This window comes from Lathamus discolor, chromosome 1 (genome assembly GCF_037157495.1).
Source record: "Lathamus discolor isolate bLatDis1 chromosome 1, bLatDis1.hap1, whole genome shotgun sequence".
NCBI lineage: Eukaryota > Metazoa > Chordata > Aves > Psittaciformes > Psittacidae > Lathamus > Lathamus discolor.
In genome coordinates, this window is record NC_088884.1 from 17026158 (window position 1) to 17098246 (window position 72089).

General features: G+C 39.2%; 1 protein-coding gene across 3 annotated transcripts; it reads left to right on the forward strand.

The window, feature by feature from the left end:
* The first annotated feature begins 20764 nt into the window (after positions 1-20764).
* TES (testin LIM domain protein) lies at positions 20765-48441 on the forward strand. Of its 3 annotated transcripts, none has more exons than XM_065698577.1 (7): positions 20765-20810; positions 32123-32208; positions 39833-40085; positions 41154-41489; positions 44865-45080; positions 45592-45750; positions 46979-48441. In XM_065698577.1, the coding sequence occupies exons 1-7, from the start codon at positions 20784-20786 to the stop codon at positions 47168-47170; spliced, it is 1269 nt and encodes a 422-aa protein (XP_065554649.1). In that variant the 5' UTR covers positions 20765-20783; the 3' UTR covers positions 47171-48441. The 3 variants fall into 3 exon arrangements, with proteins under 3 accessions (XP_065554649.1, XP_065554553.1, XP_065554739.1); XM_065698481.1 differs by lacking the exon at positions 20765-20810 and adding an exon at positions 30540-30558; XM_065698667.1 differs by lacking the exon at positions 20765-20810 and adding an exon at positions 31512-31535.
* The last annotated feature ends 23648 nt before the right edge of the window (positions 48442-72089 follow it).

A 72089-nucleotide genomic window follows, 5' to 3' on the forward strand; every position in this document is an offset into this window, starting at 1 on the left:
CATCAAAAGCACAGCAAAAATCGAAAAGAGGGATCAGGGCCAGTAAATTATTCTTTCCTCCACACATTGGGTTTTACATGGCTGGAAATCTTTCCATGAGAAAAACTTGACTGGACAAGTGTGTCCTCAAGGAGGACACCAGAGCTTGCCATCAGGACCAAGCCATCAACCTTGACCCAGCTGCAGGATGCACTGGACAACAGGACAGGGATAGCTGCCACTTCTTTCCCTGGTGCTCTTCCTTTTGCCCTCCCCAGCACAAATAGGGATGTGCAGCTGGAGCACTGACAAGAAGCTGACTCGGGCCAGGGCATGAGCCATCACGAACAGCTACTAAGCACTGCACCTGCACACAGTGCTGTAACAGTGATTTTTAGCAGCATACATTGAAGAATACGGTTCAACCAAGAACACCAGACCCGTGTCTAAACATCTTAGAACTGACCTTGTGAAACACTACGATAGCAGTGTAATAACAATAACCTGGTATACTACATGAAAACTTTACACATAATAATGAACTTCTCGGCATCTTCATGAAACAGTAGATAAACACACATTGTCATTAGTGTTACTCTTTCTCTTAACGGATTAGTTTTCTTATTTCATTAGCCCTTCAAACTACAATACAAAGCATTTTATGGCAATGAGATGTCTTTTCCTGTTTCTCCAATACAATGACCCCCATCCTGTCCATAACACCTCTGGTCATCACTATAACTCAAACACATAATTAAAAAATATTTTAATTCTCACAGCTTGCTGCAGTGAAGTTATGTCTTTGGACAATTGTTTTAGATAGGTAATACATTTCAATCAGTAGTATCTGCTTTCTTCTTTCTATTTCCTGAAGAAATATTCTGAAAAAAAATTACCTTCAGTAAAGCTGCAGGCACATTATTTGCTGTATGTATTTTCTGCACTGGCTTTTCAGACACAGAACATGTTCTCCTTCTGTTCTAAATGAGCGACTGTGTCTCCCCTTAGACAAGGTCATGCTATATAAACCAAAGTCGCTTCCTCTTTTTCGCAGAATACTCATTTCCCATTTATTAAGCAGAAATGTTAAACTGTGACTAATATAAAAGCATAACTATTTTGATTACTGTTGGCCTCACAGGGAAATTTCAGGATTTTACTTTAAAATTTGAAGCAATAGGTGTTTCTGAAATGTTGTTCCTCTAACACAATTCTACTAAAGAGGTCATGAAAAGTCGCACGGTATCATTTAGCAAGTGTTGAACGCTGCATGTAAGAAAAAATCAAATATACGTTTTTAGTTTAATGAATGACATAACTTTAATATCAAAAGCTAAAAGAAGAAGAGTATGACTGATGACAATTTCCTTATAAGATCCAATGATTTAGAAAAAATAATATATGTGAGTATTCTAACATTATCTTAAATTATGGGTATGATTTTTCTCCTTATCCAATTTAAGTGTTCCAGTAAATCAACACACAATTTGTGTTAAATTTTGCAGACTATAATATTTACAGATTTTTCAGTGAAGTTGTGTGTATACTTTGAAAGCATTGTGATGATCAGTTTCAGAAAATAGTATGTGGCATTTCTTCATTAATACTTGGGATGCAAAACATTTTCCCTGCTCTGAAAATAGCTCTCAATGCATGTTTTCTTCTATTGCATTTGGTGTTGAAATATATTTTTTGTTTATATGAGTTTTAGATATTTTCATGACTGATTCAAGAGCTTTCAGGAAACAAACTCATTATGTCAAATCTCATTTCTTCATTAATGTTGCTTTAACTGTCCACAAAAGTCGCATCTCTGAATAGAAAAAGTTCTGTTCGCTGCATGGAGGTTTACATATAATTTTTCTGAGTTTGAAGAAGTCTTTTCCAAAGTTGCCATACATATGGTTTTGCCCTGGGTGTGTTCTTTATTAACTTCCATAAGAATTGTTTCTCCGGGCAAAATTGTTAAGAATTTTTTTTTGCCTTTGCTCAGAATTTTAACATGCACTTCAAGGTATTCAAGATGCAGTCAGCTCTGGATATTCCTGAAGTAAATGGGCTTCTTAGAAACATCAGATGTAGTTCGGTCAGGGTTAATTCATAGATATGAAATATGTCACCACATTAGAATATTTCTGGATATGTAGCTGTAGGGAGCCTACCACCTGCAGGTAAGTCCGTGCTCTCTAGGACCTCTGGCTTTGCAACTTCAGAGCTTCTTAGCTTGTGCTCATAAGAAGTGACGAACATGTCCAGGAAATCTCTGCTTAGGTGCTCCTACTCTTCCCCTAAACAAGGATTAATATTTAAGTTTTGACATTCCTAATACCTGACCAAAAACTTCCAAATTCAAAGGCCAGCAGCACATAACCATAAAGGTTAGCAACCATCTCCACACATTGGTTTCTTTATTACAACAATTTAGCTTGCTGTTTGTGAGTTTTGCCATTGAAATGCAAATGAGCAATGCACACACTGACAGTTTATGAGGTTTTCACACTGCTGTCAGCCAGGCCCAAACCACAGCCCTCCTGCTGGCCACTGAGGAGCCAGGCTGTTACCCCACCAGTGTACGGGAACCACTTGGGTTCCTCCACCCCTGCTGAGAGTGCACTGAAGGCCACATGCCCATCTCAAAGTTAGACAAAACAAAATCCGATCAAATGAGGGTTGTCAACCCTCAGGATGTCATTTTAGCTGATTCCCACCCACACTACCCTTCTCTATACTCCCACGGTTTCATTATATTACTTCACCTGAAATTCCCTGAGTAGATATCCTCTCCCCACCCACACATACAAACATTGTACTTAAATGCCATTTGATTCCACACTCTTGTGAAGGAACCTTAAAGGAAAGCATCCCCCCAGAAAAATCTACTTTTTCAATTGTTTAATATTATTGCAATGTAACCCTCATACCATAACAGCTATCATGGGAAGCTGAAAAGTAGTAACAGCAAATGGCACAAATGGTTAATAGTGCTTAATAAATTTCTTCTTTGTAATTAATATATCCATTCTTTGTACATAAGCCTTCATTCAGCATCAGTAGCAAAATATCCTAACTCTTTAGAGATGAACCAGTCCTTCTAGCCTGTAATATTGCATAGAGTCTGTTGTGATAGGCCACTCTGGAGCATCATCTAAAGCCAAAGCTTCTGACCGCTTTGTCTCTTTCTCCAAAATTTTTATTGTCTCAACAGTCACGCTGAAGTAGGTAAAAGGAAATATTACTGGCATTTTAGTAATTGTCTATTTCTTTATAGGAAGTTTTTCTATGCTTCCCTACTCTACTTACTGGTGACTTCCTCTTTATTCAACATGACTAATTTATAAACCGACAGCAACCTAGTTCTTTTTAGAAACTCCCAGGAGGTGCAGTTGCTGCACATACAGGAGTTTAACTGCTGAGTCATTGTGTATCTGATCATACCAAAACCAACTTCTAAATGTACAGGTTTTATATAAAAATTAAATAAAAATCACTAGATGATAGTAAAATTTTTTGTTCTGGATCTATTGTACATAAGTCGTATAAAGCGCTGAGGATTAAGAAAATTTTCTGCAGATCTTGATAGTAGCATGTTCAGTAGGACAGAGTGTCTGAGCTTCCTATCCACCTCTCAGTGGGACTGCATGTCTCTGTCACAATGGAAGAGTTCTTATGCTAAGAGATAGTGTTCTTACACTTAAGAAATAAAACTCCAAATATATAACCTCAGCTGACAGCTCTCAATGTAGAGAACCATCATAAGTGGTGTAATATTTTTAACACTGATTTCATTAGCAATTTATGGAGACAGAGATTTGTTTACTTTCAAAAGCTGAATCAAATGTATAGTAATGATAACAAATTGGAATATTAAAATAAAAGAAAAATAATAGGTAGGGAATGAAGAGAGGCAGGAATATAACCTGTGGCATCTGGGAACTGCCAGTACTACCTAACAGTCCGTGCCGATCATGTGCTTGCCTTAGGCAAGCTAGCTGTCCCACTTTTTCACTCAAAAATGAAAACCTAATTTCAACAATGAAATTCTGAGTTCGATGTTCCATATAGGTTCCCTTGACTAATATATGCCTCATATGTACCTTTTCCTATAAAAGACAGCTATGTACTCTCTCCTGATTGCCTGTTACCTGAATGCACAAATTATCCAAGTCTAGAAGAAAAAGGAATAAACTATGAGGGAAGAAGTAGTCTTTTTTTTTTTTTTTTTTTTACTCAGATGATCTTTAGTTATGTGTTAACAATGAAATGTTTAATGACAAACACTAAATTGTATCACCAATACAAAGTTTTTTCTTTGTGGTAAACAACTGCATGTCATGGTAGAACAAGAACAGTAATTATTTCTTTAAGTGAAAAGGAGAAATTATTGGAGTGAGAGCTATACAGAGACACATGTTGTCCTATTCTGGCTTGCAGTTTTATTCATGAGGATTATTATATGAGATACGTACTTTAACATTCCCCGAAAAACAAGCAAACAAACAAACAAAACCAGAAACATGCAAACAAAACAAACAAAGGAAGAACCACACACACACAAAAAAAGCAAATCTAAACCACAAACCCTAAGAAACTGATCCTGCAATTCGTACAACTGAAGTATAGCTGCATTCATTGTATGCATTGCATACAAAACACTCACTCTGCTGCACCTTCCTTTAAACGAGTATCCAGTTAAAGACATGGAAAAGCATTAGACAGGAGAATATACTACTATAACTAGCATGAGGTCCAAGATCTTTTCATCTCTCTGGGTGGATTTATATGGGCCTTACTCAATGAGAGTTTGGCAGCTTTGCCCCAAGACATGAACCTTCACTGCTGCCTAGCATACTGTCCTCAACAGATGCAACCTGCTGCAACAGAGTAAAAATGCTGAGTGAAAAGGTGTAGGGTGGGGACTCCACACAGCGAGCGAGGTTTTAGGTACTGAAAGATATTCAGGAAGAAATCACTGCAGTGTGAACTGGTCCAAGCACCATGAGCAACCATCCCTAACCCACTGGAGGAAACACATACATGCTGCAATTACTAACACAGGAAAACCAGATGCTTACATTTTCTTAATTGATTATATTAGCTTTGGAATTCTCTTACCAAAACTGTCACCTACATAATGTTTCTGAAATGTGCTTCACTGAGCCATTTCAAATCAGAGAAAGTACTACATTAAAGCTTAAGTGAAAGTAATCTTTTTTACTTGAAAAATAGTTACCTCTGGTTCAGATTTCTGCAACCCAACCTGCCCCATTTTCTTTCATATTTACAGAAAATTCCACCAATATCACACAACTGTTTGTGAGTAAATCTGAACGAGGACTTCTCAAAGAAAATAACCAGCAGAAAAAGCTGACTCACTAAAGAATCCCTTTCTGCAGAAATTAAAATAGTATTGAAATTCCATGAGTTCTAACTTGCAACTTCCACGAAATTTCCAGGCAGATAAAAGTGTGAATTGCAGGACAACAGAAGCAGTTCTGCCCTCCTTTCTGGCTTTCTTGCACCCCAGGTAAGAAACACAACCAAGGAGCTCTTGGGTGACATTGAGTTGGTCATTTTTTCAGAAGCTGTTTCATTTGCATAAAGAGATGAGAAAACATACTGAAGCAGGATTTCTTTCCTTTCCTTATGAGGTGAACGCATCAACTAGAAACATATTTACTATTCTGAAACCTCTTAAGAAATGTGTGGGTTTTGGTTTACTGTAAGACAACACAGGACTTCTTAAGGTCAGAAACTTCTATATAACACAAAATCTTTGCCTCATTTAGGTCAACACTTTCTTACAGCTGTCCCCAAAAATACCATGTTTAGGGTTTGGGGTTTTGTTTTCTTGATGGTAAGCATGCCTTCAGAAATTCCAGTTTCTGACACACAAATTCTGTGTGGTCTTTCTCTCCTTGTACTTAAAAACTCCACAATTTTAAGTCTGAGCTTGTCTGACTTCCGAATTCATTTGGACCAGTTCCTTGTATGTTAAAAGGTACAGAAAACCATTACTATTTCATACAAATATTTGCTTTTAATATGAAAAAAGTTTCACACAGTCATGACCCCTAGCCAGAGAGAAGGGTATTCCCTATGTATGGCACTTCAGAGGACATGGCAACACCAGCATATATTCAGTAGATAGAGAAAGAAATTCCCTCAGATATCAACAGACAAGCCTACCAATGTAAAGCAGTATAGCACGTAGAGAGCTAAATGTCTGTCATCCAGCCTGTTAGTAGGGTTTTAAAAGGAGCAATTTATGACCTAGAAGAATAAAAGATCATGGAAAATAACTAATAAGCAATATAATAGATAAAAAATATATGAACTGCAATTAATAAAATAAAAAAAAAGTGGTTTTGGGGTGGGGTGTCAATATCTACCAAGGAGATCAACCTTTGAAGCACTAAATGCATTTAAGTAAGGCAATATTTTGGCAGTTGGATGGTTTGGTTGTTTTCTTTTTATTAGAATGCAATTAAAAATTAAAATTAAAAAATAGTCAAGAGATAGGCTTGGGTCTCACAAGATCATTATACATTAAGGAAGAGAATTTTAAGAGCTATCCGTGATAGTATTGCATTACTTCTAGGAGAAGAAATACTTCACAAACCCACAAGGTGGCAGCAAACCCCTTTTCAGTCGAGAGCAGTAACTTTCTGTCCTCTTTTTTGCACAAAGTTAGCGATTTTGATTTGCTTTAACACCGACCCCCCCATCATCCAATTAACACCCAAAAAAAGTTAGTTAGCACACCAGTAGCATATGTATTCCTCTAATTTAAAAAGTATACTATTTCTCACCAGGAACATCAGATGTTTTCATAAAGTAAAATCAAACATCACTTAGATCCTCAGGGAAAAAGAAAAAATACTACCACAGTGAAAGGACAGAACATGCCCCACTGTGAGCTGACTGGTAACTTCTTTTCATGAAAATCAGCTGATCTCAGTGCTCTGACTATTGAATGAGCATCACTAACAGCATGGCTTATGCAACAGCTACAGCTTGCTGTGACAAAATCCCCTTCTCCAGGTATTCATGTTACTCAGATCCTTGCTAGTTTAATGCTGTCTCCTGAAACAATATATTTGCAAGCAGCATGGAAAATATGCTACTTTTCACAGTCATGTTTACAGCTAAGAAATCTCTCCATCTGAGCACTAGAGAGGTTCACTGTCAGGAACGAACAAGCTGTATTCTGCATGAAATATTCTCATTGCTTCTACAACTCCATGGCTGCAGCATAGTATCTAAAACAGGGGAAGTTTAGATTGGATATAAGGAGGAAATTCTTTCCTGTTAGGGTGGTGAGGCACTGGAATCGGTTGCCCAGGGAGGTTGTGAGTGCTCCATCCCTGGCGGTGTTCAAGGCCAGGTTGGACAAAGCCTTGGGTGAGATGGTTTAGTGTGAGGTGTCCCTGCCCATGGCAGAGGGGCTGGAACTAGATGATCTTAAGGTCCTTTCCAACCCTAACTATTCTATGATTCTATGATTCTGTACAAATGCTAGCCTATAGCACCCACTGTACAGAGGGCACACTAACAAACACACACTTAAAAAGATCACAGTTGAGTGTACATTTTAATTTTGTTTATAATAAACACCAGCCTAACCACATTACTGGAGTCTATATTTAACAGCAAGAGCTTGTTTCATCAGTTCCCAAATAAAGATGACTTTTATGCCTGCTACCCTGGCAATCTCAGCCTGGATTTTTGCAATTCAAGCTATTTTTAAAACTGTTCAGCTTGTAAAACACAGCAAGAATGAAGACTTTAATTTCTGAGTTGTCAGATACTTCCTAGGCTTCATCAGCAAAGTAGCGAATGAGTGACTTGTGGTGATCCGTAACAGCAGCCTGTGGAAGTAGACCTGAACGGGACCACGCTGTCTCATAGTCTGCAGGATTTGTAGCTGCAGCTTTAACAACTGTCACCTTTTCCTTGCCTGTGAAGGAGTGAGGAGGGTTGAATTTGCTGTTTCCTGACTTTCTCACAGGTGTTTCCTATTCCCAGGCCTCTTCTTAGTTCTTGTACAGTTCAGTAGACACTGTTTTCCTTCTTTCTGCTTCCATAAACAGTTACTGAATGTTGCATTTTGTCAGCTGAAACAAAAGAAGTCAGTGCACATTACACTGATACAGAAATACCCAGTGTCAGGATATTCCCCTGACCTTCAAAAATTACATCCTTTTTTACCTATGTTTCATGCATTACTGTGAGTCATCTGTTTTTATGCTTTCCTGATTCCATAAGATCGTATATTACTTTGTCATAACTAATGCACCAATATTAATTACTATACATTATACATTAAATCTTAAGATGGAAAATGAAAAAGAAATAAGTTCCACATCTGCTCATTAAATTAACACAATATCAGCTGTGAGCTAAACCTGTCAAACAACTGAGCTGGTTTAGTCCAGAAGATTTGTCAATGAAGCTTTTACATGGAAGAACTGTGATCTTTAATTAGCACTAAATTTTCTTTGGACTTTGTTCAAAAGCTAAACTAACTTTCACTCTTGGGGCAAAGCAAAATAAGTTATAAAACATCTTGTCTGTGTAACCAAGAATAATTCTTCCAGCGGCTGGAAGACATTCCTGCTTTAACACACACATAGTTTGGGAATGGTTTAATGAAACCACAAAAAATACAGTGGTCTAAATCTGAAATGTTTTATATATTGAATACACTAATATTTATACATGGAATAAAATCATGGCATGGGAAAGCCATCTTCATTCAGCACTTACTTAAAGATCTATGAATTAATGACAGGAATAAATCCTCTGATGTCATATAGTTATTCAGTTCCTTCAGAGCTAGAAACTCCTCTCAGGATTGCCTTCTTGGGCAATGGAAAACATGGGACATTCATGCCGCTACTTGTGATACCAGTGATTCCCTCATACCTCTCCTGTTTTTCCATGTGAGCTGTAACAGCCTCAAGACTACTTACATAAAAGGAACCCTTAAGCTGAAAATTGAGCTTTTTAAGCAAGACATATCTTGGAGTTCTTTGTGTGTAACTTCAACTGAGATGCTTGATCTGCTTTTAGAACAGAGAACAGCACTGCCAGAGCTGAATTTTTCACCATTGTAAGAAGTTATCAGCCTCACCCTTTCGTTCTGCTATGCTTTCTGAGATGCCTGCTCAGTTGTGATAAACTGTTTTCAGAGCCATATAATAAATGAGGCTGTTGCGATCTACACACACCAATGTGGGCACAGAAATATGCACATGGACACAGTTAAGAGTGAAGGGGCTGTTTGGAGGAGTCCATAGTAATTTAGATGCATCCCAAACTGCAACCTGAAGATGCTGTTTTGACAGCTTTGGCTTACCTAAAGCAAAGGTGTCACAGTTCCCTCTGGTCACTTGTTTCCTGCCATCCCTTGATACAAACACTGGCAGAGTGAACTAATTCAGTCAGGTAAACTGGCTAGAATATGTCTAGCTTTCCTGATGGCTTAGGAGGGAAAGAAAGTTCACTGCAGGATGAGACCAGCAGAAGAGAGGTGGTAAAACCCAGGAACTAGGAGCTGGAAGGAGTGGGGCAGCCTCCTGCTAGCATCGAGTTTGATCAGCTCAAACTGATGTGGAAAGGGAAGTGCAAAGGAGCAGCTTTTCATTGGAAATAAGTCTACAGCTTTCAAAAGGAAGAAAAATGCTGGGTGGGGATGAGGGGAACCATAAATTGTTACCTTACAAAAGGTAGACTGATGAGCTGTGGAGCTGTGGAGAGCAGCAATTAATTGTAAATCAGTAACTGACACCTATGATGTTATTTGCTTGTTTTTTCTGAGTCACATGAAAGTAATTAAATATTAAGTTTACTCTATTACCTTGTCAAGTCAAATGCAACTTCAGTCCCTCAGTATTATGAAAGGGCAAAAGACAGTAGTATTACTAACTGATTCAAGCATTGATTAAAATTTGGGGCTGGGGAGGGGTTAAGCAGGATGGATTGGAGGAAGAAGAGGAAAGAAATTAGTCATCCATGTAAGATGAAACCTGCTGGCTAAACTCCTTTGTATTATGCCCACAGCTTGATAAATCAAAATACTACTGACTCAGCACCCAGATTATCTTTCGGTCCTATGAGTAATTTGTTTGAACTATTTGGTTTGGTTTCCACAACACAAAGGATCTTTCAAAGTTACTTTCTTCTGAGTTTCTACAAATAGTCTTGCTTTTGATAAAGAACTCTAAGAGAAAGTTGTATGCCTAATAATACCTGAAATAGCCAAACTAAGCAACATTTCTTGGAACCTTACTTAATGGTTACTCACAGTGATGATGTTGATTCTTACAGTCTTTGTGCTTCATTTGTTTGGATCTAATGGATGTCAAAGGACCTTCCAAGCTCAGCTGTTCTGTGATTCTGTGGCTGTGTGATTCTGTTGAACTACTCTGGCCTCAAGGCTGCAAATACCCACCACAGCTAGTGGTGATCTGACAAGAAAGAGTGTGATTAACTAAACATTAAAGATAAAAAGAAATTGCTGTCTCTAAAGGATGACTCATATCACCCTAAGACTAGTGTCTAAATAAGCCAGATGAATCACACACTAGTAGTACTTACTTCTTTCCACAGACTATAAAGGGAGCTCAGAGTGACTAGCTGTGATTCATACATTTTGTTCCTACACATCTAATACTGAATGATGAAAAGCCCTTGCTCAATAATGAGAGACAACTGTATCTGTCTTCAGAGGGAATACAAGAAGCTATAGACTCCCCTACTATCTGCATTTATACCAGGGCAGTAGTGATGATTGAACAGATTTCTAGTGAGCAATGATCTGTGGTAAAAGTAGGTGCTGTTAGCAGCAGCACTGCTGTTACACAGCATACACCTCCCATTTGTAGGTCTCCCCAGTAGCTGAGGTTTGTTCTTTTATTTACTTATTCCGGTTTAGTGTTTGGTCTGTTTATCTTTTTTTTTTTTTTTTTTTTTTTCAGATTGCTGCTTCTTGTAGCTTCTAGGAACATCCACAGATAACAGTGTATGGCTGACTGAGGCTTTTTTAGGCTGGTTCATGATTAAAAGTCTCCTGCCTCTTTAATCGTTAGCTTCCTACTGATTAGGGAGCTGTTCATACACAGTGAGGACACCTATCTAGCTGCTATATAGAAATGTTGCAGTCTGGTGGTTAGTAGGGAAGTTTGTTTAGAGAAGGCTTAAAAAAAAGCTTCTCCAGGTGGTATGAGACTGTGCAGCAATGGTGATGATGCGCTGTGTAGCGCAGTCTCTGTCGCCAGCTGGTGGAAGCACCCTGGCACACAAAAGACTTCAACCCTGATGGCAGCCTGGAGGGCAGCTGGATATTGCGGCTGAGGGGACTCTGGGCTGGGGTTAAAGGTGGCCTCATCTGTGGGAGGTGTGCTCTGTTGAGGCTCCTGGGTGAAGGGGACTGACTGCACATGATCGTGGAGAAGGAATAAGAGATCAGCGGGTTCTCACAGGCGCCTTGCAGAGACGAGACTGAGCCACAGAGTTAAGCAAGTAAACATGCACAAGGCTATGTTTGAACCCATGGGGAATGGAGACTTCCACAGTGGGGGAAACTGGAAGTTTATGACTTCAGGCACCAACAGAATGGGTCCTCCTCTGCCTTCAGATCTGAGGTTAGCATCCTGAGTGCCAGCGAAGGGGCACAAGCTCCACTGGAGCGACTCTGGAGCCTGAAATGTACCAAGACGAATGTGGTGACTGATAATGGTTGGAGATCCTTTTATGTAGGGGATAGAGCTGCTGTCACAGGAAAGTTGCTTTTTGCTGTGGACCTGATCAAAGACACTATGGAAAAACTGCTGAGGGTCATGATGCCCTCACTGCTCATCCACACAGGCACCACAAGATACCTGGAGCTGGTCTACAGAGCTCAAGAGGCAAAGGTGAAAAACATAGGAATCCCAGGAGAATTTTCTTCAATCCCTCAGGAATGGGAAAGGACTGGTAGGAATGAATATTGTCTGAGTTACCAACTACCAACCAGTTGCATGGCTGGTATCACAAGCAGTACTTTGGCTTTTATGACTGTTTTGTAAATTCCTTTTTCCTTGATTAAGACAAAGGGAGATGTAAGTCACAGCCAACACTTATTAGAGCATTTATTAATTAAGCTGTTGTTAATAATAGAAGGTAACTATTTGCACAGTACATTTCCCTCACCCAGTTGACTTGAACACATGTATATACTTGGAATAACAGTTAAAAAGCCAACCTCAGCTACTTACTCAGAAGCAGTCATATTGATGAATCAGTGGCTTGTACGCAGGTGATGAGTATAGTCCCTCCAACACTCCTTTGTTTCACCAGCTTTATACACAATCCTGTAGTATTCATCTGCACGCAGCAGCCACCACTGCTTCTTGTGGTCTGAGCTACACGATCCATTGCTGATGCTAGTGTAAACTAGTGATCAAGTACAGATTCAGCAAACTCTTCATGTCCTGATTTCATCAGTTCTTGTGGATTCAAAACAGCAACTAGTCTGTGGAGATCCTGGAAGCTGGGATGACTTGACCTCATACAAGGAAAACTTTTTCCACTATTAGTATAATTAAGCACTGGAGAAGGTTGCCCAGAAAGGCTGCATAAACTCTATCCTTGGAGGTTTTGACGACCCAAGAGGACAAAGCCTGGAGCAATGCAGTCGCAGTGTTGATCCTGCTCTGATCAGGAGGTGGAAATAGATGAGCACACTTACAACTTGAATGATTCTGTGAAATTCAATTCTTACTTTTTCTTTATAAGTGGCAACCATAAAAATGCCTACAAAAATTAGTACTTTGAGAAGAGTGTCACTCTCCCTTCAGTGACCCCTGAAGTACAGCAAGGTTGCCGTCTGTGGTATACTGAAATCTCACTATAGTCCAGTCATCTACTTTCCACTGGACTCAACTTTCCTTCAATAAAGAAAATAAAATAATGAATTATTAAAAAATAAATAAATAATCGATAGCGAGCCATGGCAGAATTTCATCCTTAGTTGTATTAGAATTTCAAAGCAGAAAGTATATTCATGCTCTACTGTACTAAAATGGGGTTAACAATTCAAATCACAATTACATCTGAAAGCTAATTCAAAATCACTGGCATTTTATAATGATCATCCAGAGATGTGAAAGTCTGTAAAGCAACTAGAGCATTCTTAGACTTCACAACAAGACTTTCTATGTAATTACAGCAATTAATATCCCTCTGTTAATAACTTACTTTTCAGATTAACAAGCCACTTATGTAGTACAATATAAAGAGGCTTCTAATTACAGAGACAACATTGTGATTTTTGAAAACTGTTTCATAATGCGTGATAACTGACTCCCAACTTGCATCAAGATGTTTTAGGAATCCTGCATAGACCTGATGTTTGATAATCCTGTTTTGAAGACATGATTTAAATTGCAAATTGAATTGAAAGAAAAATGCAGCATTCTTCTGGCAGAAGGAGCAGAGTTTTTACTTGCAGCGCTGAGCAGATCTTCAAAAGTGTAGCAGCACTTGACAAAACAAGTCTGTAATTTGTTGTTACTTGATGTAGCTGACCATCTGATGCAAAGCACACCGATGACAGAAAAACTTCCTTTAATAATCTGACTGGATCAAAAGCTTAAATGAATTATCCGATTTAAACAAGGCATCCTCCCAGCAAGAAAGACAAGCTGCTCCAAAAGAAATAAATAGATATATGTTATTTGACTTAACTGACATCAGAAAATTGTAAGATGTTGGAACTGAGTCTTCATTTGATTGATCCAGAGCAATGTATCTATTTTAAGTATTTATGAAGATGCTTACTCCCTTGCTGCATATGAAGCTCTTGGATTCTTGACTAATTCTTTTTTTTTTTCTCAAATGTCATATGGGTTTACAGAAGAATTATTGTCTATATTTTATACATGAATACTGGGATACAGAATCATCAGGTTCTTCAAAAAAGAAATCAGTAAGATTTAAAGAATGTTAGCTGACTTTCTTTCTGAAGATTTTTCTCCAACACAATATTCAAAGTCATGTAACCATTTCAGGTTGCTGATCCCAGGGTGAATAATTGCTGAGCTACCTGGTAATGACAGGTTCCAAACTGAGCTACCAAAATGTGACAAGTTTCTGTGAACACAATTTGTCAGAGGTTTATAAGATGGCAAAGTTAGGATTAAATTCACCTATTCTTTACAAACCCTGAAAAGAGAAAACACAGGCTTACTTTACGCAAAAAATTTGAGCATTCAGGACACAACTTAGAAATATTAGACTTACAGTTTTAGAGGCACTTTTAGAGGGAATAACTGACTTAACAAAATAAAGTGGCAATTTGCGAAACCAGGAAGAAGCGGTACATATTTTCCTAAACCTTATCTCCAAGTGCATAATAAAGTTGCCAGGGTTTGTAGAAATTGGCCACTTTATAGATTCTAAGTGACACTACACTCTCAACTATCCCACATTGAATGGAATGGATAATTATCCAGAAACAGGGGTTTCTTCTTCACAGCAGTGATACTGAAAAGAAAAAAAAAAAAAAAAATGGAAAAAAACTGCTTCTTGTCAAAGCTGTTCTGCTCAGTACAAAATATTTTATGTATGCACTTGATAAGACAGAACGTTTCCTTACCTTAGAGATTACAGGATTTGTCAGGGAGATTCAGTATAAAAGGGCAAAACATTAGCTGAGGAGCCTCCATACTTCTGTAGCTGAGGACACTAATCACAAGATGGTCCAAGTGGAGATTGCTACATCCACTTAACTTCTTTGCTGAATGTAGCCTTTAACTTCTATTCAAAATGCCTGCAAAATGACCCTCTGGCTGTCAGTAAAATTTTCACTGAGACGGGCACAAAAGTTATTAACTCTGACAAAAAAAAAGGCAGAATTTTCTCCACAATTCATGTTCTAGGAAACACCTTAATTATCAGGATTTAACAATAAATCAACTTCTTTTCTCCTCTATTTTTCACCTCTACAAGGAAATAACACCAACAAAAAGAGACAATAATAAACAAATTTTTAAAACAGAATTATGCACAGTAGGATGTGAGCAGTGAAGTTTTCATCTCAAATGTTTGATGTTCGACAAAGTTATAACAAACTGAAAATAGACTCTGTACTGGGAAGTGTTGGGTGTCCTTGGTTATTGATAATATAGTTTGTTATTCACAGAAAATAAGCACAGAAAGAAACAAAAGGAGAGGTAGGCATGTACGTGGGCACACTGACTGCTGACTTTCTTTTCTTGTGTATCTTACTGTGTATATTCCCTTAGTAACAGATAAATACAAGATGTTATCAAGCTATATTAAAATACTTTTTTTGAGAAAGGAAGCAAAACATGGATGAGAAAAGTAAACTAAGACTTCAGTCATTCTATATAAGGTAGTGGGAAGAAGATGGAAACCAACTAACAGAACAGCAAAGGGTAAGAAAATGCATATGTAGAAAAGAAAAAAGGAACATATATTAAAAGTTCTTATCTGATGAACCAAGTTTCCTTTTATTAATGTCTTGTGAATCCTTTAGTCTTTACCAGTAAAGGAGTACAGCTGTTGCATATATCAAACAACCGTCAGAAATTCTGCTGTAATTTTTTATGCCAAATATATACAGAAAAGAAGAAATACATTATATGGGTAATGAAGACATGAAAACACAAAATACATAATTTCAACAGCTTCTATTGTCTTCTCATTCATGCATTGTATGTCATCCAACAGCTTTGAGACAGCAATTATCCATGTTCATTAGAACTAGATGCTTGACCACTTCATGATTTGGGTTTCAGTCCATAGCTTAAATACTGTAACTATTTTACTGCTGCCCATTGAGCAAGCCAGAATCTAGACAGTACTGTACTTCAAGGTGTGCAAACATACTGATAATCTTTAGGATTCACAGATTTGTTTCTTCCTTTGTGATATGTACAACAGCCAGTTTCCAGCGATACACTATAGAAGACATGAAATCTGGAATGCCTGCTGAACAACCAGCCACGCATGATTGCCTCTGCCAGTGCCATCTTCAAGGCCCTACCTCTAATTCTCTCTGGACATCATTTCGTAGTAACGTGAATTGCATGCCACAGGTATAAATAACACCTTTTCCATTAAATGAAGGCACAAATACAAGGAAATTCTCTCCATGGATGACTTGGGAATCTCAGCTGGCATTCCCATCTGCCGGATTAGGGTTTAAACTTTATTTAAAGAGGCATCAAGTGGTAGACTTGTAGCAAAATTGTATAATTACATATGACCACTTAAGTCTGAAGAAGGATTAGAGTGAAGTAGAAAATCTGCCAGGACTGAAAAAAAAGAGAAGTGACAAGCCCAACCAGGGAGTTTGCTTACTGTAGTTTAGGTATTTGTCCTAATTTTAATTTTTCTTACTGTACACCATACATAACACCAGGAACTATAAATCATTCCCACTGAGACTAGTCCTTTGACAAGCTGTTCCTTTGACAAGCTGTAACCTACTGGGGAGGATCTCAAATGAGCACCTTTCTGGTTGGGCTAAGAGTGGATTTGATCAGTGAAAGAAAAAGCAAGAACGTCTGACCTATCAAGGCAGCAGCTTGGAGATGTATGACCCTAACATACAATCAATCCACTTGAGAGAAAAAATTCTGCTGGCAGAGCCAAGCCAGAAGATTTTTCAACGGCTATAAAAGAAGTCTGGTATGCAGGAAAGCTGATGATCGCTTCCTGTTTCCTAAGACTTAACAGGCTTTCTTTTCTCAGATGTGGGTGGCAAATATCGTAAGAGCCTGTAATTACGAATGGACACATAAAGAATTCAATTACCTATTAATGTTCCTTGGCATTTGCAGTCATAAAAGCATGATCTCATATACTGTAACTATTTTCAATAGTGTAGACATCATCTCTGCAAGCCTTTGCTGAAGTTATTAAATATACATTATAGCAAAAGAGTCACTATGATTCTATCCATCTGGTACTTATGTTATGCCTTTTTAGACATTATATACAATCTTTATCTAAATTATTACTAATGGAAAATCTGAGAGCCACAGAGCATTTGCCGGAGCTCTCCTGCACGGGAAAGAAGCCAAACAAGTGCTCATAACATTATATTGTTAACAGAGCTGTACAGGAAATTATTTCCCATCCCATAGTTTTTTTTGAGACATCAAAATTGTCTTGCATTGTATTGGAATGAAACCAAGAATGTGCAAAGTGAGAGACCTGACAGAAACACCCTTTGCCCTTTACTGAACAGCATACTCCCATAGTGAAAGCATTCACCATAGTTACATTTTTCTGGTCTGACCCAGGCAAAGCAGAATCAGATATTGGTCTTCTGTAACTCATGTTAATGCTTTAATCTTAGGTGAGATAGAAATCATTTTCTTGTTTTCTCTCACTGTGATCAGAAATTCCACTTCTGATTTATGCACCCAAGTTTCCCTTTGTGTTTTTATTTCACCTACCCCAAAACATTCCATGTAACATTCTCTTGTTTTATCCAAATGGATACAAAAAGGCCAATGTTATTCTTTTCTGAAACGGAAATGTTTTTTGATAACCAGATTAGCGTATTAAGCCACTTTGAGGCAAGACAGACTCCTACATTTATATTACACGTAGGATTCTACTTACAAAAAATCTTGAAAGCAGACAGTGTCACCCATTATAACGTATGAAGCACTGAGTAAACAGCACAACTACAATAATTTATCTGGAAGCTAGTCTGAAGTATTTGCTTCAAAGTTTAAACAAAAGAACTATATATCAAATAACAGCTTTACTAGAAATACATTTTCAGCATTGCTAAGTCGTTATGATACTATTCTTTCGCTCATTCAAGGATGGACATATAAACCATCTATATAATCTACGCATCTAATGTTTGGAGATACATAGTTACTCCAGATGCATTCATCGTTATGGCATCTGAGTGCAAAGAAAATCGTAAAACCAGGAAGACAAACCGACATATCATACACTCCCCGTGGTCTGTGGTCCCAGAAGTGAGTATGGTAGAAGTATTAGCTTTTTCCCATCTTCTGCCTGTTGTCTCCATGAACATTGTTGTGAGAAAGTTAGTGCCAGGGTGCATCTTGCCCTTTCTTCAAAAAAATACTAAGATTTAAAACAGGTATTCAATATTTCCTAGACAACTATGAGAAAGACCAGCTCTGTGACCAGAACATTTCAATTCTATGAGCCTGGCAACTTCAGAATCCGTAAGTGAAAGAGCTATACAGGATCACATTCACAGAATAGAAAGTTATGTCTGCCAGACTAATTAAAGTTGTAGAAAACACAAAACCCAGAATCTTAAAATGCATTCTTTATTGATGCAGATCTCAGAGGAAGTGTGTTCCAACAGCAATCTGCTGGTTTGCAAAACAGAAGTCTTGTGTTACTGTCTGCATTTTACATTACATACATGATTTTGTAGGCTCCATATAATAATCCATAGATAGCAACGCTGTTAAAATTTACTGTATTTTGGCACTAAATTACACAATTGCAAGATGCATAAATCACAACCAGAGCATCTCCAACTTAAGAGATTCAAGAAAAACATAAGCAAACTAAATCATCAGTAACCCAGCAGTGTCATAGCTTAGTAGGAAAACAAAACAAAGCCAGAGCAATATCTTGATCAAAACTATTATTATGCTATTATTTTCAAGTAGATAAAAATAAACAAAATACAGTTAAATCATACAAAATTTTGTTTCACATATTTTAGCTTCCTAAAATGAAAATATGCTTCTATATCCACTCCCATATGAAAAGCGTGTAATGAGAACTATGATACTTTAATCTCTCTGCTTAGCACAGTCAAAGGTACCTAGCAAGTCTTTGTAGTTGCTGGCATTTTTCATTATTACATTGTACCATTTGACAGCACATTCACTGAACAGGAATAATGTCCTGCTTAGTCCTTTGATCTTAGTCGGAGACAGTTGTGAGCACGGAAGGAATTCTAACTGCATGGTCCCAGACATACTAACATTTCAGACACTCCGACTTCCCCTTGTCTTTCACCCCCAAAACCAGCAGGAAGGAACCACTAAACCAAACAAAACAGAATAAGAAGAAGAAATGAAAAACAAAACTCCAAATTGAAACAAACAAAATTCATGCAACAACCTTTATTATTCACTTCTCTTGGAGACAGACATTGAGCACAGCAGTATTACCTGATGGCCTATGTTCTCTCATTTTTTCTAATGTTACATCCTGAAAACATCCACTCTTAGCTTTGTAATTAACTCCTTGGCAAAGGTCTGCTGCACAGATCCATTGGTAGGAGTGGCTGGCCCATGCCATATACCATGATGCCTGCCCCAGCAGAAAAACAGGAGTTTTGCTTCTACTTGTTAGCAGTCAACAAACAGAACTAGTCTCATTTTTGCTTTGTTGCAAACACCTTTCAACAAGTGATGGTAGACAAAAAAATTGAACACTGAAAGAAAAGTGTATTTGGCCTCTGGGGAAGAAACAAAATGACCTAGCATTTACTTGAGAAAAGTTGGTATGTATGGAGAGAAAAGATAAGATCCTGCAATGAATGACAAAATAATCTACCAAATTATACACCACAACTGCATAGGGTAGCTGTAAAGTCTGTATGAATGATTGTTACTTTTTCCAAAGAAAAAAAGAAATATGAAAGAAGAAAATATTTATGGAAGTATTCCATCTTGTAAATTCTTAATTATTTTCTCATTTTATACCACATATACCTTATATATAAAATATATTTTATATTATCAGTGACATCCCAGGACTGATCATGTGCATCTGAGTTCAAAGACTGGGACCAAAGTCTACATTTTTTTTCCACAGTATTCATCCCGTGCCAAAAGGAGAAAAATTGTTGTTTGGCTCAATAAATAGCAAAAAAAAAAAAAAAAAAAAAAAATCACTACTGTAAAATGTGTGGTAACACATGATGAGATCAGGTTCTGGAGTGTCAAAACTTTTTGAGTGGATTCAGGTGAAAGCAAATCCACCTGGGCAAAACCAGTAGTTTCCTCCAGATGTTATGTGGGTGAAAGGGAGAAGAATTAGGCCACAAACCAAAGGGAAGTTCTTAGGGTTTGGGCTGGGCAGCAGGGTCCTGCCTCAACCACCACAATGCCTCCCCTACTGTCATACCTCTCTCCGCCTGGGGCACCCTGCACAGCAGTCCCACAGTCCCACTCCCCACCACTCCCCACCAGTGCAAAACCAGTGCTCCTCCCTTGGCTCAACCAGAGCCCAGCCCCACAACGGTGACTTTGTAATTGGTTTTACTAGGATGCGCCCATCCGATGCCTAGCGCAGCCCAGGTGCCAGGCAGCCTTCGGGGCTACCAAAGGAAGGTGGAGGCTGGGACCCAACCCTTGTAGACATGGCACTTCCTAGGGAGTCGCTGGGGGTGTGGGCAAGGCAAGGGCTCAGCCGCTCTCTTCCCGCTCATGTCTATAGACACGCTTTACCCCGTTTTCCTCCCGAGGGAGGCACGCAGGCCGCCTCCAGGCGCTCAGCAAACGCCTTCCCCATGACCCTCTCACCGGGCAGAGCCGACTCAAACCCCAGTCCGACCCACACCCTCCTACCGGGACGGGACGGGCCGGGACGGGCAGGGCGCGGCCGCTGATTGGCTGGCGGCCCGTTGGGGGCCGGGCTGGGATTGGCTGCCGCCCTGCCTTTGTTCGGCTGCAGCCACTGCCGCAGGGCAGCGGAAGTTTGAGAGCGGCGGCGGTGCCGCTCTACCGTGTGTGCAGCGCCGCGCTCCGCCCGGCGAGCCGCCCGGCGGCAGCATGGACCTGGAGAGCAAGGTGAAGAAGGTAAGGTGTGGGCTGCCCGCCGAGTTACCTGCCGCGCCGGCCGGCGCTCCCCGTCCGGGGAGTGGCGCTCCGCTGGATCTTGTCTGTGTCCCCCGCGTACCACCCTAGCGCGGAGCGGTGCGCCCCTCCCCGCTCTCTGCTGTTCCGTCGCCCTATCTCAAGGGGAGGGGGTCGGTGCGGGGCTGGGGAGCCACGACAGGAGCGATCTCCGGTGCCTTACCCTCAAGCGGAACAAAAGGCGTCTCCCCGCTCCTGGCGTTAGTTGAGACTCCGCAGTTGTTCCGCAAGTACCTACCCCTGCCTTATCATGCAAGTGAAAGCACGAATTCCTCCCGCAACTCCCCTGAGGTCTAATAGTTGTGTTCAGGTATCTGATCTGTGTATTTAGGCGTGCGTGAAACCAAAATTGCCTGCTGCCAAAATGTTTGTAGATATGCTGAAGGTTAATCTGTGACCTTTCATGTGATTAGCTCATTACAAACGTGTTGTCAGCATTTGTGGGGATTACTCCCCTGAGACTGAAATTTAGGGCTCGTTTTCCTTTTTCATGTTCATATTGACCAGTTTGGAGTCAAACTGGAAAGAAGTGAAGGATAAGTAATGGAAAGTTGTAGGTAATCCAACTGTATTAGCTCTCCTTCCAAAATTCACCATTTAAAATTTCGTATGTAAAACTGACTTCAAGTGGGAACATCTCTAAATCAGCTAGTTCATTTGCAAATTAAATGCAGTGCTTGAGTGATGACTTCTTTTAGCAAGAGCCTTTTCGTTGTATCTGTTATGGTATTGTTTGATAAAGGCAGAAGGAGTTTTATAGTGAACATAGGTTAAATGTGTACATAACCCTTACTGATGTATAGAAACTAGTAATTTGAAATGCATATTGTATGGACATGCGTGGTTTGTATTCCTGAATTGTTATATTTAAGGGTATTAAGTCGTTTTAAAGTATGCGTTTGCGCTCCTCTATACCTGTATGCTTTTCTAACTTGCAGGCTAGAAACCGACTCGTACATGGGAACTGATTCATTTGTAAAGTGTGGAAGGCTACCTGTTAAGTCAGGCCTGAATCCTAGTGAAGCAGGATAGTTTTGAGTTCTAACTTTCCCCAAGTGATGTCACCGCATAAGATTATCTCGGTGAGGGTCCTGCTTTGGAGAAACTACCTTTCTCATTCCCCAGTCAACATTAGGCCATCGGTGTAGAGACAGGTGTAGCTAAGTATTATCACTGTTTTTAGAAGGTGGTTGTGTGCACAGGGTTGTTTCCCTTGCATGACTGCTTGCATGTAATGAAAACAAGCTTTTCAATTGTTTGTTTGTATTTTCTAAGCACAATTTAGAACTTAAATTTTATGGTGTCATGGAGCTTGTTCACTGAACGTTTGTTAAACTCCAGAAGGAGAGAGTGTGTTAAGTATTAAATCCTTTCCTTTTTTGATTCCTGATATTTACTTCATCAAAACTTCTTCAAATTTTGTACCCTGGAATGAATGAAGAAATTCTTTACTGGAATGGGTTGGAATGGAATGGGCACTGGAGGCACTGGAATGGGTTGCCCAGGGAGGTTTTGAGTGCTCCATCCCTGGCAGTGTTCAAGGCCAGGTTGGAGGAAGCCTTGGGTGGGATGTCTTAATGTGAGGTGTCCTTGCCCATGGCAGGAGGGTTGGAACTGGATGATCTTAAGGTCCTTTCCAACCCTAACTATTCTGTGATTCCACAAATCTGCAATAGCTGCATGTCTTCTGTTTCTATCCTTTAATTTCTGTTCTTAACCAGCTTGTTTCCTTATCTTTTATTTCTCTCCTTTTTTTGCCAACTCCCTCTTTCTTGAAGGGTGGAAGAACATTCTGAGAAGTTTCCAGTCAATTCAACAAAACTAGTAATCTGCTTGGCCTTTAAGAGAAACTTGTCTTCAGGTGGAGATGTCCATGTCAGACTTCTTAGTCCATCAGCAATAATGAGTTACTTAACAACATGCTGTGGTTCTCACTTATCATTGTTTTGCAGCTGGGCTGAGATAACATAAGTCCTTTTACAAAATCTGCTTGTTACCTTTATGTTAGCTTTTTATTTTGTAGTAATTTGCACCTATTTACTGCCTGGCAAATGGAGGTAAATGTTAGTGAGTGGCTAACCTGCCTTTTGGGTAGGAAGTCCCAGGAACACTGGGCAGGAGAAAGAGGGAATTGACACAGTCCCCAGATGTGTTGCGTTTACCATGCTCTACTGACCTCGAAGTCTGAGTTTAGAAGTTGGTAACCCTGGTGCTCAGCAGAGCAGGGGTAAATGAATGTCCAGTGGAGCAGTGTGTGGTGTGGAGGGTTATATGCTCAGCTAATACTGTAGGAAATCTTTTTCCCCTGCCCAGAACTGCTAATGTATGACTGTGCAGGGTAATATAATGAGTTCTTTTCTGATTTTTTTTTTTATCCCTTAAGTTTCCTATGTGGCATTTCTAAGATTTCTCCAGTTGTCAGTAGCCCATGAGTCCATTCTTCAGTCGTGAGCTTCTGCATTGTCTGTTTGGAAAGCTGCTGTTGGCTTTCAAGGAGCTGGTACTGTGTTGGCAAAAAACATGCATGTATATGTGAATTGTACATTTATATCTATGTGTCTGGGTTTCTATGAAGAGAAAATGCACTTCTGAAATGGCTCAGGTTTGGAGTTTTTCTCCCAAACTTGACAATTCTCGCACAGTACATCTGACGGGGGTTGCTTCCCCTCCAGTAAAAGTCAATTAAGACTCAAACAACCTACCTGTCCTTCAGCAGGAAGAACTGCTACCCCACCTGCCTCAGTTTCTAGCCCATCCTTTCAGCACTGAACAGCTTATCTATTTTCTGTCTTGTTAGAGAAAAGTAGCAGTCCTATGCAACATACCCTTTAAGTGGAGACACAGTTAATTCAGCTCACACTTTAGACATAACTTCTGTTTCGTTTCTTTTTTGTCATTGTCGTGGTTTAAGCCCATGACAACGTTGTGGTTATTAGCATTGTTCTCAGGCTAAAGTAAAAAACGCAGCATTGCACTAGCTACTAAGAAGGAGAAAAATGACTGCTACTGCTGAACCCAGGACAGCCATAAAACTCATCCTGCCATCTTCAGAAGTGGTTGGAAGAAGCAGGTCTACTGTATAGCCAGACGTCTTTTGGTCTGAATCCTGGGTTCTGGACAGCCACAATCTGCAACGCAAACTTTGGAATGAGTTTTCAGCACTGAGATTATATGCAGAACATATGCATGTATGTGGAATAATGTGTAACCTTTTTATGCTCGGGTTACCATCCTTCTTAGAGGTACAGAGGACAGGCAAACATCTAGCCAGTGAATAGTATGGGAAAACATAGTTGTGAGGCAGTCTTTTTAGCTACTATGTGAATACTAAGTCTCATACTTTGATGTCTGTTAAAATTTCCCTTTAAAGGGGATGGGAAGTTTATTTTAAGACCATACAGTTCTCTCCTTTTTATTTATTTTTTTTTTCAAGAGGATCTGGATTTGCATTTGAGGATCATGAAGATATTCTTTGTATATAAAAAGACATGGCAGAGCTGAAGCCTGAAAACAGCAGCTCCAGCTTGGAAAGTACTTGGGCAACAAACAGACCACTATTTCTCCCAAATACAGTATACACTGTGTTCTCAAACCTTGCTTTGAGGGTATAGGGAAAATGAAGATTTAATGCTTTTTGTTGAAGACTGTTAGAACAAAGTCCTGCTAGTCTGGATTCCTGCCCTGTCTGTCACCTCCGTGAACTTGGTGAAATGAATCAGTAGGTCACAGTCCTGCTCCACAGTCCTGCTGGCAGCATGGTCTCATGCTTCACTAGAGGGAATAAAAGAATCTGGCAGTGAGTGCGTTATATATAAGCTTTCACAGTACAATACTTGCTTTATAAAAGGAATTTTGATTGCAGTGGAGTTGGGCAGAGGATCTGGGGGAGAAGAGGTGCAACTTCTCCAATGTGGCATGTCTGCATGGTTCTTTTCCTATGATGTGAGACTTGGTTTGGTCTGTTAGGGTGGCAGCCAAACACCAGTGCTCTAGATATGGCTAAGTCAACAACTGCAATGCTCTTTGATAAATAAATAATGAATATAGTACATATAGGTGCAAAGTCAACTTTTCACATGTTGCAAATCATGATTTTTACTATCTGCTGGCCTGTGTTTCCTGTTGAGGTCACTGTTTGTTTTGGTGTTGCTGCTATGGAAACCCACAATAGTAGGGCTTTCTTTTCCTTCTTCCCCCCCCACCCCTTATGTATAGTAAGATCAAAGAAATGCAATTTTATTCATGGGTGACTTTGCTTGCACAGAGAAGAATAAAGACAAGTGTGGTGATAAGAGAAGCTACTTCAGTTTTGTTAATAAGGAAACTGGGTAATTGCTTCCTGCATATGTTGTGGTGGGATATTTTTTGGTTTTTTTTCCTCTTAAAAGCTCTTAAAAAAAAAAAAGTTCTTTCTGGAGCACCAAGCTGAATGTGCACCCCTGCTTACATGCCTGGCTATGAGCTTGGCAAAGACAGCAAAGCTGAATTAATTCTAATTTTCAGGGGTTTGGGCATTTTTTGGTTCTGTGTTGGTTTTGGGGTTTTTTGGTGTTGTTTTTTGTGTGGATTTTTTTTGTTGTTGTTTTTTTTGTGGTGTAGATTTTTTTACTGTGGAAAAAGTACTCCTCAGGTGTTTGACCATAAAATATCATGGAATGCCTGAAGAGCAGACCAGGAAACTCTTTGAATGACTTCTTTGATATGGCGTAATTATAAGCCGAGTATTAAACAATAAAATGGAAAATTAACTTAGCTTAACTGAGAGTATTCTGTCACTAAAGCCACAAAGATTTTATTCCGCAAGTGTTCCTGGAAAAAAAGAAATATGTTCCCTTTCCTCTAAGTAAAATAATAATAATAATATTGAGCATCAATTGTGAGTGAAATTTTATTGCTAAAAGTCGCTTCAAAACACATTTTTTTTTTTACCTCATGTGAAAGTATGTGCATGTCCTGCAAATTAAAGGCTTCTTCCTAGCAAGTTTACAGGTGTATTGGGGTAGATACTACAATTTTTAAGTACAGTACAGTATATATTTTATTTTACAATCTAGTTAGTTATGCATGTTTGGTTTACATAGATCTATAATATGTGTATAGGATGTGCATCTGTATATATATGCTTTATGAAGGGTGTGTACGTAAAACCAAATAAACCAAACCAAACAAACAAGCCTCACCCAATATATGCGTTCTACTAAAGTGTAGAGTTGGTGAGGCCTGTAGGAAGAGTAAGGCTGTGAAGATGAAAGCTTGTCACACCTCTTACCTAGTTTTAGACTTGGTCAAGTGAACAGGTCAAGGAAGCAAGGAGACTTCTGTCATGACAGTTCCAGATTACACCAGATAATTTGGTGTGTGTCTGGTCTGTTGTTGATTTGTTTGTTTTTTAATTCTGCCTAACCCTTCCATTGTGCCTTGTTTTCAATCTGAGGTTGTCTAACTGCGGCTTCTGAAAGAGTTGGCTAAAAAAAAAATCCCATGCACTTTCATGCATGTCTTAAGGTACTAATAAGTGAGTGTGTAGATTTCCAGGTCTGCTTCTGAAAACATATTGAAAGATGCAACTGGGCAAGAGCACAGATGTCAAAACAAAATATGGCAAGTATTGTGAAAATGCCTCTGCAGCACTGGGCGATGGGTAGTCCTTTATTAGTTTTATAGACAATTTTATAGTGGGTGTCAGCTGCGTTCAAACTTAGCTAGTGCAAGACTGAACTTTGTGAATAAACACCACTTGTTTGCTATCCAGCTGATACATCTTTAATAGCTGTTGGTGTTTTGACAGTGGACTGTGTAGCAGTGTCTTAAATATTTATATTCTGAGCTGTCTGATATTTAGTTTAAGACATCACAATAAAATAAATTCTAAGTACTTGTGTGCTATCATACACTGCTGCAGCTTCTTGATTTATTCGTCTGCCTATCCTGCTGGATCATCTTTCAAATATTTTTCTTGGATGCAACTCCTTTTTGGCATCCTTTTCTTCCTTATCCAAACTTCTACATCGTAATTCCAGTCAACTTTTTCCCTAAATTGAAATGCATATTTTAAAAAAGCTAGGACAGACTTGCCATCAGTTTTAATAGACATGATAACAAAAACATAGAGTGGTCTGTGGGATATTGATCTTCACTACAGATGAAACTTTTTCTGTCTTCTCATAAAGTGTCTACAGAAGTAGGATAGCATTGTCCAGATATAAACGTGTCTTTTTGTGTGTGTTTTGGTTGGGTTTTTTTGGTTGTTTTTTTTTTTTTTTGGGGGGGGGGGAGTGGTGTGTGGGGATGCTCTTGGGTTTTGTAGGTTTTTTGGGGTTTTTTTGTTGGCTTGCGTTCGGTGATTTTTTTTTTTGTTGGTTTTTCTTTTTTTGGTTGGTTGGGGTTTTTTTGTTTCTTGGGGGGGCGGGGGGTGTTTGTTTTTTTTAATTCTGGGATCATAAGGAAGAACATAGTCCTTCTGCCCTTAAAGTTTAAAGTGCTGTTACCTATTTTAATTTTCAGTTTGTATTTCTCTTCTAGAGATGACTTCTGGGACAGAATATAGTGATACAAGATCACGTCTTGGTAATAAAGCATGTGTAACTCATGGGATTTCTAATGTGTCTCATTCATATTTTTTTTCCCATAATTGGGAAAATTAATTTTCCCATAATTCTTTGTAAGTTCCTGAAGTACATTAGGATATACTAGCAATTTGTTCTGTTGTGCTGTATAGGTGCTTTTCTCAAGTTTACATTGGGAATGGGGAAAAAATATCACTTGAGACTCTTCAAACATCAAAATAGATCAATAATTAGGTAATTCTGAAAGCAGAAGATTCCTGGGATTTTGTTAAATCCAAGAATAGCTGTAGTCTCTTCAAATCTGCCCTTGGAGCACTCAAGGGCACAGGAGAGAAAGATCTACAAAAAAGGACTATGGAGAGGATTTAAGTCTGTTCTGGGGCTCACTGTTAATTATCACAGTCCACTAATGACAGCTTTCTTACTGTACAACCACAGCTTTTCGAATTCTGGAGGTGTCTCAAACAGTGGAAAAACTTCTGATCTTCTGCCGAGGCTAGGTGATGGTATTGTGTCTTGCTGTCTGTGGCGTCATGAAAGATTAATACAGCTTGCCTGTGCAGTGCTACAAGATTCCCACCATGGGCAGGAAGAAAAGGCACCCAAGACCCGAGTTAGTCCCCCCAGTTGGTGGGACGGAGGAGGTGAAAGACATCTGGTGGGAGGCAGACCTGGAAATGCCAAACGGAGCTTCTGTGTTTTCGAACAGGGTCCTCTTACCTTCTTACTGCTGCACCCCAGGTGCTCCTTTGCAAGGGGGCAGGAAGGTCAGAGCAGCTAGCTTTATTTGTGCTTGGCCTGATGACTTTTAAATGGTAATTATTAAGACTTCCAGTGGAACTCTGTCAGGATACTCTTTATATTGTTAGCGTGCAGCTGCTTAGTGTGAGAGAACAGAAAAGGCGGAACAGGGCTTCAGTCACTTCACAGTGATAATACCGAGAGACAGTGGACAGAAGTTGCCATGTGAGGAAATTCTGCTTAAACATACAGATTTTCTTGCCAGCATTGTAATAGGCTGTTTTACCTGCATCTGGACTAGGCCCTGGATAGATAAGATTTCATTGCACTTGCTCTTTGTGGGCAATCGGGTGATCTCCAGAGCACTCTTTCAACTTAAAATAATCTATAGTTTAAAAGCAAGTACAGACAAGCTTTAAAAACTACTGCTCTGTCTTATGCTTTGGTTCATCCAAGATATCTTGGGGCTTATCTTTGTTTTTCTTGTAACTGTCAACAATAATCTTGACTTCTGTGCCATTACACTTTCTTAACTATTAAAAGAACCAATCCTCCATTCATCACATTAGGTTTTTTTCCTACCAGCACTGTGAACTGTGGCACAGTTTGTTTCACACAAGGAGAAATTTATCTGTTTTATAATGTTTTACCATGTAAGAGAAACTGTAGCTGACAAAAATATAGTTGCATTTGTATCAACCTGCAGACCAAACTGGCACCCATGATATTTATTTTCTTTTTTCGTAGCAGCCTGTGTGGGGAGATGTTTTGTTGTCTGATGGTCTCTGAAGTCTGCTGTATTTATAGACAATACTAATTTCAGTATTTGTATTCAAAATTGCAATGAAGTAGGACTTCAACTGTGGGTTTAAATGAGCGTGATTGTTGGACTTCTTTGTCATGTTCAATAAACTTTAAAATAAGCCTTTATAGTAAGCCAGGTTTAAACAATTTCATCACAACTGCTGTGCCTCTCCTGAACAAGCCAACAGAAACTTGCATAGGACCATTTGGGTTTTTAAGGTGACAGTAAGCCTCTACGCATGGCTCCATAATGCAAAGACATTGAACTATTGACACTGGATTCCAGTCTGAACTGAAACAGGTCAGTCTTTCACTAATTCTCACTTAGCTGTAACAATTTGAAATACTTTGCACTTGAGGACTGTTTAATCTTGAAAGCAGCATGCAGTGGATGATTTCAGTCATATTTCTATCATCTTTGCACTCAAACTATTTAGATCTGTATTGGTTATGTTAGTAATACCAGATGGCTTTGGAAAGCTTTTGCTGTAAAATGAAATTAATGGCAGTAGACAGGCAGGGACCTTCTTCTGGCAATATTTCAGCTGACCTATCTGTGCCATTTCTCCCATAATTCCATTTATGGGGAAAGCTGAATTTCCTCCTGTCCTAAGGCACGCAGTCCTGCTCAAGTGTGTGCTCAGCCTGCTCTGTATCTCTGGGTGCTCCAGCGTGGAGTTGGCCATATCCTTCAGAAGGCATGGGGAATAGATGTAGGCAGCAGCAATGAAGCACGCTGCAGTTTTAGGCATTCTGAATTTCCCTGATTACAGCAGAATTGGCTGCTGAAAAAGAAATAGTCACTTCTGAGGCAGATAGTTCCTTATGACTGAAGGAGGTGTCATTACAGGATCATGTAGGAATATTTGATGTGCACTGACTTTCAGATAGAGTAGAACTCAGAAGCGCAGAGTGTGCTGTTGTTACTTGTATCTGTGTTTTTGGGAAGCGACCATATCGTTTTTCTGTCAGAACAAAGGCAGGGGCTGTGCATCCATCTGGAATCACATCTAATTTGTTTCTCGGTGTGCCCTGTAGTTCTGAGCTAAACTTTTTCCATAAGGTAACCAGACCTTGCATGTAGAAAGGTCATCCCATTTCTGTTTCGCAGCAGGTTGGTTAGTTTGGTTTTTTACGGCAGTGCAAACACATTTTTAGTTTAAGAGCTTTTTAGCGAGGATGAACTTAAAAACCAGCCAAACAAAAAGAGGTGATTGTTTTGTGTTTGGTTTAGCTTCCTTTTTCTCTTTAGAGAACATCCTGGCCAACACTTTTTCCTCTTCAAGAGTGCTCTGTGGTTTTCTGATGTACAGTGTGTGTATGGCGAGGCTCTTGATGAGAAGACCTCTGTAAGTGCCTGTCTTCAATCGAGATGAATATCTATTAACCCACTAGCTTTATCTATCCAACATAGACCAAAATGTAATTTATGAAAGAGAATTGAATCTTTAAAGTTATGTTTATTTTAGGTGCCTACTGGTCTGGCTTCAGGTTAGCACCTATAGCATGTGAAACTTCTTTTAACCCCTTAGGCTCACAAAGGTATGGCCATGATCACAGCAGGATTGTATTTCTTCCAGGTAAGAAGGAGTAATTTAATGTCCCTCTGTCCATCCCTGTAGATGCAAGCAGAATCTTAATAACTGCCAAAACACCTCTTCTCCCTGAACTGACCATAATCTGAAGGAAATTTTTTGTAATTTCTTTGGGACGTGTAATGACTGTGGAGGCAATGATCCTTCAAATTGTAAAATACCTGTAAGCATAGTCTTCTCTGCATCTTATGTGTTCTGTGTTGAGCAAGTGGCTTGTGAATAATCTTTTCCTTCAATTTGGACAAAAACACGGTGAAGGCTGAGCTGTTTATAGCCTTGTACATACAACAATAGTAGTATGACTTCTCAGAGTAAATTGCAAAGTTCTTATTAATAAAACTCTCACCACATCTACTTAACCCTGGCATTGTATTAGTGTTGCCAGAACTAAGATTAGTCAGTTCTAGTTCACTTTCCATTCATGGTAAAAACTAAACTGCAGGTGAGCTGTCTCCTTTGCGATGACCACCCCTCCCACTGTGCCTACCCACAGCTAGCTGGGTGTGCTTCTCATACTGCTGGAGCACTGGGTGCAGGTTCCCCTCTGCATGTTGGGCATGTGCCTGCATGTCCAACTATGGCCACAGTTCCACGGTTATTCATCCATCTGATTTAAGAGCAATGTTCCCCAAAGGTTTAAAGAGCATATTCATATACCAGTAAATTTAGTGCATAAGTTACGGTGTTTGGGGTCTATTTTTCACCTCCAACTTCCAGTGGCTATTAGTTAAATTTGCTGATGTGTTGATACGTTGTGTGGATACCTGGCTTTTACTCTGTGCTGATTTTTGTATTCCCTCATATTTCCTCTGCATTATGAATTTGTTGTCTGTCCTTTTAATCTTTTCACAGTGAAACCCTTTGAATATCCTTTATGGTCATTGCTTTTGCTAACTGTGCTCTTTCTCTTTCTCCTTAGAAAGTAAGCTGGTATTAGTCCAGCTGAAACATAGTTGTAAAGGGTATGTTCCGCTCTCAATCACTATCAAAGTAGTCTCAAATATACTCTGGAATATTAGACTAATCACTTAGATGTTTTCTTTATTCCTATCAGATGGCCAGGTTAGTGCATATAAATGTGGGATCTGTTTACATCTGGATCTCCTGTGTTCTGCCAAGTCATATACTACAAATCACTTTGTCCTGACAGCTGGATTAAATGGGCTTTGACTTGAGGTATTATGGCCTGGCTTGCTATGTTTTCAGAGCCACAGACCTAAAGAGGGACTGCAAAGAATCTGCTGCTTCCCTTGTGTGAAGCTTGCAGATCAAGCCAGGCTGGGGAGACAAATCACTGAAAGAATACTTGGTTTTGGCTAGCGCTAACTTTCTGCTTGCTAGTTCAACCCTATCAGCAGGCTTGTGCAAACACTGTCACTTGTGTAGGTACAACAGAAAGGTGAGTGGACCCCAAAATATTGTTCTATCGTGATTGCCAAATGCTTCATCTTTTACTTAGTTGTGGACTGTAGATTATAAAGACAGCAGTAAGATCATTCGTGCAATATATTTCTTGAAGTTGACTGTAGTCATCTTGCTCTGTACACAGATGGGCTTGGGCCATGAGCAAGGATTTGGTGCCCCCTGCTTAAAATGCAAGGATAAGTGTGAAGGATTTGAGCTTCATTTCTGGAGGTAAGTGACACCAGATGTCTCCTAAGCTTTGACTCAGCACTGCAGATCTTGGCACATCTATGCAAATATGTAAGTAACTGCCCTTGTTCTCTCTTTCAATTAATCTGTTCAGATGCTTTAAAGCTGTGCCTAGATTCAGGGCCAGGGTTTCTCAGCTGCATCATAAGAGTGTTTAAGTATGTAATCACTTAGGAGCATACATTTCATCTGCACTGAAATTAATGGTAGTGCTTCTGCTGAAGCATTTACTTTAGCTTAATAAACAGTTGAAGTAGGTTTGTAAAAAATCTCTGTCCTTACAGTAAGAGAGATGACAGGGAAGAAGTGTGCTTTATTTCAGTAATAAAATGCTTTCTCAGCTCCTGATGAAATAAGTAAGCTTTGATCTGAGATTTTGAGCAAAATTCTTATCTGTATTTAAACTTTGTGTACCTCTGCAAATGGCTTGGAGAGACAGGGCGAAGAGGTGTCATAATTCAAGTAAGTTGGATAGTACTTGCGCTTGGATGATGTGCTGTTCCTAAACAGACACCAGTTAGTAATAGTAGGGCTAAATACTCTGCTGTGTTTGTTTTATGTCATTACTTCTGCAGAAACTTTCTTTTCTATTAAGACCTTTCTTTTTTCAGTAAAACAAGATGTATATATGTTATATAGCAATACATATAGCTAGCTAGCCCTGTTCACTGATTATATTTTAAGATGTATAAGATGTATACTGTAAGATGTATACTAAAGGTGTGCTTTAAGATGTAGCTTAGTGATTCTCATTCTTTTTTTAAGAAAAAGAATTACTCTCACAGGGAACAGCCTGTAAAAGGCCATAAAAATAAATAATTGTTAATACACTAGCACGTGCTAGCAATGAAAATGATTCCATGTCACCAGTGCTATTTAGGTACAGTCATAACTGTATCTGCAGTAGGGTTTTATTTACGGGGGTTTGTGGGTTTTTTTCATGGTAGTCTTCACATTCTACTGGCAACAGGTGCTGGAGGTACCTAGGAGATTTTGCATCTTTGCCCAAGTATTTGACTGCATCTGACTCACTTAGAAAATAACCAGGCAAACAGTCCACAGCAAAATCTTCTGTAAGCTCATAAGGGTATAGCTTCTTGGTTATGTATGTGTAATATGTAGCTATAGAAACAGCTTACAATAACAGCATGAGTCAAGAAGTGCTAATACACTTCATAAACATAATCATCTAAAGGTAAAAGGACTCATTAATTTATGGAAAGATTCTTTTTCAGTGTGCATTCAGTCACTGAGGGGACTCGTGTAGAGATACTAGTAAAAAAAAACAACACAGTTAAATGTGTGTAGGTATTTCAATAAAACAGAATTAAAAGAGCACGGGGTAAATAGTGTTTATAATAGTAAATGTGGCACATACCTCAAACAGTTGAAAAGTTAGCCATTGAGGCAGTTCAAGAATGGATTAGAGAACAGCTGCTTCTGGGGACAGTCAGGGTGTGAATCTGAAGTCTGAAATCTGTTTTGTATAAACCATTTTAAAGGCAAATATGTATTAATGTGCTTTGCATGATAGAGAGATTTTGGAGAATCTACAATTTGTAGAGGAAGGGGTGGGTCCCATCTGTTTACTTAGTCATATTAGCCTTAAATCTGAAACTCTTAATTAGAAGCAAACTAGTGGGAAGGGTATTGTCTTTATACCACGAATTATCAAAATCAGTTAAAGTTTAATCATCAATTTCACTATTACTCATCTGTGAAAGATAAGTGTTCAAATAGGGATTGTAGTTAGAGAAACTGTTGCACATTATGGGGAAGATTAACTGGTGGGTTGACCCCAGCCGGCAGCCAGGCACCCACAGAGCTGTTTGTTCCCTGTTCCCTCAAAGCATGGTGGAGGAGAGAAAAGGAAGAACAAAAATGAGAAAACTCATGGATCAAAATGAAGTTGGTTCAATAGATGAATGAAGGATAGGGGGCAAGTGATGCAAAGGCAATCATTCATAGCCTCCCACCAGCAGACTGGTGGCTGGCCAGTCTTCACGCACTAATCTGGAAATCAGAAACCCTGACCTTCATCCTCTACCCCTGTATTATTGCTAGAGCATGACATTAGATAGTGTGGAGTATCCCTCTGGCCAAGTTGAGCCAGTTGTGCCCTGTCCCAGCTTCTTGACCACCCCCAGTTTACTTGCTGAAGCAGTGCCAGCATCAAAAAAAGAGGCAGCCTTGACACTGCCAGAAGCGCTCAGTAATAGCGAGTGCCATCAATGCAGTTTTAGCCACATATTCAGAGCACAGCACCATATGGGCATTATGGAGAAAGTCACCTCCGTATAAGCTGGATCCAGTACAGTGAGGCAGCAGTTGTGTTTGCAGGCTGTGGTCTTAAGGGTGACATTGCCCTCTCCTGGCGGGAGCTAAGGAGCCTCAGCAGGTCACATAATTCTTGGTTTGATACCTAACAACTCTACTGTACCTCAAAGAGCTTAAGAAGTTATTTATTTCTGTAGGAAGGGGCTTCAGTTCTGCCTTTGGAGAGTCAGGCTGGAAAATGCATGCAGGGAAAGAAAATCAAGTGTACTTACCTAGTAGCAGGGTTTTATATGGAGTTGCTTCACTGTTCTTTATACTGGGAGTGTTTGGAAAATACCTCTTCTGGGCCAGCAAGTATGCTTTACGCACTTCATGCTATGATTCTTGGCACAGTGTGTGGGATGGTTATATAGGTGCAGAACTGTTAATTTAGGCTAGTATAGAAATGGTGGTAAACAAGTCACTTAGTAAAATTTATTCCTAAATTTTGAAGTTCTGAAAGCTGCAGTGTTGCTAGCTGAACGCAAAATGAATACAGCAAAAGCTGCAGTCTACAGTAGTGGCTGATGAGTGATTACCTGCCTTATCTCCTTTCAGACTGCCTGATAGCCTCCACAGAATTAGCAGGGCAGGCTGGCTGTAAGAGTCTGCTCCTCCAGTATATGTTTGTTCTTTGGATATGTGTTTCCCACTAGAGGGAAGTGTGGGGCAGGAGTCAAAAGCTGCTGAAAGCTGCTAAAAGCAGGAGGAAGATTCTGATTTATCTTTGTCATGCATATACCGGAAAGCAATAATTGTCTCTGATGTGGGTGCCAAGATATTAAAAAGTTTCTGGAGGCAAGAATCTTGGGCTTGGGAATGACTTATCAGCATCTGGCTTCTCTGCACAAATACAGTCCCTGGAAGGCAGGGAGAGTTTAAAGTTGGCTTTAGTATTTTCTAACAATACAGCTGACAGGCAAGTACTGAGGCACAGTTCAAAGTATTTGCAATTACCATAGCTGTATGAATAGAAAGAAAATGTAATAGAAGGAATCGTATAAAGAGGTTAGTCTTTCTGTGTGAAAGACACAAGCGTCGGGACTTGCCAGGGATTTGTTGAGGCCTTCTCTGTGCTTACAGCTGCCACCTCCTGTCACTAGGAGCCACTGCAAAGCCAGTGTAGGAAGGGTCATGATCCAAATTAATTTTCCTCTCCAAAGAACAAAATGTAAAAAAAGCAGGAGTAGTAGTTGACATTTTGTTTTGGACAAGGAGCTTGAAGTCTTTGATACCTGTTTTCAGTAGGTGTCCAAGACAAAGGAATTCACCAGCCTGGGAGAGAAAGTAGGACCTGTTTACCTTCTTCCTCTTTCTACCCACCCAAGGCCTGGAAGCGAAGTACAGTCTACTAATTCTGTGATATGCAACTTTTAATTCCACAAATTTTGAAGCTTCCTCCTTATCTTCCATGTTTTCAATGGGGAAAGCTTGCCATATTGATGAGATTTGACTGGAGGAACATTTCTCTCCCCTGCTGAAGTCCTGAGAGCTCTAAACACAGAAGCAGGGTCCCTAATACCTTTTTCAGTAGGTGTCTTGCTGAATGTCCTCAAGTGAAGGGAAAATCCTTTTGACAACGAAGATGGAGAGAAAATAAATTGTCACTGCCTGTCTTCTTGATAGAGCCAAGGGAGATAGTTCAGTCTATACATATACTTGTGTTTATATACACACAGATGCGTGTGTATATATAGGTGAGGGGGGGTGTGAGTAATAGCAACTGATGCTCCTGGCACATGTGGAGTGTTTCCAAGCATGAGTTAACAGACAGACTTGTGAAGTGTAAATGTGAGGTAATAGGACAGGATCACTTCAGTAAGATAGCTGTATTGCAGTCAAAGAAATGACCAGCTGATCTATTCTAAGCAGAAGTAATTGGCTATATCCCTTCGGCAGAAAGGACAATGCTGTGGAAGCTTAATGGAAGAACGTATGACTAAATTGTAAAAGGTACTATGTAGGAAGAGTTGTGTGTGTGTTTGAATGTCAAATGGGTATGCTTTAGGGTTGGAAATTAGTCAGGAAAAGCGATTGTAAATCAGGACAGGAATCATTTTTTGGCTGTTAGCTATGTACAGACATCTTCATGTGGCTGAGATCCAGGGGAGCCTTGGGGAGCAGTGGAAAGGGCAACAGCTTAGCGGATTATTGTTACTGAGATACGCTGACATCAGTAGTGACTCAGCTTTCTGCACATTCTTTCTGGATTTTTTTTCTCCTGCATTTGGAGATTTAATGATCCACAATCGCCAACGCCAGGGCCACTACACTTGCAAATGTGTAACATGGTCCCTGTAACAGCTTCTTTCAAAGTCTATGTAGGCAAAAGGTCATTCAGTTCATCTTGAAAGAGCAAGGAGATAACATCAAACTGAAATGTACACACTCAAATTCTCATTTAAGTAAGTTTGGAGTGGGGGGAGATTAGTGATATCTCATTCTTTTCAGTGCAATTGTAAAGAACAGTAGTTCCATGCCAGCTTTCACAGTGGGTCCCAGGAAGGACCTGAGGACAAATTGTATGCTTGTACTCTGTTGCAGCTATGTGTTTATCTGTTAATCAGGACAACAAAAAGAAATCTCTCACAGACACTGAAATTGGTGAAAAATGTTAAGCTTGCAGTGAGACTGAGGATGATAAAAGCAAGTACATCAGAGTGTTTTCCTAGTTGGAAATAAAAAAGGATCTCAAAGCTGCTCTGCATTCTCAGAGAATACTAGTAGAAAATAGATAAGCCATTTCATGATGTAGCATAAGCAAAACCAAGGTGCCTTGTGGCTTTTCCAGCATGTGTGAAAGTCTTGGAAAGAATTCCAGCACAGCTTGTCATGGGTGGTCTAGTTTTATCAGGCTGTCAATGCTGCTTCAATGCAGTTGGATGCTGTACAGAGTGAGGGGAGCTGCACAAACTGTCATGCTGTTCTTGACCACAACAACATGACTTGTTCTTACTGAGAACTGGTTTGCAAGCAGAGCAGTTCTGGACAGTGGGACTGTACTTTGCTTGCATGAGTCTGAGCAGTTTACCTGAGAATGCTTGTTTGACCCATATTATTAGATTGCATCCTGTCAAGAGACAATACTATTGCTAAAAAATTAAGCTGAAAAAATGATGAAAGTATCTAGTAAGTTATTGTTCAAATGGACTTAGAATTCAAGATGCATGTGTGCTATGAGGCATGTAGCTGCATGATAGTCATCATAGAACTGCATGATGACAGTGATATAATAATGAACTGAACCTGCAAAAATAAAGTCTGTTTCTGTTGCCTCATTTTAAATCTCAAAGAAGACATCATGGAGAGTTGTTAATGAGGTATAATCATATGCATATAATGATATCTCATATATCATATATAAGCATATAATCATATATCATATGCTTACCTTAAAAGGTAAGCAGAGTCAATATAAATTGACTTATTACCGTATTAAATAGTCCTAAGTATCAGCTAGGTAAAGGATTCATCTAGACTGATGCTGAAGATCTAGCAAAATTTGATGTTGTAATAGCTTGAGATGCATTGTACAGCATTTAGGCTTAATGGGCAATGTTAGTTCATGATTGAATGTTTTGGTAAACTGTGAGATTGCAGAGTGCTTGGTGTTTACTGGGTATCCAGATCCAGTATGAGCTTTGAAATTCTATGTCTTTGCTGTTGCGGAAATGAGTTGGAAGTCATGCAAGCTGTCAGACAGCCCACGCTTCAGTTACTGAGCTCTTTAGGTTTGTGTGTCACAAAGCAGAGTCTGTTCTGCCTAACATTCTTATTTTGTTTGTTATTGTAGAGTGGCTTATATCTATAGCAGAGTTAGCTATTCTTGTTTGGGGTGGGCTTCATAACTTAGGTTTCTATAACTTATGGTTGTTATATAATCCCATGACCAGAGCAGCATCCATCACACACACTGAAATGATAGTACCCCACATTGTACACACCACATATGCATACCAGTTTGTCTTTGGGGCTGGCTGGCTGTGTACTGCTTTCATGGTCAGGTGTGCAGGTCCTCAGTTCTCCCTTTACCATTACTTAATTTGCCTTCTATAGTTACAGCTTGTACTTGTCATGTACCCGTTAGGTGTCTTAAGATAAGGTATGTGTTTTGCCTTCAATGCTTTAGAAAGCAAGAGGTAGAACAATGTTAGAGTTCGATGGGCTTTGGCAAGCAGGGTTGAGAAGCAGTTTATAGGTAGGTTTGTTATTTCCTGTGTGAAGGATAAATAATGGGATAATTTCCTCTTCAAACTCTAGAGATCCAGAAGGTTGATCTGTTTTGTTAGGCTGTAATAAGAACCTTCAGTTATATTCAGCTTCACTAATTTGCATGTACTGTGTTTGACTGCTTTGAACTAAAGTTCTGGGGAAGCCATTAAGAAATACTAAACTAGCTTGTCTAATCCAACTTTCTGTTTATTATATGTAAATTGTTTAATTATGCTTAAGGTAATAAATTGCTATCTAATATCCCTTATTCAAATGAGTTCAAATGTGTTGTATATGAAGAATACCATTTATATCTAAGTAAGTAAAGCCTTCTACCTTTTAAGGATATTATCTGTGAGAATTCCTTCTACAGTGTGTGCCAGAGGAGCTCTGACTTGGTTCAGAGCTGTTTGAAAGGCTTTGTCCAGATAAGCCTTCCATTTTTTCCATTTTCTTTATTAAATGCTGAACTTTGAATAGATCTTGGTACAATTACACTATATATATGGCTGCATGTATTTTTTTTTTTCCCACTTGCTAGGAAATATTTGTTTCTACTTGGTAGCAACCCTGTGGTAACAAATTATCATGCATACAGTGAATATGAAAAAAATAATAGTGTGTGTAACTGAGCATATAAAGAGAATCTGAAAAAAAAAAAGTCCAAATAAGTGATTGCTGGGGGAGATGGTGTCATATTGATGCATTTAAGTTAACTCATGGGTGACTAACCATAATAAATCTGGTAGGCAGGTGATAACAGACATGTACATGTGTGATTAGTACTGAGATATAACTGAAGGAATGGTACAGCAGCATGTTCAAAATGCATTAGCATAGATGACTGATAAATATCTGATTGCAGTCCCTGGGAACAAAGATGTAAATAATAGATCAGGAGAAATAAGGAATATCTTGAAGATGTGTTTGACACATTGCAGAGTAACTTGTATGTTCTCTAATGGAAGCATTGAAAACAAGGCTTTGGGTTGCCAGTGATGTTACTACACCTGCAGCTGGTGTCAGATGTAATTTTCAGCTGAGACTGTAACTTTGTTGCTGTTTCCATAAATTTCAGGAAAATATGCCGCAACTGCAAATGCGGCCAGGAAGAGCATGATGTCCTCACAAGCAATGAGGAAGATCGGAAAGTGGGGAAACTCTTTGAAGATACAAAGTACACAACCCTTATTGCAAAGCTGAAGAGTGATGGCATTCCCATGTACAAACGCAATGTAATGATACTGACCAACCCAGTGCCAGCCAAGAAGAACATATCCATCAATACTGTGACTTATGAGTGGGCTCCTCCTGTTCAGAATCAGACACTTGTAAGTCAAAGTCACTACTTCATATTCAAGGCAGGAGTTGATGGGAGATAAAAAGAAGTAGAGCCTATTGGAAGGATAAGTTTGCCTTTTGTAGTTGTCTTCCTTGTAGATAGGTTTAAGTGTTACCTATTAAGCCCCCAGAGCCCAATTTCTCTAACCTGCTTGTTTGGTTTTTTGGGACTTTTGTTTTAGTAGAGTTGAAAAATTTGCATGGAGTTTGGGCTTAAAAGAAGAAACAAGCGGTAGGGGGGAGGAGGAACACACCACCCAACAAACTAACCGCACAACAATTTATGTCATTGTTTAAAGCTAAGGGAAACACTCAGTCTTGCGTATAGCTTTTACTGTATATGGTAAGAGCAAGATCACTGCTGACATCTAAAAGATCAACTGTCTTCCAGTATGTTTTCAGCTGAAGTAGATGAGATGGTAGATAGCCTTCTGAGGATTTTGCTTCACTTTTCAAACTTTGATTGCTAATTTACTGTACTACAGTGTTGAGTGATCCATGCTGGAATTGCATTATCTCTGACCTACATCTCAAAATACCATTTTTCAGTGAATTAATCAAACTTTGTTCATCTAAATCAATGGTCACTTTAAAATTCAAAGTGGTAACAGAATGTTGTCTCATCCTTGCTTTACTAAAACTAGAGTTCTTTTCTTTATTTAGGTAAAATTATTTCTTCAATGGGCTGTATGCCCCACGCAGACTTTCAGCTCCACTTTTTTTAAAGCTATCCTGATGATCAGTAGCTTTAGATAGCTTCCAAGAGGCAAGGTGCTGTGTAAATGTTATTTATTCTGAGAAGTAATAGTTCTGTTCTGCATGTTGTAAAATGCTTAAGAGAAAGCCTGTCTCTTACTCTGGGAAGAAGCCAGTTAATGCATCTGCTGTATTTTATCTCCATCTACTCTGTTTAGGGAGCTTAATGCTTATGGAAAGAACCTTGTTTTTGACAAATTTGACTGTCGCTAACAACAGTAGAGATTTTAGTCTCATGTTTGCCTGAAAGGATGGGTATGTAGTTGAAGTGGCATCTTAATATCTAATTCTTTCTGGTTCAGGCTAGACAGTATATGCAGATGCTACCAAAGGAGAAGCAGCCTGTTGCTGGCTCAGAAGGCGCACAGTACAGGAAGAAGCAGTTGGCTAAGCAGCTGCCTGCTCACGATCAGGATCCTTCAAAATGCCACGAGCTCTCCCCCAATGAAGTTAAACAGATGGAACAATTTGTGAAGAAATACAAAAATGAGGCACTCGGTGTAGGAGACGTCAAGCTCCCTGGTGAGGTGGAAACGAGAGCTGCTGACAAAAGCAATTTGAACAATGGTGACAGAGGTACCTCAGCTGCTGTAGGAGCAATGGAGGAGAAGTCCCCAGATCAGAAGACATCTCAGTATGTAAGTATAAAAAAGGAAAGATAAAACAAGAAGGTATATTACTATCACAGTGCTTTCCCTGCTCATTTAAGTCCAATTAACTTGTTTGTGAACTTAGAATACTGAAAATTCGGGGAGGGGAAGAAGGAACTGGAAATCCTGAATGCCTGCAGAGAATGCTGGTCTCTGACTGTATTTAGTATATTGCAGAAAATAACTTCCTAGATGACCTTTTCATCTTCGTTGCAAAAATATGCTTGCTTGGAGATGTAGCATAGCAGGGTGCTTTTTGCAGAATAATAATCAAGAAACTTAGTCTTACAGACTAATTGCTACGCTTTCCTCCTCTTGAAAAGTTTAGTTTAATTTTAGAAGCTCGTTTTCTCCTCTTACTTGGAAGAGCACCAAAATTACCCACTTGACAAATCATTTAAACTTAAACGAAACTAAGAAGTAATATAAAGTAACACCTCTCAATGTCCAACAAGCCAAGCCATACATCTGTTTCAACTAGTTGCTTTTTCATATTCACTTAATATTCTTATCTATGTTTGTCTTTGGCATCTGATTTCTGCCTTGTAATAGCTAAACCAAAAATAAGATATGTAAAATTATCCAGTCTTCATTGATATTTCTAAAACCAGAGCCTTAAAGCATTTCTGACATAACTTGCTAACTTCTGTAGTGCATGTCTCAGCTACCAGTTATAAATAGGAAATAGATGTAGGATTACTGAAGTAACATCATATTAGTTTAGTGAAGGTAGACCTTCAATTTAGAGTGGCGAAAGCTCCTGTAACTTGATTTCCAGAAATGTTGCTATTATACATATGAAAAATTATTGTCTCCAGGTTACTTGCAGAAAATGAATGTAGAAGTTTTAGACTGAGATAAAAATTTGCTTGTTAATGTGGTTGTAGAATATGGTATTCATTGTTATTGGAGGGTGTGGAGTGCTGGTTTTTGGCACCTTTCTTTTTTGGTGGTGTGTGGGGTTTTGGGGGTTTGGTTTTTTTGTGTTGTTTCTTTTTATGATACAGTGTATTCTGGTGTAATTCATATGGGAATATAAAATTAACTTCTAAGTTGCAGCTTTGAACATGCTCATTTACCTCAATCAGTGATATGCTGTGCCATTTGGTTATCAGTAGTTACTTTCCAAAATTAGTTACTCTGGTTTTGCTGCTACCTTGTCATGAAGATTCTAAGATACTAAACAGTTACTTTATCCTGGCTTGATTATGTTGCTGTCATTTTGTCTTAATGCATTCTCTCTTGCTGGATCACTTAGTTTCACCACAGCAATTCTTCATTTACCTCCTTTAGAAAGTCCTACAGAAATACCTTGCACTGTACCCTGCTGGCTGACTGACTTGGACCACCTCAAGTCAAGAGCAGGAGGCATTCTGTCCTCTTGAGTAATCGTTTCAAAATGTGCTTCACTTCTACATTACACCTATTTATCACTTTGAAACTATTCTTACTTGAGCACCTGAGTATATGTCCTACTTTTTAGGCCAGGCACATCTCATCACTGTGATGAATTAGAGGCTTAGAAGTGTTAATAATGTGAGTGAATATCTGAGTTGTTTCTGTTGTTAGCTTTGAGTTTATGTTGGGCAAAATCAGGATTTAGGTATGTTAAAGTATTTTGTCTGATTTCTGCAATGTGACTTAGCCTCAGCTATGTGCTCTAGCATTATCTCAACTTTTTTTCTTTAAAAACCAGTTCAAAATAAACCAATATGGAGAAAAGCTCTTAAGTATCTTCCAGAATAATTGCCGTTCTTGTCTACACTTGTTTCTATCCATTAGTTCTGCATCTTTGTTCTCCAGATTTTCTTGTACATTGCCTTTTAAACTGAGTCTGAAACATGTATTCCTGTAGCTGTGATAAAAGATCTCTTAAAAAAAAAACAAAACAAAACTTTTTTTGTCATAGGAATAGATTGCTATTCTTTTAAATCTAGTTTTAAAAACAAACAAAAAACCCCACCACCACAAACAACCAGGTCTCCGCTATTAATGTAAATATACCTGTAATAATTGCTGTGTTTAAAACAAACACAAATCTATTTCACCATGACTGAAAGCTGAATAACAAATTTATATTCAGCATAGTTTCTTCTTATAAAGAAGCAAAGCTCTTTATACACCTTTTAACCACCAAGGCTGAGCGTATTGCAAACAGCAAGCAAATGAATCAACTTGCCCTCATCTGGGTCTGTACAACTACTAAGCCTCCCAGCTGACTCCTTGTGGAGTGAGGTCGAAGTTTCAAAGAGAAACAAAAAGCTTTATGTGCATATATATATTTTCATTTTCCCTTTCATTAGTTCCCCTTTCATCTTGTTCCAAGATGTTCTTCCTCCCCTTTTGATGTCTTTTTACGTATATTTTGAAACTGCTTGTCTGAAACGAGTGCGGGGATCTGATCAATACCCTTCTCAGCTGAGAACCTTTATATGTTTTTGGTTTTGTGGTGTGGTTTTTGGTTTTAGTTTTTGTTTGGGTTTTTTTTTTTCTTTTCTACATATGCACACAATTAATAAAGCTGTTTATGCTGGGCTTGAAGTGATGTGAATCGCAGAGAGAGCCTTCCCAGGACATTCAACTGAGCCCACAGACCAACTGGAGCTCAGGAGATACCAAATTGGTGATTAAACTGTAAAGAAATTTTTTTCCCACCTCTGTTTTTTTTAACTTGATGACAGGACCCTCTCTGTAAGCAGGAGTAGGGCAGAAGATTTGACTGTGGACTTTTTGGAGCTATTTGTAGGGTAGCTGTGTTCATAAACTTTATAGTCCCTTTTCCCTACTCGCTGTTCCCATACAGAGATTGTTACTCGCAGACTGTTCGACAACAGCCATGAGTGACTAGCATCCCTAGAACACAGCTTTACATAGAACAAGTTTGCAATACTCACAATACTTTGTCTCACCAATGATGCAGTTATGGTTTGATCTTCTTACAACCTACAAGTACAGCTGTTCTCTTGCCATGCTGTAGTCATAATCTAGTTGGTTACCTTTGATGGAGACTCATTGTTATTCTCTCCTTGCTCTGGAGTCTGTAAGGCTTATAGCACATAACATGAATTTTAATTGCCTGGGCTTTTTTAAGAACTGAACTGTGCTTGCAGGAACATGAGTTTGGGGGGAACTACAGTAATCCATCTGAGAAGCACTACTGCTGTATCAATAGAATGTGCATCATCTTGAATTGCTTGGATAAACCTGTAATGTGGCATCATGACACACTGCCATCTGATCATGGGAGTAAATTAATGCATCAATTTCAGCCTGGGAAGGTGGATTTATTAAACATGTTGGTAATATATAACTGCTATAAATGTACCTCTTCAAAATTTTAACTCGGTAACAACATCTTTCCAGTCCTGCTATCGCTGCAAACTGATCATGAAAGAAGGTGACCCAGCTGTCTATGCCGAACGTGCTGGATATGACAAATTGTGGCACCCAGCTTGTTTTGTCTGTTGTACCTGCAGTGAACTTCTAGTAGACATGATTTATTTCTGGAAGAATGGTAATCTGTACTGTGGGAGACATTATTGTGACAGTGAAAAACCTCGCTGTGCTGGATGTGATGAGGTAAGCAATATCCTAGTCCTTTGTTTCAGCATACAAGTTTGCTCCCCTGAGAACTATGATTTCTAGTAAAAGATTTCAGTATAGGGAGATCATGTGCCTTTATCAGTTTTAGCTGATTGTCCTTGCAAGGAACTGAAACTGATATAGACATGTCACATTCAGAAGACCCAGTTTGTTTTGGCTTTCGTGCAGATTTATGTGGCCCAAAGGGACATAGAAGGTAATAGCGCTGTTATGCAGTTGCTTCCTCATAAAGGACACTAGGGGGGGCACTTTACCAAATTACACTTCTGCCTGGTGTCTTTGGCATCTCTTGGCTCTCAGTGAATGAAACGCAGGTTTTTGGGAAACTGTCAAACAAGTGAACGCTTTTGGTTTTGTTATTGAAATAATTTGAGATGGTGGAATGTCCAGGAGTTCCCTGGAAATTATGAAACATCCTGAGGGTAGCTTTATTAAAGGAATACCATTCAAATGCATGCATTAATACTTGTTTATATCTTCCTCATAGCTAATATTCAGCAATGAATATACTCAAGCAGAAGGTCAGAACTGGCATCTGAAACACTTCTGCTGTTTTGATTGTGACTGTGTTTTGGCTGGGGAAATCTACGTAATGGTGAATGACAAGCCAGTCTGCAAGCCCTGCTATGTGAAGAACCATGCTGCGGTAAGATCTGTACAGACGTGTTGGTGCTGTGAAGGAAGAGGAATGTACATCTATGGAGCTTGAAGCTCTTACTTGCCCCCAGTGTGGGAGTATCTGAAGAATGTAAATTGAATGCAAATTTAGGCTCAAGCCAATCATCTTTTTCCCCTTTGGAAGAAAAATAACAAACAAAAACCTTAAAAGCAGACAAGTGTTTTGTCAATTCATAAACTTGAACAAAAGCCACTGGCAGGGTGGTTGAGGGGGAGGCTGTTCTGAAAGTACCTTGAACTTCTCTAGTGGCGAAGCAGGATTTTGTAATGGGAGGAGTGAAGTAGGTGAAGGTGAGTAATGCTGCTAAACATTCAGTTTCTGTCAATCACAGTTCATTGTGACCAGTGGGATTCAACTTCAGCTGGTCTGCTGGAAGCCTGTAGTGGCAACTGCAACCTAGGTACTTTGTTTCTTCGTTCTTAGAACTGCCTGAGTTATAAAGGAGAGTGACTGACAGAGTCAAGCTAGAAGTTTGGGTAAGGATGGCAGTTCTTGATTCCTGGTTATGTGAAGAATTCTGAGATGATGGTCCATTCATATCTACCAATTAACTACCTATCAGTTGGGAGTTCAGTGTAATGTGCATCTAGACTGTTTATATAGTTAATGGAGGGATAACCTATTATCTCTAGCTGACAGTTAATAATTTTCTGAGGTAGGTATGAGGATTTATCCTTTGGAGAGGCTTTTTTTTCTCTTGAAACCTTAACTTAAAAATTAACATTCTTTTAAAACATTGAGAACTAAATGATCATTTTTGACAACCAGATTTTAAAATTAATTATATCTAAGACCTTCTAGGAACCTTTTTTTGGCATTGCTTTACAGCTGCCAGTGCACAGGAAGATTTGCTATCTCTTCAAATGTACAGGTTAACATATGGAAATCTGTGCTGTTTGGCATGACAAGTTTTTATCATTATTAGGGCACTGGGAAATCATAACCATGATATAACTGTTCACATTTAGTCCCAGAAGCAACTAACTTCTTGTGTGCATTTAATTTTTTTTTAATATCCTTAGCTGTATTCTGATCAGAAGCTCTGCTTTAAAAATAAAAAAATTAAAAAACTTAGTTCAAAGGCTTCTTTTAACACCTGTCTCTCTTCTCCAAAACCCCGTGAGAATTCCAGCTTTTATGGGGCTCTAAAGAGCATGTGTATGCTTCATTTAGGTTTTTTTTCCTTCCTGAACAGATCTGCCAAGGCTGTCACAATGCTATAGATCCAGAAGTTCAGCGTGTGACATACAACAACTTCAACTGGCATGCTACGCAAGAATGCTTCTTGTGTTCCTGTTGCAGCAAGTGCCTAATTGGCCAGAAGTTCATGCCAGTGGAGGGGATGGTCTTTTGCTCTGTGGAATGTAAGAAAAAGATGATGTCTTAAGAGAAGACATGCACAGAACCGAGCATTGCTGTGTTCCAAAGGCTCTTGCATTTCTACTGTAAAATATATAGTATCAGGGCATTTAAAGTTATTGAAAGTGTTAAATAGCATTTTCCCAAAGATTTTTCTTTTTGAATGACTAAAACTTGCTATGTAATCTTAATTTCTTAAACATAATAATACTTTCTTTTTTGGAATATTGTTCCTGACTCTTATGTGAAATGACTTTGTATCTCAGAAATGTAAGAAAAAAAACCCCATGTTATGAACTATATACACTTTAAGGGAGCTCTTCAGTGTGACGGATCTTTTTGCTGTATCTTGTCTAATGGAAGAAGAAAATGTGAAAATGCTCCAATTTTTCTTGTGTTATAAATGTAACTCTTCCACTTTTGGTTCACTAATTTATCATTTTCATAGTTTCCCTGCTTTCATCAAGCACTTTAGACAAAATGGTCAGCTTTACAGCCTCATACAGTTTTGCTCACTAGACTTCAAGTATGCAAGGAGAATGTAGCTTAAAAACAAAGTTCCCTGTAATTGTTTGCTGCTTGACGCATGAGTTCTGAGGGATAGTAACCACTGTCACATCTAGTTTGTAAAGTAACTCTGGTGGCAGAAAACTGCTGCTTCATGTTTCTCTTATAACTGTTTATTGAAAAGTTCTTATTTTACAAATATTGGAGTCACTTTACAGATACTGGGCAGGAGGAGAGAAAATATAAGAGGAGGTCTTGCCCAGATTTAAAAAAAAAAAAAAAAAAACAACAATAAAATCCACCAATGTTAGTGGGTGTCACTCTTATCCTTTCAGAACTGGCTTCTGATTTGGTTTTTTTAATGAATGATGTTCTTGTAAGTTGTGCCTCCTATCAGAGGGACATGGCTCACAATAACATGTATTTCCAAGAATGTAATTATGCAAAAGGATCATACTTAAGCTTTTGATTTGTAAGTTCTTAACCAAAGCAAAATGAGTCTTTCCCGAAAGACTTCCAGAACTTGAGTGGAAAAAATCACAGCTGTGTATTAGATTTGTTTACTAGGTAAGCCAAATGTGTGTTTCTCTTTCTTTTACTTAAGAGTTACAGATCTAGGGTGAAACTCGTTAGCTATCTTTGTGCCAAACAATGAATGGAGAGACTTTGGCCTGAAGAGGAAAACAAAATGAAATTTTAAAAAAAATCTATGCAAGGTTTATGTTCAGCTCTTAAGTTTAATGGTGGCTGTATTGTAACACTTACAAATAAAAATTAGTGGTGTTCACTTGAGTTGTCTACTAATTCTGTTCTTGTTGAATCTCCCTTAGGGGAGGTAAAGAGGAGGAGAAATGCTTCCAGACTTACCTAGCTTTTACGCTATTTCCAAAAAAACCTTAAGGCATGTATTACTATCAAATGTTTGCTGTCTCGTGTAATATTGATGTGCTTATAGGTGCAAATCAATGGGCCTTGTTCCAACACATGACTTCAGAACTTAGTGTGGATTTAATTTTTGTTCACATAAACTATGGCATTAATTATATTTTAACATAGCATGGGAAGTTTTGAATTCACACAGTATGATGTGTATTGTGATCCTTTGAATACTGCAAAAATAAGACACTTTGTATGTTGTCTGAATTGAGATTTAAACTTCAGGTCCATGTTCTGAAAGCCTCTACGGCTTTTTCCAGGGATACTCAGGATGTACAGCAAAGTGCTTATCTTCCAACTCATACCAATGGGTTGGTATTCTTTCCAGAGCTGCAGTATTAAAGCAAGGAAAACCAGGACGCCTCAGTAAGAGAATGTATTTGTTTGTTTCCACTGAAGTGCTCCTTAATCTACAGCAGGACATGCTGTGAGAATGACATTTGAGGGTTGGCGTAGGGTCTTATTTAATGATTATCTCTAAGGATGGCTTAATAGTGTCTGGGTTTTACTTGTCTTGAGTGTATCTGTCCTCACCCGCTCATTAACATCTATTCTAAAAGATGCAGATGATCTTTATAAAGAACTTTGTGAAAATCAGTTGTGCAGCTTTCCCTGCCACGCCCCTGCCATCCCATTTAACAGTACTGTATCTCTTTAATGTGATTGCTTGCACCAATGGCAGTCTTACTTTTGACTTCAAATCTTGTTCTGTGCAGTTTTCTTTGTTAAACTTCATTACTGTGTAACTTCTATTTAAAAGGATAAACAGGCACTATCTCAGGACTTACTCATTCTGTCAAGACTTACTTGCTAAGGAAATTTATGTCAAACCAAACATCTTCACAGTTCATCATCTTTTGGGACTGGCTTTTTCCTTGCTTCTTCTGAAGCATGCCGTCTTGCTGTTTTTAGCTAGCTCTCGAGAATCTTCCCTTGCCTGCTTGATCCCTTCTGACTCTCTTCTGTGGAACCTGATGTATCTAGGTGTTTCTTCTGTGATGTAGCCAAACCTTAATTTATGTCCGTGCAGTAACTGGAAAGGATCATGCCATGGAAGGTCAAGTGTAGTGTGTAGCTGAGACAAAGGTACTGCTGTGTGACCGTAGATCAGAAGATGATTAGGATTGATAAACAGCTCTTGTAATGAGCTAGGAAAGAATTTCTTCCTGAAGATAACACTTTCTGTGTTTGTTGAAAGATATGTCAACATACTGGAGCTTAAAAACAAGCATTAAGGAGATTTTGTTCTGTCACTGCCATAATGAAAATATTGGCAGTTAAGTGTTGGGGTGTTTTTACTCTTGTACTTTTTGGCTATTTTATCACGGAGGTCCCTTCAGATCTATTTATCTTAGTAAGTTAAGAATAGAAGATGGAAATTTTTTGCATGTTTGTGATAAAAGTACATACTTTGCAGATAAAATCTGAACTTAAAGTATGAAAGTTGAAGTTCTGTGCTTAAGAGTTGAACTTTATTGGTAAAAAAGCCTTATAAGCACTCTTTATAACAAGAAAACAGCAAGAAGAGGCACTTAGCCAGTTGTAGTTATCATGCCACTGCCTCTTCAAAGAGTTAAACATCAAATGAAGACGAAGATTCACAGCAGAATACAAGATTGGCCTTGTCACTGTCAGCATGTGAGAAGGAAAATCCCAAATTTTCCTTTGGGATATAACCTTTTGCTTTGCATTCTATGTTGCATTTTATGTGGCTACTTGACAACGTAAGTTGTTATGATTCAGTCTGATGTTTTTACAGTTGTGTTTTTAGCAACTGGCTGTAAAGAACAAGTAGGGTTATACAGTAGGACAACAATAGGGATTAAACAAAAGTGAGGTTTAGTTTAAGCGCTAAAGGTGCAGCTGAGAGTGCCAAAGAGACCATCTTGTCACTGACCTAATTGAGACATCTGGGAACTTGATTTTTGCTTTTCCATATGGCAGTTAGTTGTCAGCCTTTTCAAAGAACCCCTACAAATACCAGGTTTCTCAGTAGAAGTGGACAGACTTTGAAATTTTCCCAGTGCCCAAAACTTACAGAGAAAGTGCAATACTGTTCAGATTATTAGTTAACCCTGTTTCACTTAACCTGTTGATAACCTTGGCTGGATGAGCTAGGTATGACCTACTGCAGAGCTCAGATGCCCAGGACACCCATTGGACAAGCACTGCAACACAGCCTCCATCATGCTCCAAGAGCAAAGGTCTGTAGCACTCTGACCAGGCATGACTCCTGCTGCTTTTCAGGAGATACATGTTTATGCATGTGACAAGCTTTTAGCATACTTGGGCTTTTATGGTTTTGTTTTGCTTGGGTTTTTTTAACCACTTCATATACTAAAACTTGTGTATGCCATTCCAAATATTAGTGTATTAGAATCATTGAATGAACTAGGTTGGAAAAGATGTTTAAGACAATTAAGTCTTAATTCACATCAATATATATTGAGTGCTTTTGTGTGGTAGAAAAGGTCGTGATGGGCCAGTAGAAAATGTTTTGCTAGGCCCCCACAGCTCTTCATGTGTTAGGACTGTAGAGTGCCCTGTTTTATTCTGAACTCACAGGAGCCCAGCCCAGCTGCTGGTATAATGCCTGCTGCCTACATACACACCATACTCCATTGAGCACAAACATTGTTTTCATTATAGCTTTCTGTGTGAAACAGGAAAGTTAGGTTCACCTTCTGTTGTGCCTCTGGATGAGTGAAGCATTTACTTCCAGAAGTGTGAACTCTGGGCTCGGTGTTCTCAAGCATTTCTGTTCCAAATTCTGCCTCACACCTTCTGGAAGAACATCCCAACCATCAAGCTGTAGTGTCACCTATGGGCAGGCAATCTTCATACCAGCTGTTGGAGGCAGGCCATGACAACTGAGAACATCATAATCAACTTGAACTACGCTTGAGGCAGCCAGTACCCAACTTCAAACGTTAGCTGAACTATGATATTAAAATTGCATTGCTGTGTTGTTAGCAGTCAGCAGTGAGCAAGATCACACAGAATTAGATTTGGTGATTTTGATCTTGACAACAGGTGCTTGCTAATGATATAAAGCTGAAGACTCTATACTTACTAAGGCTGTAACCAACTATCCTGTTCATGTATTGCATCTGCTATCCTATTGCTTCAAAGTGCCAAGGCTAAAAAAAGTCCATAGCCCAGCACCTTCTAAGTCTACTCAATATTGTAAATAATAAGTAAATTTAGGTTATTATTTAAGTATAAAGCTTAAGAATCTTAATGGAATTAAATGTACTGCCAAAGAGGTCCCAGAATTAGGTGTTAAATGGAAAATAAATCAACAATCCAGGAGAAGTGGAGAGGAAAACATTCACTCAAAGTACCAAAAATAACATGTTGATTATTGCAATGTCTTCATTAACAAAATGATGGATGAAAAAGCTTTACGGAACAAGTTCAAAACAATGTGGAGCAGGACTAGGCTTAGATTGTGGAGTGCCATGTTGTGTTCACTGCATAAATCGCAAATAATGAGCCAGATATTTTTTTACCCTGCTCCCTGGTGATCATGTAGGCAGTACCTACTTCACTGTGCTGCTAGTACTCACTTCACCTAGTGCTCAGTGCTGAGTTTTACAGTTGCTATGAGCAATCACAACAAAATGTAACAGGTCAGAGTTTCCCCATTACCTCCCCCCTAATCAAGTGAAAAATGACCCAAATAAGAGGATGTTTCTGTTACAGATTAGGCCCAGCATTGTTCAGATTTGGCTTCAAGCCTGGCATTGTTGTAGAAAACTTGCACCCAGTTTGTGAGACACTAGTCAAGCTTCATCTATTTGTAAACTTTTAATTTGTTAAAAAAAAAAAAAGTAGCATCACAATAAAATACCAAGAGTATTTATTGGTTGCCCCAGATGAGTTGTTTGTGTGAATCAAGACTTGATTTTTATGCTTGCTTACTGAAGTAAGTCAGGGAAGCCACATGATGTTCTTGAGTTACCCAGCAGATGCCGTCTGTGCTACACCGAGCAGACGTGCTGCACATGCACGGCAAGGCCCTGGGAAGCGTTTAGCACAAGAAAAAAAGAGGAGTTTTGAAAGTGCTGAGAAAGAAATAAGCTGAGGAGGAGTCTGTAAGCCCAGGTGTCTGTGCAGGAGCGGAAAGCAGCGTGTTCATGGATTTGGAGAGGAGGAGGAGGCACAGGGGAGGTGTTTTAGAATGGATATGGGTAGAGTCAAAAAAGGGGGAAAAGTGAAATAAGCCAGGGGAGATGATGCTGAATCACGGAGGCCCTCTGGAATAATTCTGACTTACTCTGAAAAGGTAGAAAACTTAGGGTGGCAAAGGACAATTGCTCTGAACAAGGAAAGTTGATGATACTGTTTAGTTCCTACGGGTAGAAAACAGGTCACAAGCTCAGGGAACAGCCTGCAGTAATCAAGGTTGTGGGGTAAGGCGAAGAGGACATCAAGAGGATGGGTAGTGAGGAAAGGTTTTCCATTAGTAATCTATCCTCCTAATGCTGAATGCTTATATCTAAAATCTGATCAGTTGCACCTGTATGTTGATTAATAGACATGCCCCACTTAAATACTGAAAGCAAAATGGGGGGAGTGTGTGATAATGGGATGATGATCTATGCTGAAATCTGCTGTCTGACTTTAGCTTTATGACACTTCCTAGGAAGCAGGAGTCAGATCAGGAGTGGATCACAGGAATAGCAAGAGAAGGCATTAGGAAAACTCAGAATCAATCCCTATGTTCCCAAACAAGCAGGACACTAATGCCCATTTAAATTTTCCAAAAGCTAAGGGCATCCAGGCCAAATGTTCATACACCATTAACACGCAAAATAACAGCAAAACAATTACTTCTATTTTAATTGTGAATTCAGGGTTTGAGGGCTCTAACATCGCAGAAAGGTTTAAGCTGAAGAGACCTCTTTGAGTCATCAAGTCCAATTCTCTGCTGAAAGCAGGGCAGACTTCATGGCTATATCAAGTTACCCAGGGCCTTGCCCTGCCAAGTTATAGTGGCCAACCTGCTTATTCCAGCAATGGGTGCAATTTATTTCTTGATATCTCATGGCATGATCTGCTTTTCACTATCATGCATCACAAAAAGGTACCCCCAGATGCTCTTTGTCCTTCTAGCTATTCCTCCGTTGAGCCTTTCCTAATTAAACCCAGAGCTCCCAGTAAAGACATGCAGCTGGATCCTGGGACTGTGAACAAGAATTCCGGAGTGCTCGAACCAAAGCAGCTTAGCTCCCAGTGGTTTTGTGATTAATTGACAACCTAATTGTATTATACTAAACTGCAGCAGGAGTTTATCCCTTACAGACTTCAGAGAATCTAATTGGGAAGCCAGACTTATAAGTGTATTTATGACTTCTATCCTCATTTGCATTTTACTAGGCAGCAGAGACTCCATACAGGCGAGAACTCCAGTCTGGGGTTTTTCTGCTGTTTAATATATAAACTCTGACTAAAGCATTTCCCATGGTTAGGAAATTTATTAAATCTCATTTGCCCATGTGAAATTTCTCTTGTCTTTTAGATGCTGAGGCTGAGCGTTAACAGACAAAACTTGTCTTGCAAGTTTCCCAAAAACTTGTAGGAGCTTCCAATGTGTTAGATCTCCATCCTTCTGCCAAGTTTGTCTGAGGTTACAGGACAAGAGACTCCTCTGTCTGTCTGTCTGTCTCTCACACACACCCCCTACATGGAAAATGCATCCACACATGACTCAGTCTGAAGAGTCCTTCCAAAAGTTCTGTAGTGTGGTCTGCACCCATTTCTATCTGACACAGAAGAGGCTGAAAACTCCATGTTCAGCATTTCCTACCAGTGTGTTTTGGTGGGATGACTGTTCAGCATGCTGAACCTTTTCTGCATTTCAGGCTCTGGATCTAAAAATGACATTTGCTGTCAGCTAGGTTTTAGGTACTGACACACTTATGTGGTCTCCAGGTGCAAAGAAAAGACTGTGTAGGAACCTGACTGAAGGGAAACTACTGGGGCTTAATTTGTCTCAGTTGGACAGATTTCATCAAAGAAAATATGGGAAATAAACAACAACATAGCTTAAAGTTCCAGTTGAAACAAGCTGGGAGGCATTTTTACTGAATAACTTTGAAAGTGTATTCAGGACAGAAATCAGAAATAATCAGTAAGAATAAAATCAGTAAACAGTTCATCAGTTCTTAGAAAACATTTTAATGACCTTCCAGAATAAGAAGCCAGAACACTGTGGGCAGAATGCAAACAGCATCTTTCTCATTCCAGAAATTCAATGCACGTTTTTCAGATCAAAAACTCTCTGTTATATGCATTCAGAAGCTTTTCAAGGCTGCCTTTATGGACTTGCATCTATTCCATCGCTTCTTCCTTTTTTTCATATTTTCCTTCTTGTTTATTTTTTTTTTCTATGTTCGGGGATTTATCTCTAAAACTGAATATTCCTCTACAAATTTCTTATTTACGGCAAAAAAGGGACTCTTGGCTTCTTCTAATTCAATCATAATGCATTGAGAGTATCAATATAAGCTGTTTGGAATCCCTTTTAGTAATACTTTCTTCCTGTCTAAAGTCATAAAGAGTCAGCATAGTTTAGTAGACTGCAGACTATGACTGCAAAGCAGAAACATCTGACATCTAATTCCAGTCTTCTGCTGAGTGCAATGGGACATTGTCTAAATTCCTTGGCCATTCTGTTCCTCAGCTAACAAACATCCTATGTGAGAAGGGGGTAAGAGCAACACCACGGTGATATTTCAAGGCTTGATTTGCACTAAGTTGTGAAGTTTATTGAAACTGTAAACTGTGTAACTGCAGCCGTTACAATGCACAAATGGTCTTCATAGTCTTCTTCGCAATACTTTATATTTTCTTCATTTTGGCATTCCCATACAAAACTGCCCTAACAGCATCTGAGGTTTATATTTATGAAGCCTGTAAGCATTCCATGAAGTTCAAGAAATCTGGCAGTGATCTGGAAATCTAGGAGGTAATAAAAGGTTACCAGCAGGAATGCAGAGCTGCCTTGTATGGTAGTGGAGAGTAGAACCAGTACATATTTTGATGGTACAGCACAGCTCTTGTCTTTGAGGCGGGCCTTGATTGTATAGCTCTGCCTGCATCTAAAATGAGGCAGTGTAAACATTCTTCTAGTAATACAGAGGTTCTCTTAAACATTCGTAAATAGTTCAGCAATTTTGAGAAACAGGGTGGAGCCTGGGCAAGGCTAAAGAAAGGAGCATTATTTTCATGCTTGTTGAACTCACTGTCCCAAGCCTAGTTCTGCTCTTAATGTAAACTGCTGCCGCTTGCCTTCAGGCACAGCTGTAGAACATACATCTGGCCAGACTTGGAAGGCACATGATGTTCCAGAGCAGGATGGGGCTGTGCTGCATCCAAACCTGGCCCAAATTTGATACCTTAAACCGAGGATTTGTTTCTACTTAGCAGAAAAGGTGCAGTACTGGCTGTACTGTGAGTGGTTTGGAGGAAATACTATTGTTTTACAGGAAACTACTTATGGTAGAAGATGTAGAGGGAAAACCAAAATTTTAGGATCAAATTCAGTAACGGCTTTGAGAGCTTTGATTATGTCAGAAAAGCGATTTTGCAGGGTAAGCATGAAGTCCACAGAGGATAGAAAATTTTGAATTTCAAGCATGCTCATGTTAGTTAACTAGTTCATTAATTCATCCATTTCATTAGAATTACAGTAATGCATTCCTGGGGAAAGATAATACCACACTTGCAGTGATAGTTACAAAATTAATGGTGTTCATGCAGGACCAGAACTCCTGAGGTATCATTTTGGTGCTGGCTTTTCTTTCTTTCACTGCTAAGCACTCATAGAAAACCATTCCCTTTTCTAATTCCGTGGTCTCATTTTTTAACTGAGGACAGCACTAACATTTCTGGAATTTTCTGGGGTGAATTTATAATTTAGAATAACCTGAAGATGGGAGGTGATAAATATTCTACTCCAGATCATTGCCTGCTTTCCAAACATTCTGGTTTCATCAAACTCACTATGCAGGTTTTCTTGGCCAGCACTACATGTGGGCCTTGAGGCTCTCAGCTCCCATGCTCTGAATTTCAGTTCAAGGTGTAGTTTCTTGTATTTCAGAAATACCCCAGTGCTGTTACTACAGGTAGCTTTCACTACTTAGTTCAACCAATTGAACTTGTATACTTGAACTTGTACTTGGATTAGCTCCAGCTGTCTATTTACTTACCATAAGACATTTTAAATAAATAAAGAAATTAAAATAAATTAAATTAATAATAGAACCCAACATAATTTAATCCAAAATAATCTAAAATGATCTAATCAAGATGGCCTGATTCTAAGTATTGTTTGCTATGGCAGCACTATTACTGCCAATCATTAAGAGAATATCTAAGGGGTGGGAGATCTCGTTAGTGCAGGAAAACATTGTATCTGCAAGTTCTTCATCTTTCAAACTTATAAGAACAGGTTACCACTGACAGAAGTATGTGGGAAGGGAATAGGGTGTGGAATTTAAGACTCCCATCTAGATTGAGCCTGCCAGCATTCATCGTATGTGGTGGCACACAGGTCTCAGTCCCATTAGCAGAGGTAATAGGAAGATGGAGCTGTGCGGGAAGGGTCCCCTAGAGACTCCTGTAACAGGTTGGGAATTTGAAGTCTCTGAGGAATGTCAAAGCCTCCACCCCATTAGCTACCCCATACCCTTCACTTTACATTCTTAGGATTAGGGCTGTCATCTACACATGGAGCAATCGTATATCTGAGTAATCCAGCAGATTATTTTCACAGGATTTTCTACTTCACATGAAGTGGACAAGAAATATAAAGGTATAATTTTTGCTTGAATACAGCTCTTTCACACCAAGCCAATGCCATCACTTCTGCTATTCCTAATACTGATCCCTACACAAAAAACTGTCAGAAGGGGAGACAGAGAAATGAGACCTCGCCGGTTGCACACATGTACCAGTCTGCAGCCAATTTTACTGCCTGACAATTCCCAGGTTTAGGAGGGAATTCTTTCTTTTGGGCTGTTGTGGAGGAAGAATTTGCTTTACTGAGGCCAAAAGACGGTCATCCAGAATGCCTGCATGCATCTGGCAGTTTGTCTTCTATTAAAATAAAGTTGCTAGATGCTCTTATTCTCAGGACTGTGCAGCACCTTACTTAGAGCATGGCGCTGAGACTGTATGCCTGGAAAAGTAGCATGAGACCATTTGAAGATAAGTGACGATGCAAATTCTGGTGAATAATAGTAGAAAACTGTGTTGAGAAGAAGCCAAAAGTGTTTTCCCTAGGAAAATGTTGCTTTTGGGTCTCCCAGATGAACAGTCTCTTAATCCATCAGACTGCACTAGGTGTTGATTTAGAGGGAGATTAGAAGATGGCCAAAACCAAACACAATAAAAACTGTTGAACAGTGTGGGTGATTATGAGACACACGCTTTAGTTCTGCCTCTGGTCTTTTTTATTTTGCAGCCTAGACATGGCCTGACATTAAACTGACTTTATAAACCTTCAGTAATGTCAGCATAATCAAATACAGATGATGGGCTACTGAAGATACCTCTGAACTTTTCTGCAAGTGTCTGAGGTCATACTTGGTCTCATCTGTTCTCATATGTAGGCATGGAAGCAGACATGTAAAGATCTGTGTTTCACTCTGATTAAAAGGCTCACATTCATGGGATGCTGGAGCCTGGTGGCTCAGGCATCAGAAGGGATGTGAAAATACAAACCATGGAATTGCAGTTATGACACTGGTCTGCAGACCTCCTACCACAGAAGGAACATCTTTCTCTCCTGTGCACCGTCTTGTGCACATCTGCAAGGCCAGAGCTGTATGCAGGGCTTGTTAAGAATAGTGTATTACAGAGAGGTCCTCTTTGACTTATCCTTCATTACAGTTTTGCTACTAATGCCATACTAGAGATGGTGAAGCGGTCCTGCAGATAACTGCAACAAGTCTCCCTTATTACTACTTTTTCATTCAGAACAGTGGAGGTGGCTTTCTGTTAGACACCTGCTTGCTTTCATTGCTCAGCAGTCAATACCAGAGTGGTGTGTGAAACTGGCAAGTCTGAGAGTTATCAGAAATACTGACATTCATATTTTACCTTAATAAGGCTGTCAGGATAAGGTCTCTTCTTTAAACTAATAAACAATGCTTCACATTAACAAATAGATCAAGGCGGTAATTTCCTTTGCCTGTGTGTAAGGAAGTGATGCGAGTGTAGAAACTGGTCCATCCCACATGAAATTATTTGCCAGCTTAAGCAGATATTTCATTTCCTGCCATGGGTGGGAAAATAAAGATTTAGGCCACTAACTTAGACAAGACTTTTCTCAGAATGAAGCTATTTGCAGTGGAGCATCACAAAAAATAAGAGTCATCTTGGATGAGCAGTACTGTCAAACACCTATTGTGGCAACTGGAGTTGGAGAAGCATATGCAAAGCCCTGTTTTATGTAAAATGTAAAGAAGTCAGTATGTAATAGTCTTCAAAATTGGGAATGTTTTCTTTCCTCTGTTTCAACTAGATTTGTAATAAATTAAACAGTATAATGAAAGTCAGAACAGAGCTGCTTAAGCCAATCCTCTCCTTGTCCTAAAACAACAGCAATGTAGGCGAGAGGGTTTTTTACTCTTTCTGGTCATTCTGGAAACTAAACTGGGTGGCTAAGTGTGTCAGAATCTATTTTTCTGGAAATCTGTGACAAATCCAATAAGTATGCTTTGGCAGGATGATACTGTGCTATACTCCCCACATTCAAAGCCAAGGTGTAGCATTGGTAGCTTGCTTCAATTTTATCTTTGTGATACGTACACTAAGAGAGTTGAGCTTCTCTACTCAAACTGCAACACGGTTTATGCAGGCCACTTATCTAGACTGCTGTAAAATAGCACTGTAAAATATGGTAAACACTGTGTGAAAAAACACTTTTGTGCTGCTTAGACACAAAACTTCAGTGAAAGCAGGGTTTGCTTGCCAATTTACAGGGGAGTTAAATGGGCTCAAAAAGGTGATCTGTGTTCTTGCAGTATCTTATTTTTCCGTGTGTACTTTATGCCTTGCCAGGAAACAACCAGACATTAATGTTGCAATTAAACAGCAAAACAAGTAACACTGGAGATTAAGTGCAGCCTACTCTGATGTTCCCACTGGCCCCTTTCTTCCTATGGACTGTACAGGAAATCTGGCTTCCTAAACATATATGTCCTAAACTGAACTTGTGGTAGATGCCTAAAGTAAGCTTAGTAGCTAAGTATATTTAATAAGTGTATGTAAAATCTATTCCCACTTCAGTGTCCGTGTTGTAAACATTCCTGCCTTTTTAAGAAAATCCTCAATGAAAATTACTTTCAGATGCTCAGTATGCAGCAATTCGTAAGATGTGCAAGCTCTTTTTCTACACTTTCACTTCCTTTTGGTAAAGACAACAGCACAGATGAATGGTAAAAAACTCCTTTCAAGTCTAGCCTTCACATTTCGAAGCTGCAACTGCACATTGCAGCAATGATATTGATAGGAAATTCAACTGCTAAACACCATTAAAGATACAGTGTTTGATCCTGCAAACTGATGAGCACTCTGGACGTGCTCCAGCAAAACACTTAGAAATATTTATGGCACTTGTCTTACATTTAAGTATAAGCTTCCTATTAAATACTTTACTGTATTGGGTGGAAATAGATAATATAGAGATAAGTTTCATGTCACCTAATTTTAGCCCTTTAAAAGTAAGTTGTCAAACTGAAGTTAATTGTCAAAGCTCAGCCTGTTACAAATGAGGGGAGGTAAGTATCTCCAGAGGGTGATTCTAATTTAGACATTTATTTCCTAATGGACTCAGTTCTTCTCCTCCTTGCTCTCTCTTTAGCTTAGACTAGACACCTGACTTCCAGAGAATCAAATTCAGTTTAATTATCTATTCATTGTCTGTTAATTTCTGCAGAATTTGTACTGATTTCACATTGAATTTACATGTTTTACAGATCACGTTTAAAACATTAAACCTCATCACCTCAAAATGTTTATATAATTTAAATGCAAAGTTAGGCCTGTATCCCTCTGTTGTCATATGTGGGCAGAAAGAGAAAACAAATGCTATCAGCCTCTTAAACTCTTATTAAATACTGCAGAAGGGGTGAAATCACTTTGCCACCAAATTGTCATAGAGGAATAATTTCTTTTCTTCCTATCTATTACTGAATCTGCAGCTTGCTGTCACACCCACTGTATTAAAAAAGAAGGTAAATTTATACCCAGTTCCCTGGTGGAAAGGATTCAGGAAGGGAGAGGTAGCTTCATATTATGAGTGAAGCTCTTATCTAGACATGGAGTCCCACCTAAAAATGAATTAATAACTTGTTGAGACAGCACAGCACTTTAGTTTTTACATATTAAAGTGTTTTTGCAACCAGTTGATCATAACTGAAGCTAGAGATTCTCAAAAAGGAGGGCACACAGCATTGCAGAACTCTGTATTTGATGTTTGCTGAAGAACTCCTTGTGTGGTCCTGAGATCCTCTGAATGCTAACAAAAATCCTAAAAAAAGTGGTACTGTCTAATGTCTTTTATCTGGAAGTACACTTGGTACTGGAAGGAAGACACAGAAAGCTTAATCATAAGAAACTAGGACGAGTAAAAACCTGGATAGAAGGTGGGTGCATGGCTACATTTGTAATTTAAGGCTGCATGGATACCTCATTGCAGCCTTCCAGTACCTGAAGAGGGGCTATAGGGATGCTGGGGAGGGACTCTTCATTAGGGACTGTAGTGACAGGACAAGGGGTAATGGGTTAAAACTTAAACAGGGGAAGTTTAGATTGGATATAAGGAAGAAGTTCTTTACTGTGAGGGTGGTGAGGCACTGGAATGGGTTGCCCAGGGAAGCTGTGTATGCTCCATCCCTGGTGGCGCTCAAGGCCAGGTTGGACGAAGCCTTGGGTGGCATGGTTTAGTGTGAGGTGTCCCTGCCCATGGCAAGAGGGCTGGAACTTGATGATCTTAAGGTCCTTTCCAACCCTAATTATTCTATGATTCTATGATTCTATGATTCTATGTAGTATCAGTAAAATGAAACTTTTATCGAAACCTTGATACAATATATTTTTAATGTGGTGAAGTACTGGATAAGGCACTTTAATGATATGTTTCCACAAGCACAATTTAGGACATCTTAATTGCCTGTCAGTCAAATCTCAGTGACTGGTTGTGAGCACAGTCCTGGCCCACTGCAAACATGCGTTCAAACATGCAGCTTAACCAATCTGCTTTCTATAAACCCATTTTATTTTGCATTTGCATTTGCAACAGGCTAGAAGTGTGCTTGGAACAGTCACTACCAGTTAATTGAAAGCAAGGAACATCTTGCAGCCAAGAAGGCAAAGGGAATTAGAAATGGGAACCTGAACTGACTTTTTCACCATTGAATTTGGACAGGGGGAAAAGGTAAGATTTTCCCATTTACTACATTTCTCTTTTTTACTGGGCAAATAATTATAGTATAAGTTTGAGCCACAGTTTGATTAAACTGTGTGAATCCAGAAATCACTCTGCTGAAGATATAATTCACGTATGGTTAGTTACCAGGAAGAGTATGTCCTACCTGAGTAAAAACGCTTCTGGATTTGCTTTGATCAATACGGAAAATTAAAGTGCCCCTTATTTTTTTTCTTTCTTGTGTTTTCCCTAAACATAGTTATATTTAAAATATAGTTTTAATTTGCAGTAAATTTGTGGGTTTTTTCCACAAATTTGAACTATATTTCTACAAAACATTGTATGTTTCTTCTTGATATATGATTACAGTGTGGTTTATTTTGCTTCCAAACTACATCAACTCCAGTTCTTTCTTTTAATTACACACAAATGTATTTGTTTCAAATAAATCTATTTGTGTACCTTTGGTTTCAAGAGCTGCATTTCTCGTCTGATAATTTAGGTATCTGATTTCAGCTTACATGGTTACTTTTTCATATAAGACCCTTTGTACATTTTAATTCATTCCTGGATGTCAATTTAAATTGATTTTTCTCTTTAGGAAGCAGTGATAAAATTGAAGTACACCCATCAAAAGACCATACTGCACTAGTTATAAAAGGTAGTACTCTGTCCTGCAGCATGGTTAGCCTGTGTGGACCCAGAAAGGTTACTGGGATTCCTTGTGAATGCAAGAGTTCATGTTGGATGTAGGGCTGGGGCATAATTATCTGTTTGCTTTACCTAGGAAATGGATTTCAAATATTCCTAGGAGGGCTTTCAGGCTTTACCCAGATGAATGTGTTCCATACTTAAGATGGATAATGCTGATAACACCCAGATGTTGTTTATGTGTAGAAACCTATTTCTTAGATTTTAGAACTATCAAGGGTATACTGAGGAAAAAGGATTTTCCAGCATTGTGCAGCCTACTCTTGTTAATGAAGCATTTGACCCCTTCCATAATCTGCAACCCCAACAAGTGACTCACAGACAGTCTGAGGTAGCTAGAACCATGCAGAATTGCAAAAAGATTCTGGGAAAAGGCATCTCTGGAAACTATTTGGTAGCCACAAAAACCACATAGTGTCTAAGAGAACTTCCAACAGCTGATGGGTTACATCTCCAGCTGCTGTCGATAAGTGTCATTCATAACATTATGGCCTTGGGACAGTTGGGACAGTTAGACCAACATCCTGTCACCAGCAGCAACCACAGGTCAATGTCTAAGAAAGAGTGTGAGAATAAGGAAAATAGAAGATATTTCATTGAGATGCATTCTCATTCTTGAGTCATTTTCAGATAAAATCGATTTCTGGGTAGAACTAATTTACCTGAGATCAATACAGGTGGGTTGTTTGGTTCAGTTTGGTTTAGTTTTGGTTTTATTTGTCATATTTAATAGATTTTTACCAATGGGCTTGTCCAGTTCCCCCATAATGCTGTGTAAAATTTTAGCATTCACAGCATCCTGTGACAAGCACTTCCCAAGCTGAATGATTTTGTGCAGAACAATAATTGTGCTTTTGTTTGTTTCACACCTACCTCCCTTAAGCCAGAGACCAGAATATGGACAGTTGTGGCAGTTCATTGAGGTTTTCCACTGTGACTCTCATTGAGAAAGTACTGGTTTGCAACTGATTCAGCTTTTGCGCTGATGAGTGCTGCTTCTTTTACACCTGATGCCTCTTCTCTCCCTTCCGGAGGAGCAACCAGGGTCAGTTCCCAGCTCTTGGGCAGGCTGCCTCTGCACTCCCTTGGGCACTGACCTTATCTGCATAACCAAGTGTTGAAAGTGCTGGCACTTTAATCTCCTTATGCTTAATTTCCACATTCTTAACAATAGTTTACTTCCCCCATCCTCTGCTTATCTTGTATATGTAGACAGAATGGTTTGGCTGGCAGAGCGCCTACTTTTTTTTCTTGGTGTTGGTACTCCCCCACATCCAGAACATGCACAAATAAACTTTGAGGTTGACTTCAAAATTGTGGCACTTAAGAAATGAAAAAGGAAAAAATCTATCTTATTTCTATTCCGTGTCTTGTTTTGAACTCTTAAGATTTTCCTGCACAGTCATGTGAATCGGAATTTATTTTTTTAAGTAATAGTTGAGACTCTCACATAGCACAGGAAAATGGAAAAAAAGGCTTGAAGAACAACACTAAAAATCTTGAAACCCATCGTGAAATCATAAATATTACTAACTTCAATTACTGTACCTTTACACAGTGACTAGCACAACAGGCAACTAATATCATGTGTTATTTTTACCCTTATATCGTTGACAGCTCCTGGTCTCAGGAGTGTTATGCTTCTGAGGTAGAGTAGAGGAACAAAGCACACTTTTTGCAAGTAGTTTTCCCTACTACTACTTACCTTCTACCGAGGAGAAAACTACTTCTTGCAAGTTGTTTTCTCCTTGGTCTAGTTGTATTCATGACCCTTTTACTTGCAAGAGGTTATCTTGTAGCTCACACGATGAAATTCAAGAACATTTGCTTTGGGAGTATTTCAGGTGAATCTACACTAAAAGCATGATCACAGTGTTGTGTCAATTACCAGGGTCACAGTAAAGAATTTGGGAATGTGCCTTATGCACATCTTTGAATGTGCATAAACCTTATGTGCATAAACCTTAAGCACTTCTTTAAATCTTGATTTAGGTCAAAATCACTCTAGCTTTTACTACAAATTGCAGTCTTATTGAGAGATCATTGGCTTCAACAGAAGTGGAATTGATCTTTTTTTCAGGTCAAATGATGTATCTCTGAATTCAGATCGACAAACATGGTTTCCATCATTTTATCTTTCCCTTAATAGATAAGAAATAGAGGGGTGAAAGGGATCTCAGGATATCACTAACTCACCTTCCACTGAAACCATTCCCCAAATTGATTGTTTATACTGTCCTTATAGATCCCAGTGAAGAATAACCTGCAATATCCCTCAATCATTTGATATAACTCATTGACCACCCACTGTTAAGCAAATCATACTATTTGTTGGAAAATACTCTCATTTTGGTAATTTAATCTTAGTGAGATCTGCTTAATAAATAAATTGTTCATGTGAGCCTTAATTGCAATGCCTCCATCCCCACTAAACTGATTAGGCAGTCATGCTTTATTTATATCTAACACAGATTTTTACGCATCTCAAAGTTGTAGCCTTTTAATATCCTGGAAAGTGTTGATTGAAAAGAAGCATGGATTACTCTGCAGAGTACCTGTACAAGTATGTAGCTTGATGAACTAGGGATTTTCTTATTTCTTCTAAACACACCCTTCCTCAACCAAAGCTCTTAGTAAAAGAAGCACATTTATGACCTTTGCAGTGTTGCAGCGCAGAAAAGCAGGCAGCAGGAAAATAATCCCTCCCTTTCATAGATGCAATGTTCAGAACCACACCATCACCCCCAGGAAGACCAGTGGCCCTGCGTGCAGCCAGCCCACTCTGCGAAGACACAGAGCCCACTGCAGCTTACAGCAGGGGAAGCTAATGAAAAGTTATTGAAATAACCCTGAAAAAAGAAAAAAAGCTCTCTTTTTTTTACTTCACTGTTGCACACATAGTTCAATCCAGCTTAGCTTCACTGAGGACCAAGTGGTTTTACTGCATTTGAAAACTTCTGCTAGCTAAATGCAGACAGAAAAAAACATTTAGAAATGGCCAGCTTTGAAAACTATGTAACAAATGCAGCTGCAGCCATGAATAATGCTTGTGGGCATTCCCTGAACATATTGCAGATCATTTACAGGTCTCAGCGAAATGCCTACAGAGTGCCAGGACCAGAAAGTGAATTAGTGTGTTTCTTCACACCGGCAAAGCCATTTTCTTTAAACACGATACAAAGTTTAGGAAATGCATGAGCTTTCCGAATTGCATTTTCTCTTTATCTTAAGCAGAATTATTTCTGGTTGGTTATTCTTAAATTTTTATGATTCTTCTTTCAGCTCCACTGTCATTGAGCAGTCTCTCTATGTGTTTCAGGTCTGTTGCCCAGATTGCTGTCCTTGAGCTTGCTTACCACAGTTGCTACCTGCCATTTGATATCCTTTTTTTCCTGTAATTTGCATGAGATATGTCTGTAATCTGGCAGGATGTACTCTGTCAAATAGCCAGGCATCTTGCAAAACTCTCGTACTATTTTTGTCTAGCTTAGCACTTTCTGTGCCTCGCATGTTAAATGGTTATCTTGGTATCGGCTGGAAAGGAGGAATTTTTCCTGACTGATTCTAAAGAGCATGGATTCTACTTTATTTGTAATAAAATGGTTATTTCTGCTCATGTAAAAGAATTCTTCAGACCAACTGGAATAATAATGTGACATGCAGCTACAGTCCAAGTAACCAGCCAACCAGAGTATGATCCTTTATCATAGTTTTGCATTGTTCTGCTAAGTGCATGATGCCAAAAAATAATAATAATAAAGAGAAATCCTTTGTTCCCTTTCACTAACCTAGAAGGTCACAAAACAGACAGTTCCTTCTTGATTACACTAAATAAATAAAAGTCTGATTCACAGAGGGGAAACAATCATCTGCCAACTGCCAAACCCTATAAAGGGTAAATCTGCTTTTACTTTGTGAGCCAGATTGATGAGTCACTGAGTCTATGACTAATACCAGCAAGAATTAAAATGTACCCAATAATATAACCTCCCTTTGTACCACGGAAGGGCTATTCAACAGCAGACCCCCATCCAACAGGTGCTACTAAGGAGCAGGGACCACCCTAACCTCTGCTCTCCGGAACTACGGGCTCTCCCTATTGCAGCTACTGATATATATTTGCTGCATTCATAGGCATAAACACAACGTGGGAGTTGAATAATAAGGTTCTTCATTTGGGAAAACAGCCACTATGGAAATAAACACCCCCGTCTCCTCCCTCCCCCCTGCTCTGGGTGAGCTGCCTTTAGAACATACCGTAACCAGAGGTTCCTCCCGGAGCCCCAGTGACGTGCACTTGGACAACAACAGGAGGTTTTCTAACAGGAAAACCTGAGAAGGCTGGTTCAGAGAAAGGCAGGGGTTTCCAAGATGAAGACTGGGGTTTGAATTTGGGTCTTCTTGGAAAACATACATTTCAGCAGGCTCATGAATTCTTCATGAAATGAAATGGTTGCTTATTATTATGAGAATTACATAAGAAGAATGTGTTAGAACAGCAGCAAGAAAAAAAAACCAAACAACAAACAAACCAACCAAACCTAAACCCAACAGTTTATTCATTCATTTCCATTATTTAAATGTGTGCATCTGCTAGTCCATTACAGTCACTGACAAAATTTCTGGTGCTGGTAACTGGGGGAGGATTGCACCAAATGTACTCATCCCCTAACTGCATATTTTAGTAACTCGTCAGAAACTACCTAATGCTCTAAGACTTCTGGTTTTAAGTACAGCTCTTACCACCAAGACACACCACAACCCAACAGAAACTGTCTTCAGAGAGACAAGGCAGATCTTTGTCATTCTTTCATTCAGCAGTGCTATAGCTCCTATCATTAACCCTCCTGCGCCCTCAGCCATGCATGATCAGGGTTTCTGGATAATACTCAGAAATTACATGGAAGAAGAGTCATCTGAAGTGAACTAAAATTAAACGAGAAAAATATAACAATTGCCTAAGGATGAAAATAGTTGTCAATCCACAGATTGACATCTACGTTGTCAGTCTGGCAGGTACCTCACTGCATTTGGGACCCTCTGCAACAAAACCTAGCATGGAACTGAGCCCCAAAATTTGGGTTTTACTTATTAAATAAACTAGAGCATCACCATACATTAGGTTAATTCTCCGGTCACCTGATTAGAAATAGCTTTGGTGAGGATGTCCCAGTCAGAAAAAGAAAGAAAGAGAATGGCACTGTACTCAAAGACTGTGTCATGAACAAGGAAGAATGTGAGTACCTGTAGACCTTTATAGACTCTGTATGGATCTAAAAAGCAGAGCAGCTTTGACCTGTTTCAGACTGAAGCAGTTGCAATTGCTACTTAAAACAGGTTAGAGAAAATACTTCTATTTATTTCTCCCCTGAACTGTAATTGAATGCTGTAGCCTTTGGAGAGTAAGGTTACCAGTGCAGAGCTGAAAAACAGTATCTTATTTTTTACTGAATTTTATTTGTTTTTATTTAAAATGTTATAAATTATTCATTTTTCTGATCAAGCAAAGTGTCTACAGTGATTCAAATATTTTAACTTAATTTTATTTGTATTACCATTCAGCCTCTGAACAAATTGAAGTTCTTTGCACAGCTCCATGCATCTGCTAAGTTTGGCCTGAGTCACCTTTCTAGAGTCCAGAAACTCTGTATTAAAGCTTTTTTTTTTTTTTTTTAGGTTTTGGTCTGTAATGACATGGGAAACCACAGGGTTAAAACACAGTTCCTTTTTCTTTTTCATTAGAATTTCAACCTTCCACTTTCGATTATTGTTGCAACAATGGCGATTGGGTATTGAGCAAAATATAAAGAAATACGCAGAGAAGTTCTGTAAAATATTTGGCCTATACAGTCACAGTGTGACGGAGGAAGTTCAGATACCAATCCCACCTGTTTTCCCAGCATTCCTTAGGATATAGATACCTACTTTTTTTCCCCTGTTGATTCTATCAGAACAAATCAGTGTATGTCCCTTGAGAGAACAGGGTTATAAACTACAGTCGTATCGCTGTCTATGAAACCTCTGAATAATACATGTAATTTGTGACTCATATGACAAGAATCCAAATTCCATGTGCCTGTCAGCACTACTAAATGTTCTAATTTTTTTTTAATAAATGAATGAAATGCTATTAATCAGTCTTTTAACAGTCGTAAAACTCCCAAAAGCACAAAAGCATATATAACCTTTAAAAATGGGAGAGGAAAGTCAGTGAACTGGGACTGACTCTCATTTCAGATTCAAACTGAATTGTTTGAATCTTTTTACCTGACCTTGAGCAAGTAGCTAATTTTTCTGCACCTCAATTTTCCTGTTGCAAGAAGCTCATAACAATTCTTTACCTTGAAGGAGTGTTGTGATGACAAACCCATAATTATTTCAAAAATTTACATATACAATGGTGAAGGGAGCCATAAAAACAAGTAGGCAGATAAAAATGATTCACTAGCTGAAATAAAATTATGCTAGTTAAATGCATTTCAAGTTTCATCTTTTTGGCTGTATATAGAAACCTATGGCATGGGAAATAAACCATGGGTTTATTGCTGACAAGTAGACTTGAAGAGAAATATATTAAATCTTCTTCTGGTTTCCATCATTTTGTTCTTCTTTCTTTCTATATCTCAGCCTTTTGGATTCATTTTTTCCATGCCTCTTCGGGTATTTCCAAATAGTTTCCAGCCCATCCCCACCTTTCCAAACAAAATATCTGGACACAACTGTGGGGTCAGGCTATGCAGGAGAGCTTGATGGCAAGAACGGGCTGGAGCATGACAGGGTTGTGAGCCTTTGAAGGACTGGGGCTGTGCCCCAGACTCAATCAATAAAAATATCTTAGGGAGAGAGAGAGACCCATAACTGGGCAAAAGGATATGCTTGCAGAGGAAAGATGACAGACATGTAAAGGAATCAAACTGAACTTAGAAAAGACCTAGGAGTGTGAAGGGACAGAACCCCAAATGCCAACAGCAGATTGTTTCCAGTCTTACAGTTTTGTGTGAATGGTGACATATTTTTATGTTACCTAGAGTGAGGAATATAGGGTTTAGAAATTTTTAGGCTACTATTTGTTTCGGGTACCATAAGCCTCCAAAGAAGACTTTGAAGTCCAGATAATGCAGAAGACTGGAAGGCTTCAAGCCATATGCATGAATTTGACACCTGATTACTACTGGGTTTCTGTGTTTGAAAGGCTCCCAGATTCCACCAAGAAGAAGCAAACAGAAAGCAGTGCATGCAACCAGTGTCTAAATGAAAAGAGCAGGAGAGCACTGTGGCTCCAGGGAAGCTGAAGAGTGAGCTCAGTTTAAGAGGCCCAAAGACAAGCAGCCTAAAGGTTAATTAATGCAAGCAGCCTAATGGTTTCTTTCCAGTAAACTTAAGAAGGTTACTGCAACATCTATAAAAGCGAGCAAACAAGCAAACAAAAAAAGCTGTAATTCTGTCAAACAAAAATTTAGCTGGAATACAGTCTTCTTGCTGCAGAACTGTAAACTGCATCTCTGTGTATGAGACGTAGCAGAAGCCTTAATAAAGCACATTGATAAGAGAGGAGATTTTGGAGTAATGTTCACAATAGAAGCTGTAAGAGTATAAAATGTACTGCTAGCAGTGAAATGATTGCTTGATTGCGCATAGCTTTCTCCAAGCCAAAAAAGGTTGCAAAGGTGATGAGCTTTTATGTTCTTTAAGCTTTATGCAGTGCTGGTGTAGAGACTTTGAGAACTACCTTCAAGACGTGCTGTTTGAAAGAGGGCAAGGTGGATGGAGGCAGCAACAGTACTGCTATTGTGGGTGTAACTGCCTAAGTCGATGAACAAAGTGCTGTCTTAGCACTGAGTGATTCTCTCTCACGAAGTTACCAGCTCTCTGTGCAGCCTGGCCTCACTTAGGAGAAGGATAAAAGTAGTGTAAAGCTTTGAAGTTTCTTACTGTTGGTGCTTATGTTTCTTACTTGCCTTTGAGCTGCATGTCAGGACAGGCTGGTTATTTTGGGATGCTTGGCAAACAAAAATAGGACAGAAAGGGAAAAATACAGTGTGGCATATCAGACTCCTGGCTTGAACAAATGAAATGGAAACAGGGTAACATTTCCTTTCTGAATATGCTCTAGAACACAAATTGTGAAAATACAATGAAATTGAAAAGAAAGATGACAAAACAGAGTTGTCACAGCTTGGCCACAGAATCTAGCAGGAAGGAAAAGCCATATGTCCTTAAGGTATTCTTAAGAAAATTAGCTTTGTAAAAAAGCAGTTTTTACAAATGTAGTGAAGAACCTAGAGATCAGCGTAACACCAAATTGTATCAAACTGCTAATTTATGCAGCCATCATAGCTCATCAATTTTTGTGTACCCACAGTAGTGGGATGAGAGCTGAAGTACATTTGGAGTAAGACAAGAACTGTAGATGATGCCAGTGGAAAACATGAAGAATTCAAAAGAAAGTCTACACGTGAGAAAACAGGAAAACAGGAAACTCATCTCAGGAGTTCATTTGAAAAGACCTTACCAAAGACTGAATGCTGAAAAAGCAAAGGAGAGAACTGGCCACACCTAAAAAAAAAGCAGTAGAAGTTTATATGCTGAAATTTACAAGTCCTATGACAAGAAAAAAGAATGATTAATAACGTTCAGATTAGGGCCTCGCGCAAGCAGAAAGCAGTGGCACAGAAAGAAAAAGGAAACCATAAAGCAAACAGAAGGAGTAGCGGCAACAGATATGAAGTACGACCAATTTGTCTTGAGTAATAAGAGAAGTAGAAAAACTACAGCTAATTAATGACAACTTCTAATAACATGATGACAATGTCAATTACTAATAGAAAAAGATATTGTGTATTACTGTTGTCATTGTTATTTATTATTTGGCTCACGACTGCCGAGTGATTTTTCTACTTGATATTGATTTTCTGCAGATTTGATCCCTAATTACCCAGGGAATTACAGACCAGTCAGTCTCACCTCTGTGCCTGGCAAAATCTTGGAGCACATTCTCCTGGAAGGCATGCTAAGGCACATGAAAAACAACAAGGTGCTTGGTGACAGCCAGCATGGCTTCACTAAGGGGAAATCCTGCCTGACCAATTTGGTGGCCTATGATGGGGCTACAGAACTGAGGGACAGGGATAGAGCAGTTGATGTCATCTACCTGGACTTGTGCAAAGTGTTTGACACTGTCCCACATGACATCCTTGTCTCTAAATTGGAGAGACATTAATTTGATGGATGGACCACTCGGTGGATAAAGAACTGGCTGGATGGCCGCACACAAAGAGTTGTGGTCAATGGCTCTATGTCCGGCTAGAGACTGGTAACGAGTGGTGTCCCTCAGGGATCGGTGTTGGGACCC

Coding starts and splice junctions, on each gene's coding strand:
- TES (XM_065698577.1), top strand. CDS start 20,784: ATGGACCTGGAGAGCAAGGTGAAGAAG. Junction 41,490..44,864: donor ATCAGAAGACATCTCAGTAT/GTAAGTATAAAA, acceptor ACATCTTTCCAG/TCCTGCTATCGCTGCAAACT. Junction 45,081..45,591: donor GCTGTGCTGGATGTGATGAG/GTAAGCAATATC, acceptor TCTTCCTCATAG/CTAATATTCAGCAATGAATA.